We start from the raw sequence: 72,089 nt of genomic DNA, 5'->3' as shown, positions 1-72,089 counted from the left end.
CTAGCAACCTAGTCCCTTAAAAGGCTGTCATCCCTAATACATCAAATCCTCATCAAGGACGATAGAAGCCCACAATGTAGATAGAGAAATCTGAAAGTATTGAATTGTATTAGACATTTCAAATAAGCAAGAGCCCTATCAATCCCACTCATGGAACCTCCTCGAAACAATGTATACCAATCTGCTGCAAAGGTACTCAACCAAATTACAGCCCTGAATAAACTTTTGAAAAGCTTTAGCCTCTATTGTGTCTAAGTAACCATTATTTTTACCATTCAAGCAAAGAATTGTAGGAAAAGTATATTGCAGCTCAGTAAATTCATGCCATATAATCTTTATATCAATCACCATATACACCCACAACTACATATTCAAAATTATTCTCTGTAACTTTCCCAATATCCTTTCTCTTTTGATATCTCTTCATGGAACTTGGTTGTAATCTTTGTATCATATAGCCCATAATCAATACCTAAATCCCTACCCACTTGCATAATTCTCTCTATTTCATTCTCAGCATTAAGCTGAAAAGTGTTCTGGAAAGGCAGAGATGACTAGATTCTAGAGTTTACTACACGTATATATACATGAGTTTATAAAGTCACCAATCTGATCTATGTGTATTGTCATAAGGCTACCTTTGAGTGAGATGTAGTTAATCTTGTATTTTCTACTCTGCAGAACCATGAGATGTTTGCAACCATGAGAAAGTACTGTTCATTGCTAGCCTTTATAATCTACATAAACAAATCTAATGATTTATTCATGTCGGCAGCTTGAGATAAAGTACTGTTCATTGCTAGCCTTCCTATTCATGGTGATAAATGATATCAATATCATCCAATTATGGTCACTTGTAAACTAAAAGTTCATCACTGTCAACATTACAACTGTTATGGAGTGACATAATGTCATCTTCATCCTCAGATTCTGATTCAGGTGTGTAATCTACAAAGTGTTGAATTGGTGAGAGTTTTGGATCAACCGGAAAAGGTCCAATCTCTATAATTGTTTCCTAAAATTTCTCTGTCTAAAGCCAGATGAAGTCTATCATACAAAGAGTCAGTAGATGATATAGCAAGCAAGACACGTACTCCAGAGATGTAGTTGTGACCAACATTATTTAAGTCATATCCAATGAGCTTCCCTTGTGCTGCTAAAATATTAGAAAATAGAAATGAAATCCTTGTTCCATATCTATACAAGTCCGCTCATCCCTGAGTTGCACCAGGGTTTGATTCATCTTAGGTAGTTCTGTCAAATGACCCTTCCTAATGCCAATCTTGGAACGTTTGGAGAAGATTTACTGAATCACACCACATTAGCCCTAAGTTTAAAGGTGTCAAACTAGATTTGATTTTGCTTTGCAATGAGACTATCATATGATTGATAGGATCGTATTGTAATAAATCCAAACTGTCTTCCAAACTTTGTTTTCCTTCCGGAGAGAAAAAAGGTAATTACTTGTCCATGTTTATGAAATTCCTTCTTCAATTCTCTATATGTCAACCATGTTCGGAATCCTTCAAAGTAGAATCTGGGAACTATGTGTGGGTTTTGTAGACGTTGCTTATACTGGAGGTTAAGGGGTGAGGTGATTTAGATCGTTAGGCATTATTTTAGAAGAGGATGAAGGGATAAACTAGATAGTTGAAAGATGAGTATAAGGTTTGTGTGGTGGTTGTGAAGACTAGGATTCAAAGGGTGAAGCAATAACTGGTTGTGGGTTGAAAGCATTGGTGGTTTATGGAAGACCATGGCGGCCAGAAAGAATTAAGATAGAAAGGGTTTGTTTCTCTCACAGTCATTTAGTCGAACATATGGAGTGCAAGTTGAGGGGGTTGGGCTATTCTACCTCTGTTCCATACACGTAGTCTGTAAAGATTTTACTATACTCGCCACTGATTTTATAATTTAAAATATCATATATTGGTTATTATACATCAAATAACTAAGTCAAATCATAAACATAAAGTTTATTAATGTTTGCGGTTTTATTATGCAGAAAATAGAATTTTGTGAAGGATATATTATTTTATTCGGGATTTATAATTTTCTAAGATATTAAATTTATTGTTAAATGTATCTCAGTATACTACAATTGCTTGCCTAACCCAATACCTATAAGTAATTAAGTTTTAAAAACCGTATTAATACCCTATGTGTTCTTTACGGCCACTGGTGTTTTTTTTTTTTTTTTTTTTTTTTTGACAAATAGAATAGACGTGTTCTAACCTCTGCCTAGTATTAGTGGTCAAAACAAAGAACTCCATCGTTTGTATCTATTTAATATCTAGCCCGAAGGCCAAAACCAAAACTTAATTGTTGTGTGGACTAGCTAGGGTAACTCCTTCGATTTAACTTGCAAACCCCTGAATTTCTTACATTAATTAAAATATTTATTTGTGAAAAAAATATAGAGAGAGAAAAAAGGTTGATAACGAGTATAGTCAAACATCGTAGCAATCCAAATAAATTAATAAGATACAAAACTCTTTTTTTTTTTACAGCACTCATTAACCATACAACACTCAGTAACCATACAGTTTTATGATTTTGAGCATATTTTTTAATTCAACTATTCAATTGGATTGAAATTTTATGAGGGGTTATCAGACAGGTTGTTTATTTTAAGTAAAACTTTCATGGTGATCACAGCTCATGAAGTTCTTGAGTTAAATACATTAGTGCAAGGTTAAAATATAAAAAATTAAAATAGTAAGGGTATAATAGTAATTTAACTTACCATTTAACTCCCACACACTTCATATCAAATAGTAGCATAAAAAGAAAAACAAAAGAACCAAATAAAGAGAGAGACTACCTCTTGAACATGAGAAATCCTTCCAACAATAAAATTGTAAGTTTTGGGTGCTTATGATTGAGTTTTGGTGGAGAAAAAACAACTTTTAAGCCAATCTTTTTTTTTTAGGAAACCGAGCTTGGGAAACTAAAGATATAGGTAAAGGAGGAGGGACAAATTAATGAGGACCTTGCAAGAACATCTTCAATTAAGTTTGAAGTTTGCTTGGTAAGGTGGTTTCTCTAGTTTTTCTTCATTATTCTTGTAATTATAAGAATAACTGAAAATTTCATAAATTCTTAATTCTAGGGTTCATACTTGAAATTAAGGGAAAGGATATACTATAGAAATTGTTGTGGAAGACGTGTAAGGAGTAAAAAGGGGTTAACTATAGTAGAAACATGTACCAAATTGAAGAAAATTAAGGAGGGAATTATACCTTAAGTTTCGACCAAGACTATTACTAGATAAGGGATGAATTGTTTCAATGTGAGTTGCTTGGGTGCTATTAAAACTTGAATTACAACAATATATTAGTATGACTTTGGAACAAAAATATTGAAATAATTGAAGAAGAAATCTCATTCCTCACTAGGTACTAGGTTTAGGTAAAGGAAAAAAAATATAAGGAGGTGGATTGTTTGATGAAGTTATTATGGAAATAGAATAAGATAAAGGTATTTGATAGAAGAATGAAATGTAGACAATGTCATATTTGAATAATAAAAAAAAAGACCTAATATTGTCCAATATGAGAATTAACCATGTTTTCTTTATATAGAGAAGTTAGAATTATTTCCATGCTTGAATGCATACATTGAAGTATTTCAAAGGTTGATAATAAGTTGAATGTAAGAACCATTGATAAGGAATCCACTCTTACCTTGGATAGAAGTTTCGGTTAACCACTCTTGAAAGTTTTAAAATTTTAAGTGTAAGGGAAATATAACATTGTGTGAAGTGTGTGGATTTGAAAATAAATGATTCATTAATGAATGAAAATTTAGGAATTCCTTGAAAATGTGTCAGCCAAAGGGTAAAACAAGGGGAAAAGAATGATTTATATAATAGTTATTCATATCATACATATAATAGGATTAATGGAAGGACTTAGGGAAGAAGTAAGGAATAAATGGTATGAATAAGATGGAAAAAACAAAAGAGAAGAAATGAGAAACTAAGATAAGTCACTTATAAATGAACCATGTGACAAATATAGATTTCAGATAAAATTGGATAAGTTAAATTGATAGACATGTATGTTGTGTACATAAAATGGGAGATGGTGTGACTGGACATATAATTAAAGAAACACAACATTTTCTTTCTGTGTTCCTAGGTTCAAATAAAAGAAAAAGATAAGGGAAAGGAGAGACAATTTCAAAGTTATGCTTAAATTAATTTAAAAATTTTTTGTTATAATTGTTAAGATGAATTCATGAAAATTTTGAATTTGGATATGTGCTGAAAAGTATTTAAATGGGAGATGATTGAATATAGAGAAAATTGGTATGTTTCGTATCATGAAATTGGATTGAAAATTTAATTAAGATTAATAACATTACACTTGACTTGGACATGATATAGTACTTCCATCAATACAAGAGAGGTCATAGGATACATTTAGCAGCAAGGAATTTCGGCTTGAGCTTAAACATCAAGTAGGTGTTCTACACCTTTGTTAAAGTTAAATCTAAAACAATGTCTATTTGTAATTGTTTTAATTTTGTTATTAGACCATAAGAATTCAAAAAAAAGAATTGAATAGTTGTAAACCCCTAGTCAAAATAGATAAAATTAGGTTAAATAGGGTAACTATTAATTGAAAAATAATAAATTAGGGAGAAAATCTTATGAATTGAGATGAACATTTTCAGGGGATTAATTTAAAATTTAAAGAAGCTAAAGTAATAAAATAGTATGTGAAATATTAGTTAATGATAAATCATGAAAACTCCTTGACTAGATAAAAATAATAATTTGGAGGAAATTTTGTAAATTGTGTGATATTATGTGTAAAATAGAAGGAAATGTCAAATGAATCAATACATGACCTTTTGAGCGAGAAACGTTGAATTTCAGTATAATCCCCGCACACAATCGCGCTATTAGGACTAAAAGTGGTAAGAAACTCATAAACAAATTTATGATAATTATGAATAGAAATCTCCAAAGAATTAGTCTAAAATCCAAGATGATTTTAGTAAATTATATGGCATGTGAAATTTAGATTTTTGGTGTGAAATGTTAAACTGTCTAGTTTTACAATATTGAACGTATCTCTCAATCTGACCGTTGGATCAGGCTGAAATGTTACATTGGGTCTCAAGACATAATGTTTTACCTTGGGTCAAAATTTAAGGTCGATTAGAGTTCTGAAAGGTCCTGAAAATAGAGACACAATGTTGGGTCAGTGCAATAAACCAAAATTTATAGGGGATAAGTTGGGGTATAATAGTAATTGACCCATAAAACCTAATGTCATTATGCTTGATGCTACTGTTCACGTGGAACAGCAGCTAAAAAGAGAGAAAGAGGCTTCTCTCTTGCCTCTCTTCAAAATCACTTAAGAAATCTTTTCAAATTATGAGATTGAAGCTTGCAAATAGGTTTGTAAGGAGAGAAACACTTTTAGGTCGAAATTAAGAAGCTTGGTTAGAGGAGAGGAACTTGAGGGATAAGTATGGGTGATGAAGAGGAAGAACAATTGAAGAAGAAATTGGTAAGAACTCTTCAATTTGAACTCGAAATTATTGATAAAAGTGTTCTTCCTTAGTTTTCCTCCTTGATTTCATAATTAGTAAAGGATAATTAAAAAACCCCGAATGTTGTGATTCTAGGGTTTTTAAAAATATATAGAAAATGAGAGTTTCTTTGAACTTGGAGTAATGATAATGGATGTTGTGATGCATGAAGAACCCCGATATAGTACTAGACAAATTTTGAGTGCTACTATAATTATTACTGTTAAGCCTTAAACTGATGTAATTTGGAGCTGATGTCTTTATAACCGTTATAAGTATGAATGTTATCTTTCAAATGGAACTAGTCTCAACTTATTTGTAGTTATATAAATCCATATATGAGAAACATACTGAGTAAAGGTTGAGACCGACATAGTATTAGATAGATTTTGAGTGCTACTATAATTATTACTTTTGAGCCTTAAATTGATGTAATTTGGAGCTGATGTCTTATAATTGTTGTAGGTATGGATGTTAGTTTTCAAATAGAACCAGTCTCAACTTATTTGGAGTTATATAACTCCAAATATGAGAAAAACACTGAGTAAAGGTCCAGACCAACATAGTACTGAACAGATTTTGGGTGTTACTGTAATTGTTACTTTTGAGCCTTAAAACAATGTAATTTGGAGTTGGTGTCTTTATACACATTATAGACATGAATGTTATCTTTGAAATGGAATTAGTTTTGACTTATTTGGAGTTGTATAACTCCAGATATGAGAAAACCACTAAGTATGGGTTCAGATTAACATAGTACTCGACAACTTTTTTATGTTGCTGTAATGAGTGAGTTTAGACATGTAGATGGAAAAACTAGGTGTTGTTCCAGATAGTTGTAGCCCTATGTATTAGCTTTCTATAGAGACAAACCATGCTTGAAAAAGAGTTCTGAAACTTTAGTTATGATTAAAACACCAAACAGTGTTCGGGGTTGGGTGGACTAAACCAACTATGATTAATCAAGCTCTAATCTTTACTTGGAATTTGTTGTTGATTAAAGGTTCTAACACTTAGAATGATGTAATAAAAAAATTGATTAAATGAACACTTAATGTTAATACCCATGTTTCGACCTAAAGAAATGTAGATGGGAGAATCCTTGAACTAACCTTCAACTATTTATGTATATGTTAAACTATTTGTGTATAAACTAACCTTCAACTATCTAAACCAAGCATCAATCATAGGTTTTCATTCAAGAACCTAACTCCACTAAAACAAAGGCATTTCCATCGATGATTTCATCATTTATATTATTATACGAGCAACCTTCACATTTGTAAACCTGAAATTCTATTAGTTCAATGAAATTAATTATTCAAAAATTATTCATTATTGTTTTTTCTTATCATGCAGAAAACAAAAATATATTTACATGTTATGGTAGGGCTTCCATTGAGCAAAGTACTTCTTATTGTATACACCCTTCTCATAAGGGCCACCGCTCTGTGAATTTCCCTCACACTCAATGAGCCTGCATCGAGATAGGGTGTTTATGTTGAGGTATCTAATTATAGTCGGCATCTAGTGACTCATAGTCATCAGAAGCACTACTAGAAGAACTAGCAACGCTCCTGTTTATATTACTCTTTAATAACTTTATCTTTGTCATCTAAACAAGTTAAGTATAAAAAGTGTAATAATAATATTATTATATCCTATTTTTTAAAAATTCTGACAGCACCTTCCCTATATGAGAGACTATTGAAAATTTTATAATCTGCAAATACATATCAATAAATAAAGTCACAAACCAGTTGATTGTATGTATTACTACTATTTAACTTATTTATTTTGAAATCTATATGAAAAATATCTCATTACCTAAAATCCAAGTATACCTAAGAAAATTCTTAAAAAAATTGTCACACTATTTTTTTCTTTACGGTTTAAACACACTAAAATGATTTATCGTTGACCTTAAATTCTAAAATTTCAACAAGCATTTAAGAAGTTCTCCATATAAAAATATCTAAAACAATAAAATTTATGCATGCTTATTAGTTTAATCATTTTAAGCTTTAGCCATTTTTCATTTCTCTCTTTGTTTCTTTTCTTTTCTAAACTCACAATCTATCTTTGGTTTCATTTCTAACAATTCTATTCAATTTAAACCATAAAGCTCCATAATTGGTCTTGGAATATATGGTTAGCTAGTGTTAGTTTGTAGGATGATGTAAGGAAATTCATTATTTTCTTAATATAAGCTTACTCATTCAATTTTTTAGCAATTTGCAATTTACTTTAATCTTCAATAATTTACTAAGGTTTCAAAACTTTTAACTTATTTTTGCTACCTAAAGGATATATTTTTGGTAAAATTTACTAAATATTTTCTTTTATTTTTATATTTCAGTTACTATATAAAAAAAACTCAATAATTATGCTTTTTTTAAGTCATTAAAATCCTTTCCTCATAACTTAACATGTATACTTCTCTTATTTACCAAGTTATACCATCAAATTCAATTAACATGTAAACAATCAATCAAATGACAAAAGAAATTAGTGTTAAAGAGAGAAGAAAGGAAGAGAGAGAGAGAGATGATGTTTTGTTCTTTTGAAATTAGAGATTCTGATCTATTAATAGGACTTTTTACCGATGGAATTACCGTTGAACAATTAAATTTTTATTTATTTTCAATATCAATTGGTAATTTTGTTGGTAATTAAAACTTAAATTTTTCAATAAAACCCAAAAATTTCCAACCCCTCCTAAAATCCTTCGATGAAATTTCATTTTGTTGGTAATTCCATTTGTAATTTTCAGTGATAAAGTCTTATGATTTTTTTCCAACTCTCTAGAACTTTCTGAGAGACGTAGTCCATCAGTAATTATATCTATAATTGTCGGTGGCAAAGTCCTATAATTTTTTTGCAACTCTTTGGAACTTTCCAAAGGACTTAGTCCATAAGTAATTTTGTCGGTATATTATATTCTATCAGTAATACCATCGGTATAAAAAACATTTCCGTAGTATTTTTGTATTCCCTATTTTTCCAACCTGCAAATACAATAAAATCACAATAATAAATGTTCCATCAGTGTTAATAATAGTTCATTGTAAAGGAACAATAAAAAAAATTACATTAAAGTCAATTTCATTACACATTGATATTTTACATTTAAAATTAGTTTGAAATCTTTTTAATTAGAAGTGTTTTCTTCTTCTTTAATTTCATTATTGTCATGCCCATCATAATCTACTTCATTGAATTGAAGCTCATCGATATCATCATCTTCATTGACTTTTGTATATCCATTAGTTTTCAATATATCATTTAGCTCATCAACATCAACATCAATAAAAATATTCTCAGGTATATGAAAATTTGAATTTTCTTATAAGTTGGTAAACAGAGTAACTTGATATGCATCAACTAACTCGTTAAGTTGGAAGACATTGTCTCTAGTAGTTACTTCATCGTTACCATCCTAAACAGCTTAGACATGGCCCCTTGGTTTAGTTTTCACTATGGATAACCAATCAACCCTAGAATTATTCTTTCTAAAAAAAAAGTGCATATGTAATAAACTTATTGGCATTGCATGACAAAAACAAAGACATCATCGACGTTACAAAGTCTAGCCTTTATATTAATTTCTACCAAAAAATGGTGGGGATCTACTCTGATTTCTCTATCGGTGGTATCATCCTAATAGCATTTGAATAAAAAGTATTTATTTTGTTCGCTATGATATTGCAGTTCAATCACCTCTTCTAATTTCTCATAATAATAAACTTCAAACTCACTAGAAGTTCATCTCTTAACACAAACTCCATTATTATAGGTCTTTCCACCTTGACCATACTCTTCAGTATGGAAGACATATCCATTAACAAAATACTTATTATAGAACTTGACCTTTCTTTCAGGACCCAAACATAGTAAATTCAAATTACCATTAGCATCTCTTTCTATTTGAGAAACCAAGTACAAGATTATTACTGTTAATAGTTAAAGAGAAAGGTATAATAAAATTAAGTATAATGAGAGTTAAGTATTATTAAGTACTAGTTACGAGGAATTATACAATCTATCAATTTATGAGAGTATGAGAGAAAAATTGTTTAAAAATAACATGTTAATATTGTACTTACTAAATAAAAGATCTCAGTTCATTAAAGTTAAATAGCACATAATTATGTGCATATCTAAATTCGATTTCTATCAAGTATCTTCCCCTCACTATATTTTTTGATAAAGGCCATCTAAGATGGGAAGATATTGGTAAATTCCCATTAGAAGGCATTTTCTCACTGTCATCATGTCTTGGAACGCAATTGATTCTTGTTCTCAAGTGAGGCTTAAAACAATACAAAATAAATATTGATATCTTTTCAACTATATAAGCCTCGCATATCGAAGCTTCAATATTCGTCTTGTTTTTAACTTTTTTCTTAATGTTGAACAAATATTTGTATGGAATTAAAAAAATGTTTTAAATTAAAAAAATAAAGACAATATAAATTTAATTAGGATGCATGTGTAATCCATAACCTCTCGAATGGATACATCCATTTATACCAGACATGGCCTCCAACCTTTGCCTTAAATGGTAAATGTATAGGTAGATGCTTTACTAAGTCGAAAAAAAATAAAGAGAATATCATCTGAAGTTTGCAAAATCTCTAGATGATATTTGTTTCAAGTTTCTCCATGTGTTGGTTATGCAACTTGTTAAAGCATTTATCTCTAAAAAACTTATTCATCTTCATAAGTATATCCCATATCTTTTTTGACAATAAATCCTGATAATTAGGTGGAAAAAGTGTTTGTATAAATACATGACAATTATGACTTTTCATTCCATATAATCATCTATCATCCTATAAATTCACCAATTTAGATATGTTTGAAGCATATCCATCAGAAAAACACAGACTCTTAAGTCATTGGTAGCCAAGTAACTATGCATTCATCTATAAGGTGAAGCTGGCTTTGAGCTTTGCAACTCGTGACCCATCATAGACCAACTTCATATTGTTACAATGATAAAAAAAAAAAAAAAGGTATATCCATTTTAACCTTTATATTGTCCTTTGTCTTCCCTTTCACGTCCATCACTGTGTTAAAATTATTTTTAAACATGCTCTTTTTATATGTATGACATTTAGATTATGATGGAGGAGATTAGGCTTCCAATAAGGAAACTCCCAAAAAATACTTCGTTTTACTCAATTATAGGTCACACCAAAACCAAGAAACTTTTGTGTATCGGATTGAAAGCTAAACACAATGCCCTCATACTACAAGACCACATCATACAATTCTTCATCTAACGGTATCGATAGTGCAATATTCATTTCAACTTTACCTACAAAGAAGTCATTTTTGTTCTTTATGTACTTGTGATCAGTTGGCAAAAACCTATAGCAGCAATCAAAAAAAGACTTTTACCAAATTTTGTTCAAGCGAAAGCCTTGTTATTTTCCATAAAGTATGGGCATGCTAATTTTCTATATGTGCTCCAACCAGAAACCATCTCATACGCAGGAAAATCATTAATAGTCCACATCAAAACTGTCTTTATCTAAAAATTTCACTTCTTTGAGATATCATACGTCAAAGTTCAAGATTAAAATCTATATTCCTACCTAGACTATTAGGATCAGGTATAACCGTAGATACGAATATGAACTCCGACCTCATACACATCTTTGATGGCAAGTTATAAACCATGAGTATTATTGGCCAACAAAAATATGGTGCAAAAAATGATCCGAATGGATTGAATTTGTTTGTATATAACCCAACATGTATGTTCTGTTGTTCTATGAGGATGCACCATATTAAATCACTTCAAGGATTCACCGTCAAAAGGATAAATCATGAATCCATCTACTGTATCATGTGAATGATGTCATGTTATGCACCCAACAGTCTTTGAGACATGAATAACCTTTACAATCTAGGAGTGATTGAGAAGTATTTTAGTTTTTTATATACAAAAAAAGTCTTTCCCCTGCCAGTTTTGGGTTTATATCGAGCATGCCCATAAGTTTTGCACTCAGTCAAATCTGTATTTTCAAGATAGTACAAAATGCAGAAGTTTGATCAAATGTCAATTTTTTTGTATCCTAGGCCAAAGGATTTTATCATGGATTTAGCAACATATATGTTCTCTTTCAGCCTATTTTCTTTAGGTAAAATGTTTGTCACTCATTTGATGATTTTTTCATAACTGGCCACACTCAGCCCATGATCTGACTTGATAGTGAACATTTGTGTAACGACTAATAATTTACTGTGATTTGTACACCCATCCCATAATGGTTCGTGAGAATCTTTTAAAAGTTTAAAAATCATGGTTGGGTCTGCATTTAGTTCTTTATCTGCGATTGAACATTCACATGTATAACCCTGATTCATTCTCAGTGCATTCATAACCATACTCCTATAACAATTACTATTATCATCTACAACTTCATGCACGTTGCTAGAATTAAAAGTTGACTCAATTATCTTTTCCACCATGGTCTCGTAAGGAACATATGGTTCTCTATGTGCAAACCAACACAAATATTTTCCCACGAACCATTTTTATAGAAGATGCATTGTAATAACATCTGGATTAAGAAACTTTTTATTTTTACAACTCTTACATGGACATCTAATATTGCCTTCACTAATATTTTCCGGATTAGATAATGCATAATTAATAAAACCCTCAACATCATTACAATAATTCATCATGTGCAACTCTTTAGGTAAAACTCAATACATTCAAGAACAATCACTCATTACTTATATGAAACCTTTATAGAGTATTGATAACAACATGTTTTAATTAATAATGTTAACTAAATAAATTATCAATACCCAATTAATTAGCTATAATTGGTTGAATTCAAAATTATTCAATCAATTTTAATAGTACCATTTAATGATTATCAATTTTCTCTAAAAAAATCAAATTCCTCCAAATTTACCTAAATTTTCAACTTAACAATAAAATTAACAAAATGTGAAACGTACCCATTAAATAACCCATTATTTATTTCATTATAAAACACCTAAGTTACAAAATCAAAACTCAATTTTATCATAAGACAAACAAATACAATTTTCAAAATCTCAAATAAACCCTAACATGTACAAATCATACATTCATACAACAAATTTCTATAGGAAAAAGATATAAAACAAGTAAACACACAAACAAATTATATATACTACTTAGAAATGCCAAAAAAATAACATAAAAAATAGGTCAAACAAAAAAAAAGAGTTTTTGCTTACTTGATGTGGCGAATCTTTAAAAATAATTTAACCAGAATAAGAATACTAATAGATTAAGAGTTAGGGTGGTCGAATTTGTGATGATGAGAGCTTAATTGTGATAAAATAAGGGTGAAGAGTGTTTTTTCTACATAAAAAAGGGTAGAAGAATAAGAAATGGGGGAGAGGGGGAGGGGGGTTCATCTAGCAGGTTATGACTTAAATATTATCGATGATTATATTTCTTTGATAATTTTGTCTGTAATACTGACACATCATATTTTCATTTTTTTTTCATTCCTTGATTTCAAACTGTAATTTCCATAATATTCACCAATAGATATTTTTTGTCTATGAATACTAATGGAAATAGCAATGTCATTTTCTGTCGGTAAATGTAACCGTAATTTACCAACATTATCTTTTTTTATTGGTATTTTTGTTTGTATTTGACAATTGTTTGGTAATGAAATAGGAAGTGGAAAACAATATTATTTCAAGAATGAAGAAAGAAGTCATATGTAACAACCCCAATATTTACACATAATTACCATATAATTTTCTTATTATTATTCCATTTATTAGGTGAATGTTTTTTCGCATTCACGAATTTACATTTTCAATTATGAAAAATGTACCGAAATTTTGATAGAATCTCCTATATACTAGAAGATCCTAAGTTATTAACTAAAACCTATATCACTTTAATATTCATCAAAACACAACTTGGACATTGTCCAATCATCCTGGACTTATCACATCAATGGATTAGAATACCTATAATCTCATCCACCAACATTTTCACCATCATAATTCATTTACTACAAGTGTACAAATATGCAATTTATAATAAAGCATCATAGATTAATTACATACATTCATAATTCTATCATAACAAAAGAGTTATAATATCATAAAAGTCTATTAACATATTCAAATTTAAGTAGCTTAGTAAGCATAAGGATTCTTATTATTTACATGCCAAATTTAAATTATAAAAGAAATACAGTTTACAAATTTATTTAATTTAACAAAAGGGATCTTAAATATCTATCAATCAGCTCGTAGCTATAAGGTACCTGAAATTTAATTCATCCCATAATAATAAAAAGTTACTTAGTAAGTTAATCTAACAAGAGAAACAACCTTATGTCATTATCCTCAATTTCTTTTCCAAACCAATTGATTCTAACAAACACATTATGAATTATGGTCATCCTCAACCCAATATTACTAACTCATTTACGAGTATACTCTCACCCCTTTTGAGTGTTTACTTTCATTTCCATTTCCGAAAAATATCTCATCACCAGTTAATTAAATCTCTCTAACCATTTCCCGAGCACTAGTTCCTTCATTAAATAACTAGTTCCTCTACCCATTACCAGGCATTATTCTCATTATTGGAAAGCTAGTTCCTTCGCCCATTTCCGGGCACTAGTCCCGTTAACAAGAAGATAGTTCATTCGCCCATTACCGGGGGAGCTAGTTCCTTCACCCATTACTAGATATTAGTCCCATTACTGAGAAGCAAGTTCCTTCATTTCAATTATTTATATGAAATAAAAACAATTTTTTACATTGATAATTGATTAACTCTTTAAAACTAGATAAATAAAAGGATCAAGGTGTTAACACCTATCTGCCATTAAAGCTCTTGTCATACCTCCATGTTGTTGCACAGCTCCTAAGGCCTCTCTTGTGTCACAGGTATACCACATTATTTATAAACCCTAGGATATATAAAATGAAAAAAATATAAATAATAAAATCATTAGGATTAAATTGTAATGTATGAAAAAAAATGATGAAAAGAATAAATTTGAAAAAAAAAGTGTTAGGAGGATGGAAGAAGAAAAAGGTTTTTGGCTGAAAATGTCAAATTTTCCAATAGCAAAAGTAGTTTATTTGTATTGAGAAATGGCTAGACTAATTTGTTGAACTGGTCAAAACGTTTCCCAAAACGGTTAGACCGTTTTGATTATTTTCTCTGTAAAACTAAGGGGGTGTTGTTTTGGGAGAAGAGATAATTTTTTATTTTTCTTATGTTCTTATACTTCTAAAGGCTAGAGAGTGAAAATAGAGTGTTTTAAGAGATAAAAACACACTCACTCTTGGAATTAAGAAATATCAAAGAGAGAAAAGATTGAGTTAGAGAGAGAAGGTGAAGAAAAAAAAGAAAAAGGGGGAAAACATGGAAGATTTTGATTGGTTGGGGTTTGAAGACTCGATTATCATTCGGTAAGGAGTTCTAAACCTAACCTAGCAATTTCATATGAAATGGATAACAATTAAGGTTGAAATCATGAAATTGATGCTAGGGTTTTAAGTGAAATTTTAAGGAAAATGTAAGTTGATTATAAATTGATAAATTGGGTTAGATTAAGTTGTGTTGGGTGTTAATTTAGGTAGAAATAATGAAGGAAACCATAGGGTCCTTAAAGGCCCAATGACTAGTCATTGAGGGTTACATTGCATAAAGTAGAATTATATGTAGTTAAGTGATATTGTAATAGATTAATGTATATATGTTGAAGGAAATGATTTTAAAGGAGTTTAGTTACGTTACATAGATTGACTTAAGTTTTTACGTTGTTGAAATTTAGGAAGAATTATTAAACCTAAAGATGAATGTTATTGTGTGTTTGACTTCTCATGCAAAGGAATGATACATCAAAAAATTGATGTGAATGCGATAATGTTTGTGTGATATGATACATATATGACTATGATTATATGAATGCGATAATGTTTGTGTGATATGATACATATATGACTATGATCATATGAATGCGAAACTATAGATGTTGGTAACATTGTTATTGAGTTTTGTTAGAACTTTTTATGTGTTTGGAAGAACGTGTTAAGGCATTCATGAATTTTGTATGCCTAATTGGAAGAAATTTATATGTCTAATTGCTTGTTTAACTGTAGTTGTCCTTGATATGAGATTTAAATTGGAAATTGTTATAAAAATATAGTTTGAGAAGATATATGTGTATACAAGTTGTAAGAGTTTCTTTTGTTGAGATAATTAAGAAATTGGATTTAAGGGAAAATGAAAATTCAATGAGGATTGAATAAGAAATGAAGGTTAATATGAAAGAAATTGATTTAGAATATTGATATGGGAACGTACATGGAATGAAAAATAATGTGATATATTTATTGATACAAGAGAAGCCACAGAGTTATGCAGCCGTAACAAGTCACCACTAGAGCTTCTATTGCAGGTAGTGTCGTACATCTCAACCTTTTTTCTTTACTTAGTTTATTACAATAGTTTTGATGATGCAATTATATTATATGTTAGAATTGAAACTTATTACGGAAGGAATTAGTTTTCGGTAATGGAACTAATGCCCGGTAATTGGCTACAAAAATAGATTCCTCGAAGTGGGAATAATGACAGGTAAGGGGTGAAGGAATTAGTTTCCGGTAATGGAACTAATGCCCAGTAATTGAAAAAAAAAATAGATTTCCAAAACTGGAAATAATATTCGGTAGAGGACGAAGGAATTAATTTCAGGTTATGGGATTAATGCTCGGTAATGGGCAACAAAATTAGATTCCAAGAAGTGGGAATAATGCCCGGTAAGAGGTAACGAAATTAGTTTCCGGTAATGGGCAACAAAATTAGATTTCCAAAAGTATGAATAATATCCGATAAGCGACGAAGAAATTAGTTTCTGATAATAGGACTAATGCCCAGTAATGGGTAACAAAATTAGATTCCAGGAAGTGGAAATAATGTCTGGTAAGGGGTGAAGGAAATAGTTTTAGGTAATGGGATTAATGCCCTTTAATGGGCAACAAAATTAGATTCCTAAAAGTGAGAATAATTTCCGGTGAGGGGCGAAGGATTAGTTTCCAGTAATGAAACTAATATCCAACAATGGGCAACGAAATTAGATTCCTAAAAGTAGGAATAATGTCCGATAAGGGGTGAAGGAATTAGTTTCCAGTTATAGGACTAATGCCCAGTAATAGGCAATGAAATTAGATTCTCGGAAGAGAGAATAATGCCCCTGTAAAGAGTGAAGAAATTAGTTTTAGGTAAAGAGACTAATTCCCGGTAATGGGTGATAAAATTTAGATTTCTTGAAATGGAAATAATGTTGGTAAGAGGCGAAAGAATGAACAAATTTTATAGGCTAACATATGAACTCTATTGATTATTTAATAGAAGTTATTGATAATGTTGAGTTACAATTTAAATGTATTATTACGTTTGTTTTTCCTTGCTTGATAATTTTTATGATGTAATCTTAATTAATATTAATTACAGGTACCTTACAACCATGAACAAAATGATAATTATATTGGACATCTTAAGATGATTTTGTTTAACTTGTATTAGATCCCTTTTTTATAGTGTATTGGAATTTGGAAGTAAATATTAAATTGTCCTGAAGTTTATGTAATTTTAAATTCAATCTAAACCTGTAAAATTATGATGTTGTATTAGTTTTTTTATTGTATCTGAATTAATTTATGCGTAATTGGACTCCTTAAATTTATTTTATAAATATTTGTATATTTTATTTTGATAATTTTATGTATGTAGTGAACCATAATGACATGTAACGGATATGATGTACATGATGTGGTGTGATAAGTCCAGGGTGATTGAACAATAAATGAGATGTGGATTAGTTGAATATTAAAGTGTAACAAGCTCTAATCGATAACTTGGGATCTCTTAGTATAAAGAAGACTCTATTGAAATTTTAGTAGATTTTCCAATTTAATATTTCTTAGTAGAATGTATATGTATGTATATATATATATATATATATATATATATATATATATATATATATATATATATAAATCTCACTCTAAAAGTTATAATATTTCATAAGACATTAAGTATGAATACAAGTAAGTATTTTTTTTTTTTGGAGAATGTTACATTATTTATTATAATTATTATTATTTGTTTTTATACACATTCCACATAATAATTAAAATCCAATTTGATTTCTTTCAATTTAACCATCATTTACAATTCAATTCTCAATGAATTTTATTTCATTCTCTCCTTCAATCCATTTTCTTAGTTTACTCATCAAGAAAAACTTATAAAATTTCATACACACACATGTATTACATCTTCACAATTTAATTCTTGTGTTAAAACAACTCTTTTTTTTTTTTGTAGCAAATGTAAGTGTATAAGAGATCAAAAAATATACATTGATGAAAAACCAGCAAGTTCAGATACAAGGATGAACAGAAAGGGAACATGCTCCCTTAAAGACCTAAACAACAACCACTGAAATGTAAAACCAGCATAGAAACAGACAATGGTTATGAGAGGAACCAAAAACAAGGTTCCTAACCTAACACAAAGCAAAAGACAGGACAAAGTAGCATCCTAATAACCACAAATAGATCTTACAAGAAATAACAGAAACAGGGAACAAGCATCAACCAAAAGCTAGCCATGCAAGGCCAATCACCACTAAAAACTGGATTGAAGAACCACCAAGCCGGTGATCATCAAAGCAGGTTGCAAGCCGCTGAAGGATGAGTCGGCTACGGCAGCCACAATAGAACAGCAAACTCCCAGCCGAGACAAAGAAAGCCATGTGAAGGAGACAGATGTCCAAAGCATAGCCAAAGTCAAGAACCGAAGTCAACAATGGCAGCCAGCAAGTGGATCTCCAAGCAATCACAACCACATGCAAGAGCATGCAAATGCATTCCTTCCACACGTCTAAAGAACAAAGAATGGCCAATCAGAGCACGCCCATCCATCCAAGATAAATGAGAGAGGTATAATGTTGGGACGTAACAACATGCATGTGCCAAGCAGAAGAAAAAGCAACCAACCCGATCATGAAGATTCAGCTCCCTAAGGTCACTAACTACCGAGGGGACACCGAGGGATTCGCAACAACCAGACAGAAGAGGCCTGGCCAAAGCCACCACCTTCATCATCAGCACATCAAGGGAAATCCCACCAAGCAAGCCAAAGACCCATAACCAGCACAGGAGAAGCTAGTAGAAGCATAGCAACACAACATATCAACAGCCAACATGAAGAGAAAAATGATCCTACTCGTGGAAATGGAAAACTAAGAAGAACAAAGTTTGGAGTTTACGGAATAGAGAAGGAATAGAAGTGTTTTTGCTGTTTAATAGTCTTTTGTTCCTCTCCTCCCAGATTATATAAACAAGGAAACAACTCTTAAACAAGTTAGAAGTTAGTCAACCCTGGCCCATCTAACTTAACCATCAAAAACACTATTTCTTATTTTAATTATAGCTAAAATTATAAAATTCATTTTTAAATGTGGCTCAATTCTTATGAAAGCTAAGATTTCAAGCTACATCTTTACTAAGGGATGGAAGCTCTGTTTTACCATTAACACGCCTAAATTACATGTTATCGTAACTTGTCAAACTGTCTTGTATAGTTTTTCAGCTTGACCTCCCCTTAGATTTTAACTCATATCTAGAGTTTTAAAACTTCAAATTAAGTAAAGTTAGTTCCATTGAAAAGTTAATATCTTTAGCTATAACTTCTATGAAGAAACTTATCCCACATTTTATCATTTTACATGTCCTAATCTCCTCTAGACTTTAGGAGACAAGACTGTCTAGTTTTATTATTTTGGGCTGTACGATAAATCAAACATTTTTATATGACTTCTCACCATTCAAAACAACTATTGTCATGTTATCACCAAATACAACCTTCTAATACCAGTCAATCCAACTAATATTTATTTAAAATAGTCAAAATTATTTCAAGGAAAACATGCTCATTGTAGGAATTCATGCATATAATATATTTCACCAACATTAGCATAATCATATACATTTCTAATTCATCATAAAGGTTTATCACACTTCACACTAACAATAGCATAAATGAGATAAAATGTGTATTTTTTTTATTATAAGTCTTCATCCATACCTTCACACATATCAATCTTTTCAAAAATGAATAACCTTGATTCAACTATACCAACATTAGCATAAATTTCTTTTTCTAAAAAAAAATAATGTGGCCAGCACCATAACTTGCCCATACCATGATTTATTTAAAAATTATTTCCCATTAATTCCTCTCTTTCATGAAAATTCAACACATCACAATGATTTTAACCTTAAAATTCAATAATCATCCTCAAAGTTCCATTCCATAACAATATAATCAATTCAATCATGTTATATATTATAACTAAACTTATCTAAAATCACCTCCCACACAAAATTATGAATTGTAAATTCACAATTTACTTATGCAAACACATTTCTATTACATATTATTTGATTTCTCCTTGGCTGACTATAAATGCCTTTAGAAACACAATGTTTTCTTTATTATTTTTTCCTAATTTAGCACTTATCACAAGTTATTCTAACCCAATTGATTCAATTCATCATCAATTTTCATTTTCCCCAAAGTTCTATCATGAACCCTAACATAAAATTCATGATTTTAGCATCAATTCTTAATCAAATGTATTGAGGCTTGCATTTTCAAGTTTAGTACCCCTTACCTGGTGATAATTCAAGCTCTAAATCTTAACCGGTTAAAATTTTTCTCTTCCCTTTCTCTCTTCCTCTGCTGCCAGCAGTTGTTCTTATAATCCCTCTCTTCTCTTGATTTTTTTTCTTCTTTTATTAATGGATTTAGATGGTTTGATCCATAACCATAAAATCCTCTCTTAATTTCATGGTTTTTATAGGTTTTCTCTAATGATTTTTTGATAAAAATGGAGTTTTCTGTCTCTTATTCTTTCATTCTTTACTGTCAGCCCCATAAAAGAGAGAAAGAATGGTTTTTATATCAACTTTTTTTTTTTCATTTTGACCACACTTCCTCATATTATCTAAATTTATCCCCATAACTTTTAATTGATTTTCTCCCTTATATTTAGTGTCAACATTTTTTTTTAATTTTTCCCTTGATATTAAATTTAAATTTTCTTAATTTTAATTTAACCCATTTTATCTCTTATTTAAAAAATTTAATATTTCAAGAAAAATTAGCCAAGAGTTTACATTCTCCCCTCCTTTAAAGAATTTTATCCTCAAAATTCAAATTTCCTTACAAGGATTTAAGAATAACTCTTGAAACTTTCCTTTCATCTTTGATTCTTTTTCCCAAGTTTCTTTTTCAACCTAAAAACTCTTCCACAATATCTTTACCATATGAATCTTTTTACTTCTTAACTCTTTTTCACTTTGGTCCAGAATTTTTATTGGCTTCACCTCCAGGGTCAAATCTTCTTTAACCTTTAATGAACTTGTGGTAGCACTCAATAAGGGTCCACATCAGCCTTTCACAATAAGGAAACATGAAATACATCATGTGTCTTTACCAATTATAAGGGTGAGGCCCTATTTGTATGCTACCGGTCCAATTCTTTTCACTACTTTGAAGGGTGCCAAATATATTTTCATATCAAACCGCAACATATGCTTTCAAGGAGTAACTTTCAAATACACCATATCTCTAACATCAAATTTAAGAGGTCTCCTCCTAACATCTGTAAAACTCTTATGCCTATTCTGAGTAGCCTTCATTCTATCTCTTATGATTTTCACCTTCTCTGAAGTAATCTGTACTAATTATGGTCTCATCAACTTCCTATCACCAACTTCCTCCCAACAAACAGGGGTTCTATATTTGTTTTTCCATACAATGCCTCATAAGGTGTTATCTCTATCATAGACTGATAATTATTGTTGTAGATGAATTCTACAAGTGACAGGTGTTCCTCCCAATTTTCCCTAACTCCAATATACAAGCCCTCAATAAATCATTTAAAGTTTAGATTGCTCTCTTTGATTGCCCATCTGACTAAGGATGAAATGCGGTGCTCAAATTTACTTTTGTCTCTAGAGCACATTAGATATTTGGCCATAATCGTGAAGTGAATCTAGGGTCTTGATAAAAAACAATCAATATTGGTACCTCATGAGATCTCACCACCTCATTCACGACAATCCACTCCAAATTCTTTTTTAAAAAATATTTGATGACAAACATGTCATCTGCCTAGGTAGGCAACATGTCATCTTCTCAACCATGTCAGGCCATCTAAGGTGACCAAGAAATTGAGTTCCAAGATATTTTGACCTAAAAACCCCAATATTTTACCATCTTTTTTTAAAAAACACAATATTATCCTTAATTGCCCTATTTGTAAAGTCAAAACACCTAAAATTGGTGTAAAATCTCAAAATCAAATCAAATATAAAAAACCCTTATCGAGCCTTAAACTTTTTTTTTCTATAAAGATTAAAGTTTCAAACCACTTCCATGTAACTCTCTTCTCAAAGAAGAGTCCATTGACATTGGATTTTTTTAGCAGTCGAAATATAGTTGGTCAAAAACTTCTCTCACCTCTTTCTTTTATGATAACCTCTCTCTTATCTCTATGAATATATGGATTGAAAAGTAATGAAAATAAAATTCAAAATTGAAGTGTAAAAAATAAAAATATAGGAACCAACTCTTTAAAATAGAAACTTTAGGGACTAAAATATTTAAAATCATTGTTCCCTAATTGTAATGTCCATAAAGCTCCATAGTGTAGGAGAATAGTGAGTTTCACTGCACAAAACTTTCAATTTTTTTAGTATTTAATTATAATACATAAACTAGTAAGGATGTTTTTACGAAATCATATACTTTAAACAAAGTTTTTGCTTTTATATAAGGTGATTAAGGTTTGTATGGTGTAAATGAAAAAGTGAAGTCAAATAACTGTTGGGTTTCTCGAAATACATATACGTAGCAAAGACAATAAATTTAAAAAACAATTAGGAGTCCTAAGATCCTCTTAAACAGATCTTGGGTTGTTTATGATTTATACGAAGATTTCCTGAAGATCAGATGTTTTTTTTTTGCTTTGAATAATTGCTTCAAAGTTAAGTTGATACAAACCACAAGTCGTCCAAGTTTCTGACTTCTAATGGTAATTCACATGAACCACCGGTGAAAAATCTTCTAAACCCTTTTAGGAGAGAGAGATTGTTATGCCTTTGAGTGCTAGCTTTTTTTTTTTGTAACTTTTAGGTGTTCTGTAACTTATGTAGTTTTTGTAATATTTACTACACAAAAAATAAAAGGTCTGCATTCTATTTTTAAGGAAACCTAAAAACCCTATAAGTAACAAAATATTAATTTACCCCCTGAATAATATCACATGTATTATTTCAGAACAATCTTAGAAATTTATTCAATCAAATCCCTACTTGATTTTTTTAGGTTTAGTACTGTAATTCCATGTATAAATTACACTATAGTCCTCAATTTCTAAAACTTATTTACAATCAAGTCACACTTGATTAATCATTCCATTTTAATTTATGACCAAAACTTATTTACAATCAAATCCCTACTCGATTTTTTTTAGTTCTTATGTGTACAACTCATTAGGTTCCCTAATAAGTTGGCTCAAATATAAATCACAATCCTAAATAAAATAGGATTAAATAAATTAAGTTATTATCAATTCAAAAATTGATTGGTTTATATTTGAAGATCAAGTATAACGTCTAACAATCTGTCATAATCCCCTAAATATTAGGAAAGTCATAAGTGGTTTGACTTAACATTTCAGTGACTGGTTTCTCAATGTAATTATTATTTCTTCTTCAACAATATTCCGATGCAACAGGAATGTTACAATTATAAAAACTTTATTAATAAATTAAATATATTTATAATTAAGAAAAAAATCAATATCATTTATATCCAACCGATTAATTACAAAGCATATAAACTAACGACAATAACATAAACCACGGTCCAAATATTAGCTCCATTATAAATTACTAGAATATCAAAATTATAAATAAATAAAATCACGTACTATCATCACCATCTATTTAGTGTATCCACGAGAGATTGAGATAGAGATCACTGAGATTCTTACTGTCTGTTGTCAAGGGAATATTGATATAGATATAGATGCCCGCACATATGGGAGTAAGAAATGATGAAAGAATCACAATGTGTATATTTGAAAAAAAATAAAAAATAATAAGAAAAATCTAAAGGAATGCTAATTCGAAAGCATTTAAAGTGTCGCTATCCTCTCTCTCAATCTCGCATTATCTCTTCATCTTTGTGTCCCTTTCTATGCTCAAACAGTTAATAATGTCTTGAAAGCGACACCGTGTGCCAAACCGTAGAAATATCTTGCATAGAAGCAAAGCATAAATGCGGCCTCTGTCAATAATACAGAAGGGAAAGGAGGTTCGTGCAGAGAGAGTTGAACTGCAGCCCCTCGTGATGTCTACTGATTCTCACAGCGCACTCGTAGAACATGTATGTGTGTATGTAACTAAGTGGATTGAAATTCGTTGTCTGATGAGTTCTATGTTAAGTATTCAAATGATATTATCTCTACAAAAGTCTGATGAGATAATATATATATATATATATATATATATATATATATATATATATATATATCAGAGAAAAAAAGTATAAGTGAAACACTAGCTTGTGAGGAGAAGTATTGTTCATTCAAACAATATCTTTTTTATCCTTGAGATTTTTAATGTTTTGGCTCCTTATTTTTATTTTCTTATTTAGTCCATTAACATTGCTTCGATTTGCAATTGATCTTGGTTATTTGTTTTTCATGCAGTGTAAGAAGATCTTGAAGTGTCAAGAAAATGTTACGTTGCTCGGTTAGTGCTTGATTTAACGAAATAAAATTCAGTTTCATTTAAAATAATTAGAGTTTCATAGACCGAATTTAAAGCCTAAATAAATGTTTGGTCCTTTTTTTGCCAACATTAGGAATTGATTTGCATGGTTATGAAGGAAGTTCATGTTCCTTTTTTAATTTTGGTCCCTTGACTTTTTTTCTTTTTCAATTTGATCCCACTGCATTGACTTTATTTGGAATTTTACTTGGTAGTTCGTTTTGGTTGCCTTGATATGAAGATCTCGCAATATCGATAAAGATTTGTGGTATTTGCTAATGCTTGGTTTTGCAAAATAAAATAAAATTTGACTAATTTAGAACAATTAAATGTTAAGAGATTAAAACTAAAACTAAAACAAATATGTGGACGGGATAAACGGGCAATGAAAGTTAGTTGGCACGTGTGACGCACTCACCAACTAGTAGGGGAAGCCCACCATATTCCAGTAACATGTGTGGCTTCCTTTAGCAGCCAAACATCGCCTTCCACGATGAAGTTGGAAGTAGTGCGCCAAGCTTTTCGTGATGGCCCGACACATGGTTATAGAGGTGTGATGATGAGGCTCCAACAACTTCTTTTTTTCTTCTCCTTATTTTTCTCTCTCTTCTCATCGAGATTCATATTGGCCTACCAAAAACATATAACAATATATCTAGTCCAAAAGACAACTCTATGCAAGATTAAAGAACATACATTGTTCCAATTTAGAGTGTTATTGTTGAACACATAGTTGTTTCTCATTGTAAACCCCTAAAATATGAATGCATGAGATTAAGTAAATTGAGAAGAACCTATTTGGTAAAACACAAAAAGACTTTAATATAAAGTATTGAAACACACATAAGTGGGTAAGGAGAAATTAGGGCATAGTACGGGAAAGACAAAAGGATGAGGGGACTAAATTGAAAAGGTATGAACAAGTGAGGGACAATAACAAAAAAAAAAGAGAGGAAAATCCGTCAGCCCTAGGAAGAGAAGGGGGCTAATAGCGAAAAGGAAGATAAGGAAGGAATAAACAATTTTTCTCTCTTCAAACACCTCCTATAAAAAAGAACAAGTAGAGGGAACATATACCATCAAGTCCATGAGAGAAAATAAAAAGTTGAGTGAAGATTAAACACCCAAAAACCATACAAACTTAGAAAGAAAAGGAGACGGGGGCTGGCGGCGGTAGAAGAGAGTGAAGAGAGACCAAAAGATTTGAGGGAGAAAGAGTTTGAAGAGGCAGAAAACGCAGCTATGTACAAACCTAACATCCTCTTAGACAAACTTCTAGTACTTTGGGTAAGTTTTATACAAAAACATTAGCTCTTAGATGAGGGTTCTTGAGGAAATTTTTTGGGAAGATGAAAGGTAAGGATAGAACGTGAAAGAGAGATGAAAAAGGCTTGATAATGCGTTAGAAAAATTAAAGAACAGAATGACTAAGAAAAAGCTATAGAGCCTTCGGCCATACCTGAAATTAGTGATGGGGAAGCACCCTTTTTATGCTAAATCATGCGTGAATGTTAAAGTCTCTCTCGCAATGAGCAAAAGCCAATATTAGGATTGTTCCCAAAGTCTCAGAAACCAATGAAGTGGAATTTCTTTCACAATGAGCAAAAGCTAATGTTGGGATTGTTTTCAAAGTCTCGAAAACCAATGAAGTTGGTTTATTTTACTTATTGTAATCTATCAACCTATTCATATGAAGATAGCGAGTACTGGTTCAATGCATAAATATTTATAACTAGATTTAGATAAAAATCTTTAATCATAATTTGATTTCCCACTATTTTTCTGCAAATTAATAACCCTCACTATTAATTAGGAAAATCTCGCTTAGATCTCCTAATGGGCTAAGATCCCGTTTAATTTATATGACCTTATATAACTCAAAAAATCAAAATAAATTAAATTAGGTTGATAACATAGCTTATCAATCACATCTTTATGTGACTCTTAGATCAATTAGGTGACAACTTTTTATTTAAACATATCATATATGTTTTGCCTAACTATTGCCTTTATTCTTATATGATCATGAGTAACTCATACAAATCATGTAAGTTAGTTAAGTAGGACTCGATTTTATAGCATTAAATATATTCGATTAACGGTAACCTTAAGTAACTCAACAAATTATCCATAAATAGAACTCTGGTTTTATGCATATAAAATTAGAAGGCAACAAATCATGTTCTTAACATATACTTAATATATTGATGAGGGATTTATTATTTTAATTAAGTCTCACTCCATAGCATTAATGATAAATCATACATAACAATTATGTATAAACATTTACCCTTAATATGTCATTCTAATTAAATGATTATGGATATATTTAAACTAATTCCCTCAAGCTGTCGAAGAAAATTATGTGGTCAAAACCTAGGTAGCTGTTGCAAATCTTCATAAGTCTTTTGCAAGCACAATGGTTGTAGCTTTTTCATCATTATTTCTTTGTCTTAGATTACAAAATAAATTTTCCTATTTGAATTCCTACATTTCTAAATCATATAACATTTACATAATTGTATAAGAAACCTTGAGTTACATTTGAGGTGAATTAGATGAGAAAAGAATTTTACAACACATAAAAAAAATAGAGAAAAGGCAAAACACGCAGACCCTATATACTATTACAATCATTCAACCATAAAAACATAATGGCATTGGTCTTTAATGTTTATAATCATCCATCACGCATTATAACATATTAATATGCATAATAAAATTATTTCATGTTAATTCTATTTATTGGCTTTATGTGCAATTTTTAAAATAATATTTCTAATAGTTAGAAATATTAAATCAAATGCAATTTGATAATTTTCCAAACATAATAAACCCAATCTAATAAAATAAAATTTTCAAACTTTAATAAGAAAATTAATCATATTAAAATTCTTATTAACATCCGATCAAATAAACAAAATTTTATTTCTTAAAAACTCTCTTTATTTAAGAAAACATATTAAAAAAATAAATTTTAATTAAATCCTAATCGTACAAGGATATTATAAAATTCAAAATTTTTGAATTAAACATTTTAATTGAATTCTAATCCTATTAGGAAAATTAATTTAATTTAAAATTTTAATTTTAAAATACAAAATCAACATTTTATATTTAGAGGGGTAGAATCATAATTATATCGCATATCGCATATCACATATCTCATATTGTAAAAAAGGAATAAATGACAGGGAAAAATTAGTAAAGTACACTTTAAAACCCTATTATAATTAATTATAAGTGTTAGGGATATAATGGTAATTATACCCCCAAAAACCCTAGAAAAACACCAAGGGTAGAATCATAATTTTGCCTCTCTCCCTTCTTCTCTACTACTAGCAGTGGGCTCTCTACCCACTGCCAGCAACTAGTGTAGCGGAAGTCATCACTGTCGCTGCCAGCTAACAGCACGAGGGATAACCCCTCGCGTTAAGCAGCCGCCAGCTTGAGGCAGAAGGCTAGTGATGCTAGCAGAGCCAAGCACTGTTGGTGTGCCTCAACAGTAGTTGGGGAGGTGCTGCTGTAAGCAATGCCAATCATAGCCACCCTATTGCTTTTAGAATTTTTTCATATTCATCCAAAATACTAGATTTTACCATATTCGAATAATCTAGTCAGATTTGGCTGGAACAGTAGATATTCAATTTAATTTTTTTTGAGAAAAAATACAGGAGAGAAAAATTAATTTTGGGAAAATAATTTTTCCACATAAAATTAATTTGAAATTAATGCCAATAAGAATTAAAATATACAATCAATAACCCTAATTATCTAAAGATGGCTCTAATACCAATGTTAGGTTTCCCAAAACATATAGACGTAGCAAAAATGGTAAATTAAAATTTTTTTTTAGGAGTCTAAAGTATCAAGCTAGATAGAACTAAAGTTGTTTTAGGGTTTTATATGAACATTACCTGAAGATTAGATGTTGTTTATGACTTTGAATATTTGTTTCAAAGGCTGGGTTGTTGCAAACCACAAAACGTCTAGTTTTTTGCCTCTAACAGTAATCCACACAAACCACCAGTGAGAAATCTCCTAAACTTTTTTAGGAAAAGGGATTGTTATACCTAAAAGTGCTAGCTCCTTTCTTTTATGTTTTAAGTGTTTATGAACTGTTTTATACTCTACTCACCCTTACATCATCACTACTCATAGAAAATAAAAGGCATAACATTCTATTTATAGGAAAACCTAAAAACCCTATAAATGATAAAATATAAATTTTTCCCTTAAATAATATCATATGTATTATTTTAGGCTAATTTTAGAAATTTATCCAATCAAGTCCTTATTTGATTATTTCTAGTTTTAGAATTGTAATCCTCTATATTAATTACATTCTAGTCCTTAATTTTTAAAATTAATTTACAATCAAGTAATACTTGATTAATTATCTAATTTTAATTTTTAACCAATGGTTCTTATATGTATGACCCATTAGGTTCTCTAATAAGTTAGCCCAAATATAAATCACAATCCTAAATAAAATAGGATTAAACAAATTAAAAAAATTAATTTATTATCAATTCAACAATTGATTGATTTATATTTGAAGATCAAGTACAATGTCTAGCAACCTATCATGATCCCCCAAATATTAAGAAAATCATAAGTGGTTTGATTTAACCTTTTCGTGACCAGCTTCTTAGTGTAATTATTATCCTTTCATCAATAATGTTTTGATTTATACATTATAGCATGTAGTGTGTCTACTCTGTTAAATTGTGTTTGTTCTCAATGTCATAGTCATTGATTCAAATAAGATTTGAAACTCTTTTCAATTCTCATTCCACCTTACGCAAGGATTTACAATTAATGCTATTTAAGAACAGATGAAATATTTTTCCTAATTCACCAAGGATGATGAATCCTCTTTTAATTACTTAAATACTTTAATATAGTTTATGTTATACCCAATACCTACCCATTTGTTATCCTTGATTAGGATAACGTGTAGCAAGATCAAAATATAACACTTCCTATATAAAATAACTTAGTGATCTTAAGTCTAAGGATCACTTACACAACTATCATGTGAGCCTTTCCATAGACACATGTGACCTCTATATATGGAATTCTCATGCGGGTCAGTTCAATATACATATATCATCTCACAAGAACTTACATATTAGTTCTAGGTATCCCTCATACCTTAGTTTATGAGAACAACTGTTTCCTTTCATAAAGAAAAGAACATAATATATATTACTCTCAACAGCTCTAATTAATGTCCAGTTTTAATAAAGCATTGATCAAGAACATTTAGGAACAATATTTCGATGCAATAAGAATCTCATAATTATAACAAATTTAAAATTTTCTTTGCAAATCATTTTTATCCGTAGAACTTTATCTTTACTCTAGATTTATTAATCAAATATTATATTCATTAATCAAATATTTGATGAATATTAAAGATAAATTTTATATATATATATATATATATATATATATATATGAACAAAGTCAATGTCACGTATAACTAAATGATTAACTATAGGGCATATACATTAATAGTAACAAACATGTAGCGACCACAAATTCACATCTTTCTTAATTATAAGTAAACAAGAATGAACTAGTCTAAAACATGGTTCAAAGGTTGCATGCAAGGTTGTCAAAAATGTTTTTTTGACACGACATGAAATATACAATATAAACTCGGATCGTAAAATCGCAAGAAAAATATTTTAACTAATTATATATTGACAATTTCAATCAAGTAGTAAATAATAATATAACACAATTAAAATAAAAGTGAAATAAACAATACAAATGTCCAAACACCTTAAAATACATAATTCAAATAAAAATTCATACATGGTTTAAATAACTTAAAAATACGAAAAGAAAAAAAAAGATTGAACAACTATGTTTTATTGATAGAGTTTCAGAACATTTTCTAGATGACAGGTTTTGAAACACACTGCAGGCAACTAGTGAGATGATACAACATTCTAAGATATATCACCAACTTCAAAAAACATTTAACAGAGACCAATACAGTGAACCCGTGACAACGAGAACAAAAACGTATAAAATGACATCAATTTAATCTCATGCCACCTCACCTTCCACTTTTTTATGTTAGTAACAAGTCCTAGAAATAATGTCCAAATATCCCACCAAGCAAGACATGTATTTCAAGTTCTCTCTAAGTCTTTGTCGTCTCTCTTTGTAGTTAACAAATGGTTAGTCTAAAACACAGTATTTATCTCTATATAAGTATTCATATCTCTTATTTTACTCCTTTGATTCCTCACCATCTATCTCTGTCTTTTCATGGTTTTGATCCTCCGATCATGCCTTCCCGGCCTAAAATACAGTATAAGGCTTTCTCATACCCAAGATCCTCTAATGCTGGTGTTAGTCTGCTAAGATTGAAAATTTGAGATTTGGGCAACGGGGAAAGGGGAGACTGGGGAGTGGGGACTATGTAGTGGAGTGTCAGGGGACTCGGACAGGGAGATAGTAAATTTTTTAACTTTTGCGGGTTAAAACTCGGTTAAAATCGGTAAAATCGAACCGATTTTACAAGTTTGACCGATTTTGACCGAGTTTGATCGATTTCGAGTTTTAACCCGATTTGACACGTTATATACATGTTGACTCGTAAAATCGTAAGATTTTAAGAGTCAACTTGTGATTTTAACAACCTTAGCTGCATGACAAAAAAAGAACAACAGAACTTTGATGAATGATAAGAACTTTAAAGAAACATTTAAAGCAAGAACAAAAACTAATTAATCACATATATCAATAAATTAGAAAAGGTAAGGAAAAAAATGAAAAAAAAAAAAGGGATGGAACTAGCAAAGCTCAATCCAAAGCGCTCAAAAGCATGTAGTTGAAAGTAGCACAATAAAACCTCAACAACAAATAACATTCAAATTCAGAAAAAAGAAAAAAAATATAAAAGGAGGAGAAGAACTCAACATGGCAAGCAACAATTGTCATATAAGCAATATGACACCGTAATAGCTAAAAAAAGAAGCGAAAACTATTTTTTTAAAAAAGGAAAAAAACAAAAACAAGGCTAATTAAGGAACAAAACAATTAAGCGAACAACAATGTTTCAATGATAAGCAAGGATTCACGAATCAATGTAAAAAGAAAGAGAAACCCATTGCCTTGTCCAACCCCAACAATGCAAGAAGAAAGAAGCTCTAGGATAATGCACATTTAATGAGTTATTAGTGTTAATTTAATTTATGAAAGTGTGAAAAATAAAAAATAACCCCCTAAAACCCATAATATAAACAAATTAAGGATAAAAATGTAATAGCATAGAACCACAAATGGCACCATAACAAAAAGGACAATTAAAGGGTAAATAAGACAAAACCTTCCTAAAAACCCTAGAGCATGCCTAAAAAAATATCAAGGTCGACCAATCATTGTTGCACAAACAATGTCATCCATTATGCAATTGAGAGAAAAGCAATGGTCAAACACAACAAAAATACATGCTCATTTAATTTTTATGTTAATTATTAATTATTAATGTTATCATAAACAAGAGAATCTATTAAAAAAAATGAGGATAACTGAGAAAAAAATACTAATAAAGATACTAAATAAATCAAAATTTGATAATACAAACATTTTAATAGAAAATAAATGAGTATAAACACTTGGATAAAAAATAAAAATAAAAACCTATACATTATATAATTGATTCTCTCAACTAAAATAGAAAAAAAAAATTTGGTATACAAATAATTTTGTAAATAACTGTCACGAGGAGCCTAATAAAAAAAGATTTTAATTATCTAGTAGATGACCCAGTGTTAAAAGTTTGGGATCAAGGGGTTTGCTCTCCCTATAGTCTCAAGTTCGAGCCTTGTGGTTGCTAATATGATAGCTACTGGAGGCTTACATCGTCGTTAACTTTAGGGCTCGTGTGATTAGTCGAGGTGTGCACAAGTTGATCTGGACATCCACGTTAATAAAAAAAACAAGATGTCCAATTTCAACATCAATTGTCCACGTAAAAGATGTTAACCAATGTCAAACCAATTCTTATAAAAATACTCAAATAGAAAAATTAAAATATTTTTAAAATTAAAAAGATTATCTTGAATAAAATATTAACACGCGTAAAGCAATTATTACAACAACAATTCAAAAGTCTTTAGTGGAATAAATTATAAATTATTTCTTTAGTTTTACAAAATGAATTAAAAGAATTTAATTCATTTAATTTCAAAAAATTCATTAATTAGTACTTTGATTAGTGTTAACTCAGTCTAATTACTTTGTTCTATAAAATATCTTCTTTTTTGTCAATTTTTTCGTATTATTTATTTTCTTTTTTATTTTCTAAAATAAATAGATGAAAAGAGCTAACTAATAATATTTTAAGAAAATAAAGGGACTATTTCATTATTTTATAAAATTAGAGAGACTAATTTATAATTACTCGGAGTAATTAACTTTTATTACTGTCTTGAAAAACAAATAATCACCCACAGGTTTTTGTTTACGATCTCAAGCTCCCAACAACACTATTAAACACTCCACAAATCTCTTGCGATTCCTTAGCTTCCTTTCTGATCTTCTCTTCGCTCTTTAGTTACAGATCTCTTTCTCTGTTTCTCCAAACCCCAAATCAGAATCCAATCCAATCAGGTACCTTTGATCTGTTATTGTCTTTGTACTGTAATTTCTTGTTGATCCATCTATTTATGCATGTTTAATCTTATTTATCTTCTTTGAGTACTTTTCTCTATTTTATTTTCACTTTCTTGAATTCCCCCCTCTTTTTTTGCTCCTTCCCATCGCTGTCTGCATCTCTCTTTTTTGTCCTTTTCTTTTCGGGGTTTGAAGTTAAATTGGGCTTTGTGCTTCGGATTTTCAATTCTGGATCTTGCCATGCTATTTGACTAGTATTGGAATGGACTTTGTCGCTGATGCTTTGACATTCTTGTCATTGCTACTGCTACTTTTGCATTCGCTCTGACTGCTGTATTTGCTATTATTGTTTCTCTTTTATTCCCATCAAAGACCACCCCTTTTCACAAGCTGTTGAATCGGAATTTGGCCATCAATAAGCTTTACCATGCCAAGGACGAGCTTTTAGCATGCCTGTCTGTTGAGCATTTGGTCTTGTGTGGTTGGATCAGCTCGCTGAGTATTTCTATTTTAGTTAGTCAATGCTTTGCTTATTCATGTGTTTGAATCCTGTGTGGACATATTTGTTGATGGTTTTCTCTGCTTGTTTAGATAGTGCCCCATTTGTTTATTTTCTTACATTTTTCCCCTCTCCAGGGTTATGCTTAACTATATTGGTTCCTTTATTTTTTTGGATAAAAGTCATTGCCTTATTAGCTTATCCAATTGATTTCATTTGTATGCTTCCTCCATTGAATTGGGTTATTGAATTTCATTTGCAGATGGCAACGCAGGAAACAGCTCCTGCTTCTGGTCCCAGTGCTGAAGTTGTTGGCAATGCCTTCGTGGAGCAATACTATCACATTCTGCACGAATCACCGGAATTGGTACATAGATTTTATCAAGATTCAAGCTCGCTAAGCCGACCAAATACCGATGGTTTTATGACAACAGTTACTACCATGCAAGTATGTTTATATGGAGACTTTCAGTGCAAATGCACTGCGCGTGTTAATATGATGAAATATGGTGACTTTTCTCTTGCAGCAAATGTGCATTGTACTATTTTTGTTAATCTGTTCACCAAGTAAAGCATATTGCTTGCTTTCTCTAGTTAATAAATGTGAGGCTAACAAGCTCATTCAATTACTGTGATTTAGGACATACTCTGTGATAATTGCTGATGAGTGCATTAGATGAGACATTTTTTTTTAATAATTTAAAAATGGGAATAAAAAAGTCTGCTGAATGATCTATTTTCATTACCCTTTTTATGTAAATGAATTGTTCTGTGCACCATTGTCAAATCTGCTTATATTGCTTTGGGAATCTCTGTGATCAAGTTTAGATAGCTCAGAATTACTGCAATATAACTTAAGGTAGAAAAGCTTGTCATCCCACTATTAAGTATGGGTATTTTTCTTAATGGTAATTGATGCACTTTCAGAATCAGCACAATCACTTCAACTCCAAAGGTTTGCCAATTCACATTTTCTGACTTGCATTTAGTCCTCGATATAGCTCACACAGAATAAATTTTTTATGAAAATTTTCTTCAGACTGGTATTCATTATGGGATTTACCTCTCGTATTTGTTCAGGAAACTTGGATATTCTGTACTGATAACTGGCTTGAATGAGAGTCTTAAATTCTTATTATAGTCTGGCATAGGTTGATGGGCAGTTTTTATTGTTCTTTGTCTTGGAGCAGGCAATCAATGACAAGATCCTTTCATTGAATTATAAAGATTACACAGCTGAGATAAAAACGGCAGATGCTCAAGAGTCGCATGAGAAAGGAGTGATTGTTCTTGTAACTGGGTGCTTAACTGGAAAGGATGACGTGAAAAAGAAATTCACACAAACATTCTTTCTTGCTCCTCAAGAAAAAGGGTACTTTGTATTGAATGATGTATTTAGGTTTGTTGGAGAGAACGAACCAATGCCAAACACTTCTGCTTTGGCTAATGGCATCGTTGAAAGTGCTCCACCTGCCTTGACAGCAGAATCAGGTTGGGATGATGTGGTAGAACCAGGTTGGCATAATATTCTGGCTCTCACTTCTTTTCTTTTTTTCTCCCCTTTTTTATATTTGTCATTATCCTCGGTTTCATTGAAAATGCTCCACCTGCCTTGACAGCAAAATCAGGTTGGGATGATGTGGTAGAACCAGGTTGGCATAATATTCTGGCTCTCACTTCTTTTCTTTTTTTCTCCCCTTTTTTATATTTGTCATTATCCTCGGTTTCATTGAAAATGCTCCACCTGCCTTGACAGCAAAATCAGGTTGGGATGATGTGGTAGAACCAGGTTGGCATAATATTCTGGCTCTCACTTCTTTTCTTTTTTTCTCCCCTTTTTTATATTTGTCATTATCCTCGGTATATTCATTGGGAATGCAAATACTGAACTTGCAATTAAAAATCTCTCCAGATCCCACTCAGGCTACTGATCATCTTACGGTGGATCCTGCTACTTCCTTTGAAGAGGAAGATCTAAATAATGGTTCTGAAGTTTGTGATCATTCTGATAAGGAGGATGGTTCAGTGATTGACATAGAGGTGGTTGAACCTGTAACTGATTCAACTCAGAATGAAATTCTTGCAACTATTAATGCAGCTCCTGCTTCCTTGGAGGATGCTCCAAAGATATCATATGCTTCAATTGTGAGTTGATGCTCGTAATTATCTTATTGTACATTTTAGTACTATTTTAACCCCTTCTGACAATTTTTTAACCTTAATCTTGTATAGTTAAAAGTGATGAAAGGTAATACACCTCATCCAGTCCATTTTTCTATGACTAAAATGAGAGCTGCACCAATAAGCATTGAACAACAGTCAGCTAACTCTGCAAAGTCAGCTGCACCAGAGGCTTTGGCTTCAGCTGGTAGCAGTGCTGGTGAAACTAGCGATGTTCATGAAGAAGGTATCATTTGCCTTTTGAATTGATAGATTGTCATACCTTGATATTTTTTCTCGAGTTTGGTATGTACATATTCTCTAATTATCAATCCACATGTATTATTCTAAAATAAAGATGCTTGTGGTGTGAGTGGAGTGATTGAATCTCTTTTGCCAAGTGGATATACCCTGATGGCAATATCCCTCACTTTAGAAGGGAGGTACCTTTATTGATGGGGTAGGTGAGGAGCCTGCCTCATAATGTTATCTATATTGAATGCAGCAGGATCAATATTTTTTATATCTGACTTTCGTGTGGTAGTCTGGTGGATGTTCTGTTGGTTTTTGTTCTATTTTCCTGATCACATATTGTTTACTTTGCTTTTGTTGCAGCTGAAGGTCACTCTATATTTGTTAAAAATTTACCTTTTGACGCAACGGTTGAACAGCTTGAAGAGGCATTTAAACATTTTGGGCCAATCAAGCATGGTGGCATTCAAGTCAGGAGTAGTAAGGTCTGGTTTGCATGACATTTTTGCATTCCATCCCAACCAAACAATTATTTCTGTAATGCTTATGGTTATCCCTGATGATCTGCAGCAAGGATTCTGTTTTGGCTTTGTTGAATTTGAAACTATGAGTTCCATGCAGGGTGCTCTTGAGGTAATGTATAATACCTTCCTGTTTCATTTTTTTGTCAGTTTTCTCTTGTATTGATTTAACATATGGATTATGAAGTACAAAAAAAAAATGATGATCCTATGGCAATTTAAGCTCATCCAGCAACATACCTGAATTGGTTCCTGTTTCTTTCTTCAATTCTTAATCTCTGTTCCTGTACATTTGGAGAAAGGTTATATGTATTTTGTACTGATTGATGGCGCTTCGGTTTTTCCACTAATTGGATCAAGAGATCAGAGTTTTTTTATGAAGGTGTGGATCCTTGGGCCATTGTGCTTGTAGGTTCTCAGCTGAGGTGCCTTCACTTAGATGCACATGAGGTGCCTTTTACGTGACCAACATTGCATGTATATGAAAGAAAAACAAAGCTAAAGGTCACTCAAGTTTTTCTGATCTTGAGCAGAACTCTCTCTCTCTCTACACACACACACACTTGCATGCTTGCACACAGCCACAAGCAGATGTTCTCAGTCTTAATAATATTTTAACTTTTCTCTTATCTTTTAAAAGGTGATATTGATTTGAGCCACGAGTGTCAATGGCATATTTAGTGCTTTCACTCCTTTTTCCAACTGTGCAAGCTTATGCCAAGTGTCTTGTCTCTTATACTAATTTAACAATTGCTAAAACAAATTCCAGGCTTCACCTATCAATATCGGGGATCATCAAGCTATTGTTGAGGAAAAGAGAACAAACACCCGAGGTAAGCTACCTTGAATTGGTGCTGTGATTTGAATCCCAACCACTGGGGATGGCAATGGGTATCTATGGGTTGGGTTTGAAACTATACGTACCTGAACCTGAACCCTAACCCAAAATTACTATCCATGCCCAACTCGAAACCCGATGGATATGCATTTTTGATATCCAAACCCGAAACTGACCGGGTTTTGGCTGTCCATACCCTAGAAAATAACGATTTTTTGCATCTCTTTCTTTCATGGTTGCTGGGCATGATTAGCTGAGTCAAAAAAAATGAGATCAAATCTTTTTGCCTAGCTGCTGAGAAATTGAAAAGACCTGAAAACCTGTATCTTCAACCTTATTTTCCAGCAACAATTAAACTTATCTAAACTTGAAATATTCCTTGTGAGATTGCTAAGCAAAGGAGACGATGATGACTTGTCTTTTTCTTGCAACAAATCAAAGGAATGTCAAACCAAAGGAGATCGAAGGCTTGGTCCCTTTCACAAAACAAATTTTGAGATAAACAGTATAACACATAGAAATCAGTTGAAAAACAAACAACTCCATAGAGGGCCACAACTAGGCTGCCACTGCTGCTAGATCTGCTGCCGCCGCCACTGGATGGAGAAGAGAGTGAGAGGAAGTGAAGTGATGGCTGGAAGCTGAAAGGAGAAGTGAAAAACCTAAATTTTCCATTAATATATACATAGCTGGGTATAAGTGTAATTTCATCAAACCTTAAGGTTCTTAGTGTATTTCGGGTTGGGTCTGGGTAGGTAGAGCAATATCTGAACCCGACCCGAAACCTGATTGGGTCAAAAAAACTCCTATCTATTCAGATCGGGTAGAGTGGGTATCTATCGGGTTCGGGTAAAATTATCATCCTTAGCAACCATCACAGATAGGATTGCATTTAAAGAGGGCTAAAACCTACATCCAGGCCTAGATGGAAACTAGCTAGGGTTCAAATGGTCCAAAAGACTAGAAGTTTATGGTTCGGTCCTATTAAAGACAAGTTTTAGATGGTTGGTTTCAAGACCAGGATGTAGAATATTGTGTTTCGGGGATTTAGAAATTGAAAATAGATGTAGAATATGATAAATTAATGTACAAACAAAATAGAAAACTACTAGCCTAACACTAGTAAAATCAAGGAATCATTCCTTAATGAAAGAATCCCACTCAAAATGTTAAGCACTCTATTCCTAATAAATTCTCTCACATTGAAATTGAAAGACTACTACAAACATATTAAATAAACGGTGCTTGGACTTTATTCCTGCTCTAATGGAACTTGGACTTTTAACCGAGAAATATATAAGAATTCCTAAACAAGAAACCTAAACAAGTCAATTGTTTAAAGACTAATAAAAAAATGTATGTCCTGCTGAAACTTCCAGCAATCTATAAAATACAGAATAGCCTGGCTACTAAATGGAAGGCAGCCTTTGCAGAGAATCCTCATCCCACAGAATTAACTCTTGGGGCTTGAATATATTCTTTGTTTGTTCCTTGCTTAAATATTTGCCTAAAGTCAAAGCTAAATCCTTAGGTTGCATCATAGTTTTTCTAGAGACAGACCATCTAACAATACTGCAGACACTTTTTTACCTCAAAACAAAGCCCATTGTGGGCTATAAGATTCCAGAAGAGGGTGTGCAAAGGCTACAGACGCTTCTTTATAAAGCCTTTGCGTGGCACGTGCCACCTTCATGAGAGGCGCAAAACAATTACAACCTGTTTGGAATCAAATCACATATGAAATTGAATTCAATTCAACATGAGATTTGAATTCAATTGATAACCTATTATAATTCTTATGCTTAGAATAAAATACTATGGAATTGAATAGAATTAACAATCTTAACTATTTTATTCTTAATTCAGAATTGCATGGTACAACTTCTTAGTGAATAATTTGACATTGTGACAAGTATTACAAGTAATGTCCTCTTCAAGTTTTTATATTTCGTTGGAAAATGACTGCCTTCTACTATAATAATTTGGATTAACAAGCATGAAAATTCAAAATGTTAGTTAAGATGCAAATGAATGTAAAGAAGCCATTACTTTGGTATGTTCTGGGAATCAAAGCCATGCCACTGTGAAGTAGTAGACCATGGAAATGGATATTATAATAGAGGCCATTATATGATCATTAACGGACATTTAATCTTAGGGAAGATGTAAAAACCAGTATTGCTTAATCAAAAGAGTTCTAAATACTTGAATTGATTTAACCCTTGGAATTGAATTCAATTCCAAGGGTTCCAAACAGCCTGATAAGATCTGCTTCCTTGTGTTTCCATTAAGGCCAATTCCTGGCTACCTAATGATTTAAGGTTGGTGATAAAATGGCAGAAACAATACAATCTAAAAAAATGAAGGAGGGGTCGAAGCGGCTGCAGCAATTCCTTGGCATCACTGCCTCTTATATCCAGTGAAGACCTCTACCCCATACTTACCATCTCTCGTAAACCTTTTTCAGAGTTGAATCAATCTTAAGTAAGGGCATATAAAGACAAGAAAACGTCTCCTAAGGCTTGCACCATCACTACATATCTGTAAAATCCGAACTTAGACAGAACAGGCAAGAACCATATAACCACTAAAACTTAGATCTCCTTGAACCATCCAAATATCTACCAAGTTCAACCTCCACCAAGACCAGTCCAAACCACTCTTTTGAGTCTGGTCACCACAAACTTCAAGCTTGTAGGAGACCATTATTGTAACCAAATACAAAATAAAAGACAGACATCTCCAGATATGCCTTGAGAGCAGCAAGGATCTATACCACCCCTTAGCAGGTGGTGGAGGTAAAGAACCATGCCTTGAGGGAGTAGCATGAGATAATGAACTTTGATATGCTAGTAAAAGGAAGGTTATGGAACCTGGATAAGAGTCTCCCTCTCTTTAGTTTGGGAAAGGAAAAGAGAGCTGTCAGTTCAGTTGTGTATTTGCCTTCTGTTTTTTCATTTTTAACTTCTACGACACCTGCAGGCATAAATAAAATTGTAAAATTTTGCTGGTGCTTGCAGTTGGAAGCAGTAGTGGGAGGGGGAGGTATTCTTCAGGAAGAAGTGGGTTTCGGAGTGACAGTTTTAAGAGCCGTGGGAACTTTTTTGGTGGCCGGGGACATGGCAGGAATGAATTCAAAAACCAGGGTGAGTTTTCAGGGCGGCCTAGGGGTTCAACTGGATATGCTGGAGAGGATTATCAGCAAGGTTATCAGAGTGGAAGCAGAAGGGGAGGGCGTCAAGGTGGGACAAAAAGCAGTTCATTTTCTACATGAGCACAGGGAAGGAAAGTTGACAGATGATTTTTTTGACAGTACAAATGAGGGGCATGATGACAATAGATTTTGTTTTGGTTTTATTTTTTAGTGTATTTTTATATTTGCAACTGCTCGTAAGATTATTACTGAATCTTTTGTTTTTTTTTTTTCATGCCCCCCTCTCTCGGGGGGCATTTCATAAAAGCTTACATGAGATTGAAATGGTGTGGCTGCAATCATCGATTAACGTTGTGATGATTTCTTAGCTCCCTCGCTCCGTCCTTTTCTTTTATTAAAAGAAACTGTTGCTCAGCTTATGTGGAAGGGAAATTGATATCGTTAATCGTATTGAATGATTTCTACACACACTCTCACAGAGCCTGTCTCTCATTCAAGGCTGATGTTAGTTTTTAGCGGCATCAAAGCATCATAGATGGACTGCTAGCAGTAGTGATAAATGATCTGAACTGGCATATAAATTTGGCAAATGAAAATCAATTTGATTTCTGCAAGTTGGATACAAAATTTGAAGCTGCAAAGGCTGCAGATCCACCAGCTACGCAAAGCAGAACAACTGCAACTTGCAAAGCAACCTCCCAAGGGTAATCCTCGGGCACAAGATAGGCACAAGAGGGTCCTAAAAACAGCAGTCCCAGGCTAAGGCTTAACAAAGCCCCTGGGGTTCCCGGGTCTGTAGCTGCTGAGAGGACTCCCAATTCTTCTGCCTTCGAGAGTAGCCCCAGTTTCTCTATTGTTGACAAGGAGAGGCCAAACTTCTCTGCTGCTGAAAGTAAGCCTGCTTTCTCAGCTTTGGTTAGTAATTTAAGTTGCTCCACCCTTGTCAGTAGCTTAATTGGAGGTGAGGTTGCGAGTGGGCGGCTTCTAGGGCCTTGCTCGCCAGGGGGGAAGACATTTGAGCTCTGGCTTGGTATTAATTGTCACAGAGCAATAACAGAATAAGAAAATGATGGCTGCTACGAATTAGAGTTGATAGCAAGATGATGATGAAAGGTAGAGCAGAGAAGAACTGACCTTTCTAGAGCTAACAGTCTTGGCAGCTGATGGCAAAGGCTTCTGGGAGGCCATGGATTTGATTAGAAGAGGTGAAGAATTAGTATGTGATATAGCTGCTGCTGCTGCTTTCATTCTGAATGGAGGTCCTCTGCTGCCACACAATGCTGTGGCCTCCATCTTCTGGATTTTGGAAAAGCTTTGAATGGAATGAATGATAGGCAAAGGAGTGATGATGGATTGGGTTTTGTCACTCGGGGTGTCCAGCTGGCAGTATATTTTTGGCTACTTATTTCATCTAAATTTTATTGATTGGTTGCTATTTTTCCTCCAAAAAAAAATAAATGAGCCCAGCCCACTCACATCATGTGGGGGGCAAGCCGTAATTAATAATTAAAAAAATCATATGTAATGTTTCAATTACTTCTATTATAAAAAAAAAAAAAAAAAAAGTGCCATTTGCTTTGATTTCTAGACAAAATGGTTTTCTAGCATTAAAATGAAAAGGAAAACAAGAGAGAAATATTTCGTACATGTTTGCCCCTGCATATTAAAGCCACAAGAGGCAGTCAAGCAAGGCTTCCTCTGTAATTTTAAATGACACACCGCATCAAATAAAAACCCTAATTTCGGTGGGAAAAACCCTGTTTTCTTCTGCCTCTCTAAAATCTAAAACCCTAAACAACTCTCTCTCAATCTTACAAGTTCACCAATGGCAGATTCATCAGTTTCTATTGACCAGCTAAAAGCTATCTGGCACTCTCAAGTTCACGATGAGGAAAAATGGGCCCTCAACATGGTACTTCTCTCTCTCTCTCTCTCTCTCTCTCTCTAGAACACACACAAATTTACTAATTTATTCCTTGACTTGGTTCTTGCTTCCCTTTAATCAACTTTTTTTTTGTTGATTTGGAATGTGAATTGAATTGAAGCATCAAATTTTGGTATTTAGAGAGATGCTACGGGAGGACTTGTGTTAGAACTTTATCTCCTTTACCTCAAGTTCTGAGGAGCTAGGAAAGATAGATTCGGTTATAACAGTCTGTGTGATACTGTCTCAATATATTTAGTTTAAGATTTGGGTCCTTAAATTGTACTATGATTCATTTATTAAGTAATCCCAGAGGTCCCAAATTTGTCTGTCTTGTTATATTTTACTTGTGAGTCGAAATTATAATTACATAGAGGTAGAAGAACATAATGTATTAACAGAGAGACAAAAACAACTCTAATGGATGACAGCAACCCGCAGGAACAGCCAACATTAGGAGAAACAAACTCTGATGAATTTGTGCTTGACCCTGTTCTTGACGTAGTAGCTCTATTTGTAACACTGGTTTTTAGTTGAACAAGTGAAAACCATATAGGTTACTTGGTCCTGGAATCTTGTGACTCTTCCTTCCTGAGCGATTGAAGCTGATGGCCTTGTTTTGGTTTGATTAGGGTTCTGCTGTCACTAATAGAACTGAAGGGGCATTTCATTTAATAGAGCCAGAACATTAGCTTTGAGCTTGAAGGTGACGAATAAGCTACACATGAATCCAAACCAGAATGCGCTTCTGTATATTGAATAGGCAATTCTTGCTTGGTCAAGCGGTTTCTCCCCGTTTCTATCGCGGTGTGGCTTGAAGCCCATCTTCCGTGGAAACGTCTTCAGTTCTTTGATTCATTCCGTAGCCAGAAATCCATCTTTAGCAAAACAATTATTTGGTTATGCTATTTTGGGATTTGCTCTAACGGAAGCAATCGCCCTCTTTGCCCTAATGATGGGATTTTTTTTTTTATCTTATTCTAATTCTAAATACTAAAATTTGTTCTTTGATCACCAAGCAGTCGAGAGAGAGTTTCTTTTTCTTTCTAGGAGAAAGACTATATAAAAGTTAAGGATATAGTGGCCGAAAACCTCTCATAGCAGGAGTTATGTCTAAATCAGACAGAGATTGATGGTCCAGGGTTGCGACAGCTGAAATCTTATTAATAACCTCAGGGTTTAACTCAGATTTTTGTGTGGCAGAACGCCAAATAGGGTGGGTTGCCACACCTGATTTCTGTAAATGCCTCCTATGTCCTGTTGACTGGAATTTAAGACCTTAGAAAATGCTTTCTGTATTTAGTTGAATGAAGTTTAAGGCCTTAGGTTTAGTTAAAAGAAATGGATTTGTTTTGGTTTTGATGCAAAAAGCTCGCTGTTTTTAAGAGCAAGATCTTCTGTGCCATTTGGAAAAGCGTTGGGGAATGCCCTTGTCTTTTTGCTTAAAGTAACTAAAAGAGATGTTTAAGCACAGCCTGGTTGCAGATCCTTGCTAAGAGAATCTTAATGTTATTCAAAGTGCTATTTTTATTTTTAGAATTTTTTAGCACTGCTAATGCTGAATCTTAGCCAAGGCATCGACTAAAATCAATAGTGGAAATTAGCAAATGCCTGACTTCCACGCTGTTTAGTTAGATGAATAATGCAGCTCCTGTTACCATTTTCTCCATCAACTGGTAAGGATTTTAGTAGTAAAGATTTTAGCTTCACTAGCATTATTTTCTTAGAACTTATTTGTCTGCTGATGTTACATATCTTTTATCCTTCATAAGATTTTGTTCAATTTCCATGAGCTCGGCTAGTAGCTGATTTCATTTGTTGTCTAGTAAGGAACTCCTTTTTTCGTGTGGCAGAAACTGCTGCGAGCTGTTGGGCTGTTTGCTGGATCTATTTTTCTGATGCGGAATTATGGTGATCTTATGGCAATATGAGGATTGATGAAGGGCTGCTATACTGCAGTCTTATTTCTGGCTAAATTAGTACTGTGAGCTCATGAGGTTGGATGGGTCTCTTTGGATACTGTGAATGGCAGATTTTCTTGCAATACTTTCAGATTTTCCGTAGTTTAGTGTTCTTACTTTGGAATATGGACCTGTTTCTTCAATCTCCTCTGGAAAATAAACATATATGCTAGATGACTTGTCTTTGTTTGCATAACTTGCCAATCTCATTGATTCCTGGTAGTTTCTGTTGTTAATTAACTTAAATGACTTGTTTTGCTAGTACGTGTGTTCTTAATGCATACTAATAACTTGTTATGATAAGGTATATGGAGCTTTGGAAGATTTTGAAATTGCTGACCAAATAACCTCGATGATTTTGCACTTCACTCTTGATTATCGATACGTATTCTGTATGAGCTGAGAAATATAAGCACGTGAGAGAAAATGAGAGATAATTAAAAATCTGAGTTTAACTTCGAATATTTTATTTTTCATTTTTATATTTTTTTCAAAATAGATACATGGAAGTATTGAAAGTTATTTCTAGGTTTTAAATTTTTTATTAATATTTTTTTCTTAATTTTGTCATTTAAGCTGAATAGTTATTTTCATTAACTAGTAAAGTGGCAAACTGAATGGGGGTTGGCTACGTGTGCTCTCTTTTTATTTACAAGATTTCCGGATAAAATAAAATAAAATTGGCCATCCAACAATAATTATTTTCGTTCATGTAACTAAATTTTTTATAGGTTTATTTAACACATTTGATATTTTTATAAGTGTAAAATATTTCATTATAATATTTCAAGTACAAAGATTATATATATAAAATAAATGTGATTATTTTTCCTTTGTCTTCTCTTTTTATTTTTTTCATAGATTTAGAAAGTTTAGTTATATTTTGAAAATCTTGTCTTTATATGAGATAAATAAATATTTTAAAGATAGTGTTTTTATGCCTTGAAACCCCCTCTTTATTTGTTTCCATTAATAAACAGTTTTTTCAACAATCTTAAGGTGTTTAAATTGATAGAGATAAATATGAATTCAAGCGTCAGGTTGCTAACTTGCTAATGATGTTAAAATTCAATTGGATTGTTTTGATGATATGAATTATACAAAGTGGATGGACAAGATGGTGCTTCTGCTTACTTCACTAAAAAATTATTACATTCTTGACTCGAATCTGTCTGCACTATTTGAACCACAAGAAGATGAATCTGTTGTTGTTGTTGTTATGACTGAAACATGAGGAAGATGAAGTGTTTTGTCGAGTGCATATTTTGAATACTCTAACTAGTTAACTTTACGACATCTTTTTCAAATTAAAGTCGTCAGATGAAATTTAGGCAGCCTTGAAGACACTCTAAATAGAAAAAAAAAAATTCAGGTTTTGATTGTTTTCTTGCTTTAAATTTTCTAGTATGAGATTACTAACAACAAGTCAATCATGGATTAAGTTCATGAAATTCAAATGTTGATATCAAAACTTAGTGATTTGGATATCAAAGTTCTTGATTCACTTCAAGTGGGGGGTTATTTATCAAAACTTTTGCCATCTTGAAATGAACAGAGAAAGAAAATGTTGCATTCAACAAACAACCCTGAAACAGTTTCAAACACATTTGCAAATTGAAGTTTAATGTAGTATATATGAATTGCAAGCAATATATTCTAAAATAAATTTGGTTACTGAAACTGGTTTGACAGTGACTCAAAACAATATGAAAGTGCAAAAGAAAAGAAACAAATTCAAGAAAAAACAAAATACTAACAAGAAGCATAAGGTTTGTTTCCATTATGGAAATAAAGGACACTACATAAAAAGAGTGCATATTTAAGAATTTCAACAAGAAAGGTAGTTCTTTCAAAGTGAATATGATTGAAAATGACGAAGTCAAGGAGTTGGTTGTCATGATTTCAAACATTCAAATTTTAATGATTACTTAATTAAATATGATAATTAGTGCTGTGAAGACTTCTGATTGATGGATGAATTCTGGTGCAACAGTTCATGTCTACAACAACAAAGCATGGTTTAAAACTTATGAAGAATCAAAGAAAACTGAAAAGGCCTTGATGGGGAACCATAATTCTGCCAAAGTTTTGGGAAAAAGAACTATTGAGTTATACTTTATTTTTGGACAAAAATTGTCTTAGTCAATGTGTTTCATGTTCGTGAGATAAAAAAAAAAAAAACCTTGTATTTGCTAATCTTTTGAGCATAAAAAAGTTCAAGTTTGTTTTAGAGTCTGATAAGGTTATTACAACTAAGAGTGAGATATTTGTGGGAAAGTGTTATTCTTATAATAATATGTTTAAGTATTGATGAAATCAATATTATTTATGTTCATACGATTGAATCTACTTTTTTTTTTTTTTTTGCATGGTAGATTAGGATATCTAATTTTTAAATATTTAAAATATATGTGTAAGCATGATTATATTTCATATCAGCAAGATAATAATAATAAATGTCAAGTATGTATTCAAGCAAAGATGACAAAAAAAACATTTTTTAAATTAAAAAATTCTGAATTACTTGAATTAGTTCATTATAATATATGTGAAATAAATGGTATGTTAACAAGTGGTGGAAAAAGATATTTCATAATTTTTATTGGTGATTGTTCTCGTTTTACCTATTTTTACTTGTTAAGAAATAAAAATAAAGTCTTTAAAAAATTCAAAAAAATAATAAAAAATGCAAATTCTTAAAAATAATAGAGGTGAAAATACTTTTCTAGAAGCCAAGAATACATCTTGCTTCGTTATTAACCTTGTCCATGTATTCATCTTTAAATACAATTCCCAGGCAAAAGAACTTGGAAGATTAGAGAATTGAATTGGATTTACTTTTAGAGCATTATGTTCAGCCGACGATCGAGGTGCTGGCTTATTCTGAGGTTGATACATTGATTTTCTCTTTGTGTTTTCTATAGAATGATTGGCATTGCTTGTGAATTTGTTTTGCTCTTCTAGTGACTGTAAAGAGAGCAGTTGGCAAGACCATAGCCGATGGATTCAGGCTTCAATGGTTTTCAAGAAAGAAAAATTATGAAAACGACATCAGAATCATCGACGGATATATAGATTTATCCCATCAGTATTTTCATCGGTAATTTCATATCTATTTTATTAAAAATTACATAAAGTTTAAGAATTTACAACGGAATAAAAGATTGGAAACTCCATTTAAAATTAATCTTCGACGGGGTTGCCGACGGAAAATAAACAGTAAAACATGATTGTTTTTAGACGAATAATTTGTTGGCATTCCGTTGAAAATTCTGTGATCCCCAGCAATCATCTTGCCAATGAAAGGTCTCGGTCGGCAATTAAATTGCCATCATGGTTTTTTCCTATACTCCAAAGAAGTATTCTACCAATGTTTTTCAGTTTTATGGTAGAGAGCAAGCACGGGCCTTGCATACCTTGATAACTAGGTCGAGGGTCCATCTTATTTCTTCGAGGGAAAATGACAGAAAAAGACATTTAGGTGGTAAAATAGTAATTTCATTTCCATAACTTTCTAGGAAAGCAAACTTTTCTCCATCTCCCTACCTTACAATTTTACTTCGTCAAGACATAAAATGATTTTTTTTTCTCATGTACTATTTCCATTTTAGATTTTATTTTGACGTTTCGTTTTCAAAAATAAATTTATATATTTAAATATATTTATTTTATATAAATATTTATCACGTGTGATATTATTAAATTTACACACACACAGTGTAAATTATGTTATTGTTAGAATAAATAGACTATTTTTTTATATAAAAAAATATAGATAATGAAATTATATCAAATATAGAGGTAATTATTTTTGGTTGGATTCGGTTTTTATTTAAAAAAATAACCAAATTGAATTTTTTTTTTAAAAACCGAAACCAGTTTAAACCGACCAGTTTTGGTTCGGTTTGGTTTTTTAGGACAAAAACCGGTTCAAACCGGTTTGGCTCGGTTTTTCTGGTTTGGCTCGGTTTTTTTCCGGTTTGGGTTCGGTTCGGTTTCGTTGTTTTGGTTTCAGGCTTATAAAACCGAAATTGAACCGAACCGGTCGGTTTTTTTAAAATTTTAATCGATTTTTTTTCACGGTTCAGTTTTTTCAATTATTTTTTTCCAGCTTTCTTGGTATAATTGATTTTTTTGGTTTTTTTCTCACTCCTAATTAAATATAATCAATGTTATAAGTGAAGTAATAAAAAGTAACTCTTTAATTAGGAAAATGGTATCAATATTCCATAAAAGAGATTAGCATATTTCCTGAATTAGGTATGAAATCTAAACCCCTACCCTTGACCTTGTAGAATTAGAGGGTTTGTTTTTTGTTTTTTTTTTTTAAGGAATTGCGTTGTTGTCCGGAAACCAAAAAAATCTTCCCTTGTCACGAAGTCAATCATTTAGCAATGACATCCTCATTCTACGAGGAATATTCTTGGTTCCAGTATAGATCCACAGCCAAGAATGAATCGCTCTGGCAAAATCACCAGAATCGTAATTTTGACTTGCTAAGAAGAGAGGAAGGGGACCCATAGCATGGAAAATCACAACGCAATGCTTGAGTGAGATTGTTTTTGTGATATAGATTGAGGTGCGTGTATTGGATCATAGAAAATCTAGAAAAACAAAAAAACCTAGGTTTTGTGGTTGAAGTTTATGCATAATTGAATTATATCTAACCTCAATCACAACCTTAATCATCAAAATAAACACACGTGTTACGTGTGTTTGTTTTTGTGGTTATAAAGAACAGATCAAATCACAGTGTCTTTATTGGCGAAGAAAGAGGGAGAGAGGAGTTGACTGGAAGGAAGCTGAGGCCAAAAACATGTCTTCAACTTGTAAGTTTCAAGACTAGATCTCCAATTCATTTCTGGGTTTTCTTTTTTCAGTTTGTTTATTTTGTTTTTTCATATATTGGTTGGTTTCGGTTTCTTAAATGAAGCAGCATTTGATGAGCGAGGATCTTGATCTTGGTTTTGAGAGCAGTAACACCAACTGATCGATGTAGATAATTGTTCATTGATTAATGGGAACCACAGGAACTGATTGTTCATTGATGCTTTATGTATGTAATTATTATTTATTTGCATGGATATAATTCATAAATTGTTTATTTTGTAACGAATGAAATGGCAGGCTCAGGCTTTGGTTTTGGCTTTGCTCCAATCTTATTTCTATCACTCGTAGTTGCATGTGCTGCGAGGCCTATCTATCCTCTCCCTAGTAAAGTAAGCCATGGTAATAGACTGCCTCTACAGACTTCTCGACCGTATAATATTGCTCATCGAGGATCAAATGGAGAGATTCCTGAAGAAACTTCTGCTGCATACATGGTGTGTATAGGCGTGCAAGTTAATCTACTTTGTACTTTCATACGTTTGATTTTTTGAACCTACTTCTTTTCATGTCGAGAGCTGGGAATAAATCTATTGTCTCAAGATTAACAAGCATTCAGTTATGTGCATTGATTTGGCATGCCTCATTCAGCCACAAAAAAATGTTGTTTATGCACAAACATATTAGATGAATCATTTGCTGTGATGCACTTGTTTACCAAACTTTTGCTTGTTTTGCTTGACGCGCATGTTTTTCCCAGCTTATGTTCCTTATTATGACCTGTTTCTACAGAGAGCCATTGAGGAGGGAGCTGACTTCATAGAAACCGATATCCTGTCCTCCAAAGATGGGGTTCTTATATGCTTCCATGATGTTACCCTTGATGACACAACTGACATTGCAGATCATAAGGAGTTTGCAAATCGTAAAAGAACCTATGACGTTCAAGGGGTCAACACCACTGGCTTCTTCACCGGTAACTCTTATCCATTCTGCCTTTGGTTATATGTTGTTACTGTGTTAGCTTATGCATCAGCACCCAGCAGAAATTAAATCAGCAAGTTTGCCCAAGTGTTATCTTTTATTCCCTGTCTTGTTGAATTCTCTACCAACTTGTTTTTACATGGGATTTAGTTGGGGAAAAAACTGAAGTTATTGCAATTACTTGCAGTTGATTTCACTTTGACAGAACTGAAGTTGTTACGTGTGAAGCAGAGGTATAGTTTCCGGGATCAACAATATAATGGTTAGTTTGTTACAGTTCTTAAACCATGTCATGGTTCCTCAGGGGATGAGGAATTCATATCATACCTCTCAACAATTTAATGATCTTTGCTTATGTTATTGGAAGTAATCTGCAACATGTAACAGGCTATATTTTAAATTTATGTTAAGTACACATTGTGTGCCCTGTCAATGAAAGTTACAGAAATGTATTACCCTTAGGACATGAAATAACCATAGATAACTCACTACATTCTCTTGTTGTATGTTCCTCAGGAATGTTTCCTATTATCACTTTCGAAGAATTCATATCAATTGCACTGGATGCACCAAGAGTTGTTGGAATATATCCAGAGATTAAGAATCCGATTCTCATAAACCAGCATGTAAGAAATTTCTCACTATATCAGCCTAATAGATAAGAATTATATGTTTGCATTTAAGATTAATTAGAATAACGCTATTTTCCTATTCCTACGATGCCACTCATCTCCCATCCAGGTTTTTTCTTTTTTTTCTTTTTTTGTGCCAGCATCATATCTGATGCATGAATCCACACTAGAAAACCATGTGGAGACGTCAACTATGTGAGAATTGTTTTGTCATGGGATGTGGGGTGTATTGACGTTTGATAGTATCATATGTTGTGATATACTTATTTTAGAGTATCACGCACATTGTCTAATTTCTTAACAATACAACAGGTGAAATGGCCTGATGGTAAGAAATTTGAGGACAAGTTTGTGGGGATACTTAAGAAGTACGGATACAGGGGTTCATATATGTCTGAAAATTGGCTGAAACAGCCATTGTTTATCCAGTCTTTCGCTCCAACTTCACTTGTATATATATCAAATCTGACAGACTCGCCCAAAATCTTCCTGATTGATGATGTTACCATTCCAACTCAAGACACTAATCAGGTTTGTGTTTCCTCTAGTGCAAACTCCCCCTAATTTCATAGTTAATTTTGTTACCATTTTACGTACAGTATAATTTATTGTATTGAATACCTGTAGAACAGTTTTCTAAAATACTAGAACTTTTGGACCTTGGTTGTTTTCAACAGATTGCCATTAGGGTGGAATCATATGAATTACTCTACCCCATGGGGGTTCATTCATAAGGATGTTGACAAACACTGTAATTTATATATGTAACAGGAACATTCACATGTGATTGTATATTGTTTCCATGAAATTCTGTACAAATTATTTTTATCACCTGATCCTTTAAATTCCACAGGAAGGATGTACTAGACTGGACCCATTTGTGGTGAAAAACTGGACCTGTTATATGCAATGATCTCAATTGTCTGATCGATGCAATATGATTTCAATTTTCATTTTAAACACTTCGAGTTTTCAAGTTCTAATGCAAAATGATGCTATTGACAATCTGCAGTCATATTGGGAAATCACTTCCGATGCTTATCTAGACTACATCAAGGACTATGTGGTGGGTATTGGACCTTGGAAGGATACGATAGTTCCTGTAGGGAAAAATTATTTGCAAATACCCTCAAATCTTGTTGCTAGAGCACATGCCCATGATCTACAGGTAAACCTCGCCTCTGTTCTTATCTTCATGTAGCGATGATATGGTGATATAAAAATGTGCAACGATAATTGCAAGGAATTTCTAACATAAATTAAGTAGGCCATATGGTGATAGAGTTTTTAAAGTGGAAAGCAACATGCCCTGCACTTAGACCAGGTGCAATTTCTAACACAGTTTGTAAAGTTTATTCAAATGAAGACATCTAGGATGAGAACACAACTTAAACACATGGCCAACAACAAATGCTGCAACAGAACACGTTCCAGGTTAGAATTGAAAGGGAGATGCTTTCAAGTCTATGAAGAAATTAATGGCGTTGCATGTAGAACTCCATAAGCATTGGAATATTTGTGTGATTATGGAGGAAAAAAGAGTAACGGATACAATTTGATTTTCTGCCGTCATTTTATATATTTTATACTTTACTAGCATCATGATTTAAATAACTTGCATGCATGGCCAAACTCCATTATTCATAAGAGCAAAATCAAGTGCATTGGTTCATTTCAGTTTCACAGTTTCTCCGACGATGATATTGAACTGCTTTTTTTCTTCCATATACTCGTAATCATAATCATTCACCAGTGTTCTTGATTTGAACTCAGGTGCACCCTTACACTTACAGAAATGAGAACAAATTCTTACACTTCGACTTCCACCAAGACCCATATGAGGAATATGATTATTGGTTAAACAATATACGAGTTGATGGACTCTTTACAGACTTCACAGGCAGCCTCCATAATTTTCAGGAATGGACTTCTCCTCTCTCTAAGGATGGTGGTGACGAAAACAGTGCATCAAAGTTATTGCATAAAATAGCTTTGTTAATCTCGTCATATAAAAATTGATGAGATCCGAATGTATCACCTTTTTATTCCTTGTTAAATAAATTTAAATAAATTTGAATTCAATTAATAATCTGTTACAATTTGTATGTTTAGAATAAAACATTAAACCTTTGAATTTAAATATATTGTTTTGTTCAAAATATCTGTAGAAATGAATTGAATTATCAATCTAAATTATTTTGTCTTTAATTTAGAAATAATTTCTTGTTAAGAAAAAAAACTTTTCTTTTTGCTATAAGAATCTTTATAATTTCATAGCAAATTGAATTGAAAATCTAAGAAATTTTAGTGATAGGGACTTGCAATGCATTCCTCCTTCATTTGATAACTTCTTTCCATTACCATGTAAATAATTATGGTCTCGTCAACTAAAAAGACCAGCATGACAGTAAAAGCCAATGGAGTGAAAATCAGGAGCAAAATGATCTTTTCATAAGATTCAATTTGTATTATCAAATTCATTAGAGTTAAATCAGTCTTTATACTTTTTATAACAAAGTAAAATAATTTAATTACACTTAAAGCCAACAAAAAACTAGTATACATGAGTGTTTTAGTCTTTTTAGTTTTTTTGTCAAAATAGTGAACTAACTAAACAAAAAATCTTAAAAGAAAATTTTATTGAACTGGTTTTCAAGGGATTTCTTATCTTTTCATTAAGGTTTTTTTTTGTTATAAACAAGTGTATTAAAAGGAAATTTAGTATTTTAATAAATATAAATATTATTAAAAAAATTGCTAATATGTACAATGCACACGTCAATGCTTGGGTGTTGCTAGCACACTTCGAGTGGCATGTACATCGTTGCTCAGCAGCCAAACACTAGCTTTCGAGGCAGCGTTGGAATCTATTCAACTGCTCATCCATGCGTGGGTGGCATGTTAGAGTCGATGATCTTTTTTTTTCTTCTTTTTTTCTCTTTCCTTGATTCCCATGCCAAACTTCTAATTTTTCAAACCAACCATTCAATTTGATTTTCCCTTGAATTTGATCCATATTATTTTAATTATTATTTTTTATTTGAAATATTCATAAAATTGAAATTTTAGTTCAATTTTATCATTTTTTTAGTTTTTTTTTTTCATATATCAAATGTGGTCCCCATTAATTTCATTGCTATTTTTTTTTATCATTTTCATGATTTATTTTATTTTTAAATTTCATCCCTTATTATATTACTTCATTTCATTTTTATATCAGATTTGATTATCATTCTTTCGATTGTTTTTTTTTTTGTTTTTTATTTTATTTTTCCCTTCATGACTCAGGTCTTGTGTTTTGAAGATTAACCTAATTTGATTTTAGTTTTTTCAAAATTCAATTTCATTTGATGACATTAGGTTATTAAGCCTTTAGCTTCGTGATTTGTGTTGATTTATTTTATATGGGGTTTTTTTCAATCTCATATCCCAGATCATAGATTAATCTAGTTAACCCTAATTGACTTAAGTTTTTTTTTCCAGTTTTGTTTTCCATTATTTAATTTACTTAAGAGTTGACCTCCATTATTTTCCTTGTTTTTTTTTTTTGTACAGGGTTATCCCAAACAAGTGGGCTGCGAGTTTGACACGTTGACTAGAATCAAGTTTTTTTGTCCTTTTTTAAAATTGATATTTTTTTTAATTCATCCTTCAACGTTTGATTTGCTAGTAATTAAGCTTAAGATTTTGTTTTTTTTTTTATGAGGTTATCCCATTATAATATTTTTTTGTTATCAAATAAGATAATTGAGACATTTTAAGAATATTTAGAGGGTATCTTTGCATAATATTAGCAAGCATTTATATTTTTTCAATTAGTCATTATTTTTTTGGTTTTTTTTATTGCCATTTTCTTTTCTATAATCGTTATCACACCCGATATCGGGATAACCTTTAAAAATTAGGAAAAAAAACAAATATTTGGCATCTTGTTTTTTAATTTAAGAAGTCGCCACCTAATATTATGATCATTAGAAACCCTAACTGGTCAATAAAGATTTTATAGTATGAGATTGGTTCCGTAAAAGGAAAGACACTATCACCATTTAAATAGATTGCATTGCTGGTTTTATCTTAAATTATTATGAGTTTATTGAATTATGTTATTGATGGTCTGTCTATAATATTCTTGACTCTGACATCAGTAAATGTTCAACTATAGTATTGATAAGTACTGCATGAAGAAAATGTATAATATTCTTGATAACTCTAACGTTAGTGAATACTGAGAGTATTTCTAATTTCAACATTAGTAAATATGAATACTTGTGACTCTGGTACTAGTAAATAAATAAGTAAAAATTTGAATTAAAAATTTTGTATTTAAGAAAAATATTTGAGAACTGTGTTATTATTTTTTATTGTTCAAGACAACAACTCGCTATGAGTTCACTTATCTCAAACATGAGTAATAAATATTTTTTATTTAGAAAGATAAGGTTGATGGTTTTATTATTTTGAAAATTTAGGTATGCCTTAATTTCCGCCAAGTTCTAATGAACTTTATAAACTTGTTATAAAGTTTAAATATGCATGCAAAACATTTTTGTATTCTTTTATTTTTTCACAAAAATGAAAATAAAAAACTGTTTAAAATATGCAAAAGTCCACCACTGCTAAACAAACGGATTTTAAGTGAATGATAGCCAGCTTTCTTGACTTATGAAAGAGATGCATAAAAAAATGGAAATGGGAGAGGGAGGGAGGAGCGTCAAAACAACAAAATAAACTATAGGAATTTGAAACGGATCACACCCTTGATGGACTTTTGGCTTTCTCTTGCAAAATAGTTTTTAGTTTTATATTTTTTCAATTCAGTCTTCAATTCACTCTTTAAACTTTTAATTTTTATAAATTCATCCCTAATTAAGTCAATCAAAACCTGTGGAACCTAATGCTTATTCATTTTGATCCTTGTATCTTTATTCCTTGCAATTTTTACCCGAATCAACTCTTGACCTTTGATATTTCTCCAATTAAACCCCTAATTGCACTAATTAAACTAATTTAAAGTTCAATTGAACCCTTGGCTTCTCCTAATTTGCAATTTTGCTTCCATATTCGACTTTCTTCTTAATTAAGCCTTTATTTGTCAAAATTAAATTGCCAAACTTTGCAATCTTGTCTATGTTAGTCCTCAAACTTTTATTTGTGCAATCTTGACCGCATTTTCAATCCAATTTTTAATATTTCTTCAACAAAACTCTAAATTGTTCATCCACCTGGCATTTTGAATAGTTGTGCATGCCTGATTGATCTGTAGTATTATTATTTTTTCTTTTTTTTTTGTTCTTCATTTTTTTAAAGAAAAATATTTTTTACATTAAAAAATGAGAAATTTTGGGGAAACCTAAAATTGAGTTATGACAATTATATTATTAAATTAACTGAGTTTATTGAACCTATTCGAATCAATGACCCAGATACTAAGTTTTTCTTACTCCTTTAAAAACACTATCATTGTTTGAGCATTTTTTCTATATTAGAAAAAGTTTGACTCGGCCTCTGAAGTAGCGCATGCTATCTATCTAATTAACAAAACACTAAAAGGTGTGGGAAAAATATTGTCCCCTATCACTGTAGACCAACACGTATTGCACCATGGATTTCCACAATACAATTTTCTTTTCGTCCTAAGACTTCTTTTATTTAACCCTTATATGACCAAATTGAAGGCCGATTTAAGTTGGTTTGTTAGGAAATGGTAAGATTGAAAGAGAAGGGACTAAAGTGAAACAATAGAGGAAATGATTGGCTTTTTCAAACTTTTGGCAAAATATTCATTGTAATTATTATACTTTTTTATTTATAAATATTGAGTCCTTATGATTTCCAATTAAAAAAAAATTCAATTTTAGCCCAAATTTTTTATTTTACTTTTTAGTCCCTGGTTTAAAAGATAAGAGAGAAAGTTATTAGATTGTAGCGTTAGAAAGAGAAAATTATTGTTGATATCGATTCTGGCCACCAAAATAGTTGATCTTGGTGTTAAAGGGTTTCATTATATGAGGGAAGCTTCACGTAGGTGTTTTTTCACCTTCAAATTATCTAAAAAAAAATATGAGCTCGCGAAGATTTTAGTTTCGGGTTGATTATAGGTTTTGAGGCCAATATGAGTTTATCATGATGTTTAGGGTGTTTTCAAGATATTTTGGGTCAAAATGAGTTGAAAATAAATTTTTTTAAGAAAAAAATACATAGGGTTCAATACACGTGGGTATGCTCACGCACCTAGCCACCAAACAATGCGTCATCTATAATTTTTTTTAATTAAAAAGCGGACGACGCATCATCCATCTTTTAATATTTTTTTTTTAAAAAATGGATAACATGTTGTTTGTCTATTTCATGGGCCTGATGTGCGGGCTTGACCTTTTACGAGCAGGCGTGTGGGTAGGCCTACACACTTAGCCTTTTTTATTTTATTTTATTAATTTAATGTGTTTTTAACTCCTTAAAAATAAACACATCATTTCATCGTTTGTTTGTTTTTCAATGTTTTTTTTATTTGGCTTAAAAAAAACATTTAAGTTTTTTATAAAAATTTTAAAAAGTTAGGGTTATTTTTTTTATTTCATTCCCACATATAGCCTCTATTTTGTTTTTTTTTTAATTATTATTTGATATAAAATAAGTCTAATGAGCCTATTTTCTGTATAATGAAACGAAAAAAAATTTAAAAATAAAAATATGTTAAATTCAATGAGATGTATAACCTGAATAACGTATTTTATAGGTTAACTAGATTTTTTTTATTTTTAAAATTAAATATTTTAATTTTGAAATTTTATTTAAACTTTTTCTTTCATTTGTTATAAAAAAATATATTAAAAAAATTATTTGATTAGCAGGCAAAGCACGGACAAATGGCTATTGGAGGACAATTTGTGGAACAAGAAAACGACCCTCTGTTTGTGAACAATAAATAAATAAATAAATAAAAATCCATCCAACCAGTCATGTGTAGGTACATCAATAAAATGAACGGCCGATAGCTCACTTCCATGATCACTATCATGTGGGAACTCCCCACCCAAAGAACCAAAATGACCTAATAAAATTCGAGCTCTACCCTTCAAAATTGAAAAAAATCCCAATTCAAATCAAATCACAAACCTCAAAACCCGAACTTGATTAAAAAAATCTCAAATTCAATGGCTCAAAACCGAAGACCCAAAAGTGTTCTTGATTCTTTAGGTGAAGAACTAGTCAGAATCATCACACCAGTCTCAATCTGCATGTTCCTGGTGGTGGTTCTGGTTTCAATTCTCAATACGGACTCCTCCTCTTCAGCTTCATCAATTAACACCATAGCTACCATAGCTTACAATGAGACAACATCTGACTCCTTTTGGGACAAATTCAAAGGTGCCCTTATCAACTCCCTTATCTTTGTGGCTATAATCACTCTTGTTACTTTTGTTTTGGTGATTCTCTTTTACCTCAGATGCACTCATTTCTTGAAACTCTACATGGGTTTCTCTTCCTTTTTAGTTCTGGGATTTATGGGTGGTGAGATTGCTTTGTTTCTTATCGGAGATTTTAATATTCCCATTGATTCTATCACTTTTCTTGTGATTTTGTTCAACTTTGCTTCTGTGGGTGTTTTGGCCGTGTTCATGTCAAAAATGGCTATATTTGTGACACAAGGGTATTTGGTTGTTATTGGGGTTTTAGTTGCTTATTGGTTTACTCTTTTGCCTGAATGGACTACTTGGGTACTATTGGTTGCCTTGGCATTGTATGATCTTGCTGCTGTTTTATTGCCTGTTGGTCCATTAAGGATCCTGGTAGAGCTTGCAATCTCTAGGGATGAAGATATCCCTGCGTTAGTTTATGAAGCTCGGCCCGTGACTAATCATGATTCAGGCTCAAGGGATGGTGTGGTTCGAAGGAGGGTATGGAGAGAAAGGAGCAGTGTTGGAAATGGTTCTGATGAGAATTTGAATTCTGAGACTAATTCTAATCTCAGTTTGGATTCTGAGTCTGTTGTCGATTCTAACTTGACTCGTGGCACAGTTAATTCAATTGGTAGTGACCACAATGACAGAATATTGATTGGAGCTGAACAAGGGCAAGTTTTGGAAAGGGAGGCTGAGCTTTCTGCACCATTAATTGATCGTAGGACGAGCGTTCAGTTGCACGGACAGGAAAACTCTGCATCCAGGGAGAATTTGCTGCTAGAAGGTATTGGGTTGGGGTCAACTGGTGCTATCAAACTGGGGCTGGGGGACTTTATCTTTTACAGCGTCTTAGTTGGGAGAGCAGCTATGTATGACTTTATGACTGTATATGCATGCTATCTTGCTATTATAGCAGGTCTGGGAGTTACTCTGATGCTATTGGCGTTTTATCAGAAAGCTTTGCCAGCTCTTCCGGTGTCAATTGCACTAGGCGTGTTGTTTTATTTCTTGACTCGGCTATTACTTGAAGTTTTTGTTGTACAATGTTCTTTGAACCTTGTAATGTTTTAGCAATATAATTAAGTTATTGAAGTTTGATACTTCATCATAGAAAATACATTATTTGGAACTCGATTTGTTGTTGCAACTAATTTTATATTTCCATGTAATTGCATGTTTGGAATTCATCATTCCCTCGAGAATTGGACACATTGTAGAAACATGAGACTTGCAAAGCCTCTGAATCTACCATTTGAGGTTTGTCCTGGCTCAAGGGGATGCGTTTTCAAATTTAGAATGTTTCTTAACCATGAAAATAACAGACACTGTTAATAAACTAAAAAAAAAAGGAAAATGGATCTGGTCCTAAATCACAGCGAGGGAGGGTAAAAGGGAAGTAATGTGAGGTGGCCAGATGCTCCATAAATGGATAGCACCAATTGCACGGGAGGAAAATGTGGAACAGATGGAATGACAGATATAAATATGACTGGGAATTGGAAGACAGAAGACATTCTAGCGAGACATTCCTATATTGCTTTTCTGTGCTGCATTTGAGGAGGCAATATAGGAAGTTCTTACTGTTCTGTGCTTGATAGATACCTCATACCTCAGATGCTTTGCCAACTCAAACTATCGGCTGATATTTTGGCGTTCTAGCAGCGGTGATCAACTATGTAAAAGGTTACTCGAACTCTCTTTTTTTCCAACTTTCTGGGAATATTATTTTTTTCTTTTTATATGTATATATATTTAGTAACTATGAAATTTGGTTATTATTTGAGATAACTAGAATACAATTGTGCGTAACCTTCCTGAGCTTCCTCCTCGTATATCTGTTCTTTATTTACTTTTATTTTCTTGTTTCTTTCAAATTTTGGTTTGATATTTTGCAAAGAACTTTAGGATTTGTTTGCCTTTCAATTGTAGTTGAGACACTTCTTTTTTATTATTTTTGAAATTTTGTTTTTAGCCTAAACTCAAATTTTAAAGGGTAAAAGACAAAGTGATAACCTAATGATAGGAAAGGGGTTTACGTTCATTCCCAACATCCCTGTCAAGTCTAAATGACATGGGTCTGACTTGCGTCCAAACCTAATATTTATAGGTTCAGCTATGTGATGAGCTTAGGTAGACACGGGTCTGGTGAGCTGCTAGATCCAATATCCTTGGGTTCAGCTACGTGCTGAGCTCGAGCAGACATGGATCTAGCAAACTGGCAAACTTAACATCCTTGGGTTCAACATGTTGAGCCTAAAAACACACGGGTCTGACGAGTTGCCAAACCAATGTCTTTAGGTTCAGCTACGTACTGAGTTTGGACGGACATGGGTTTGATGAACTATTAGACCCAACGTCCTTAGGTTTAGCTATGTGCTAAGCCTAAGTAGAGATAGATCTGGTGAGTTGCCATACCCATCATCCTTGGGTTTAGCTATGCACCGAGCCTAAGCACATATGAGTTTAGTGAGCTACCAAAGCAGACAGGGGTCTGATAAGTTGTCAAACCTATTATCCTTGGGTTAAGCTATATGTCGATCCCAAGTATACATGGGTCTAGCAAACTCAAGTACACATTGGTCTAGCAATGTCTTTAAGTTTAGTTACGTATGAGCCTAAACAGACATGAGTTTGACGAGCTGTCAGACTCAACATCATATGGTTCAATTGCGCGTTGAGCCTAAACATGCATTACTCTGGTGAGCCGTGAGATGCAGGGTTCTTGGGTTCAATTATCCGTTGAGTTTAAGTACACATGAGTTCGACGAGTTGCAAGACCTAGCATCATTAGATTCAGCTGCAATTAAGTCCAAGTACACATGGGTTTGACGAGTTGCAAGACCCAACATCATTGGGTTCAGCTGCGTGTTGAGTCCAAGTACACATGAGTCTGGTGAGTTGTTAGACCCAGCATATTTGGGTACAATTATGTGCTGAGTCTAAAGTACATATGGGTCAGACAAGCTACCATACTTAACATCTTTGGATTCAGCTACATGCTGAGCCCAAGTACACATAGATCTAGCGAGTTGAGGTTCAGTACGTGCTAAGCCCAAGTACACATGGTTCCGGTGAGCTGCCAGACTCATTATCCTTGGGCTCAGCTGCACGTCAAGCCCAATCACACATAAGTTCGACGAGCTGTTAGACCCACCGTCATTATATTCAACTACATGCTGAGCCTAAACACTTATGAGTTTGACGAACTATCAGACCCATTATCATTGGGTTCAATTGCGCACTAAGCTCAAATACACATGAGTTCGGCGAGTTGCGAGACCCAACGTCATTGAGTTTAGTTAGGCGCTGAGCCCAAGCACACATAGGTCTGGCAAGCTACCAAATCCAGTGTCCCTAGGTTCAGCAGCATGTTAAGTCAAAGTATATAGGGGTCTGACGAGCTGTCGAGTCCAATATCCTTGAGTTCAGTTACGCATTGAGCCCAAACAAACATAAGTCCGACAAGCTACCACACTTATTGTCCTTAGGCTTGGCATCATGCCAAGTCTAAGTGGGTATAGGCCTGACGATCATTATAGATCCCATGTTGGGCCATGAGGCTTCGTTCATTTATTATAATGACTTTTAACATAAAATGCTAATGTCAAGAATACTCGTCTTTTTACACCCCTAGGTGTAAGAAAGTCTTTTAAGGACCTACAATATTTCCATCAACATTAATATTGTGTAAAAGATATTTATCTCTTATTAATACTATCAGGTGAAAAAGCCTCCCCATACCAATAAAAATAACAAGGTTCATGAGCTATAAATACCCCATGAACCACTCAAATAAATATTCACAATTTCTATTCTTTATGTATTTGTATTTTTATTCTCAGAGTATTTATCATACAAAAACAACGAAAACTCTTGTTCTTGGAATTTAAAGCTCATTCTCTCATTTATTGCAATACTTACTAAAAAGTCACTGACTTTATCATTTAAGGGTCCCTAAACCCTACTACAATAGATTGTTTTGCTGGTGTTAAGCTCTCTACAATCAACTATCTACTTCCTGAGTTCTAGAGAAAAGAATATTGACATGAACGTGTGATTACCCACCATCCAAACACCAAATAACTTCATTTTTTAGCATATTGAATTTTGAAACATCATTAACTAGTAATGTAGAAACAAAAATATCATAATTTGGCATGTTTTTTAACTTGGTTTTAGTTAGTGTGCTTAGGCGAGGAGCTTGCATTAATATCATGTAAAAACACCATAAATGTTAAAAGCTTAAAAGCTTGGATTGGAACAATTTCAACTAAAGGAAGAATTAGCAAACATATGTGAATGATTACAACATATTTATTTAATTACATCATATTGCATTAATTATATTTATGGATTAAAGTAAATTCACGTGTTTATGTAACTATATTGTCATTATCGAATTGAAACTAGTGGTTTGATATTTAAAATATTTTTATTGATATAGGAGACTTTATTTTAACACTTAGCTTTATGTTAATAGCTATAAATTTTGATTTATTTATTTGATTAGACTAAAATTTTGCTAGGAGATACTAGAAGTTTTCATAATCATTTGAGATTAGAATGATCTTAAAATAAGGTTTAGAAATTACTATTTATAATTTGTAATATTTTTCTAATTGATTTAAAATTATTTTTTTCCATTTACTTCATTTTATTTTTATTTTTCAAGCTTTGTTTAGAATATTTTCTTAGTATATAAGCAACTTAAAGGAGCTGTAATATTGAGTTTTGTTTAGATAAAACATTGAATAATAAAATTTCAAATAAGTGTTTTTGTGTGAATTTTACTCGACATAATTCTATTTTGATTGTGATTGTTATTTTTTTTTGTGTTATTTTCATAATATTAGTTGATATCAAAGCTGTATTATTTATTCTATCATTTTGAGGAATTTATTAAATTTATTTGAATGTATCAAGTTGATGTGAAGGAGTGTACTTATAATCACTTAAGAAATTACCTAGGTTCAATCAATGACAAACTAGCTCGTTGAATAAAAAAGAAAGAAAAAAGCAATTACTATATCCTTGTTTTCCTTGGGTGAGATGGCATGCACAGAATAAAGTGCAATTATTCTATAAAAACTATATAAAATAAATCTCACTATTCAATCTTTACCTTTTAACTGCAATTTATTTTATAAATAACAAAAAAATTATTAGTATAAATTATTTATATAACGTTAAAGATGTGTGAGATTAAAAGAAACAAATCATTTTATAATAAATAAATAATTTTAAATAAACATTTAATATAACTATAAAAATGTGTTTCTAGCAAAACAAAAATTAAATTAAATTTATTTCAAGTTTTAATTGAAGGAAACAAGTTTTGATAAAAGAAAACAATCATAATAATTTAAATAAAAATAAGTAAAATAAAAAGAAAACCATAGTTTTTTTTTTAAAAAAGAAGTTGCGAGCCAAGTTTGCACTTTGGACCTGGACTCTTAAGTCAACACACACTTGGACTAAGCATGCTAGGTTCGACCTAAGTATAGAATTTATTAAAAAAAATTGATTGATGATATGTCTTTCTAGTTTTCTTATCCATCAAAAATCTATAAACTAGAAAGTTTCTGACCATTAGAATATTTTTTTCTAAATTATTTTTGAATAATATCTTCTCCTAAAAACACTTTTAAAAAGTCCTGATAACCTCTATTAACACCTTTTCAAGCTCATGATCATTTTTATTCACTTTAAAACATCTAATTATCAAATCACTTTATAATTTTTATTCTTACCTTGGAGCCCTAGTCTACTTTTCTTATGAACTTTTATCTTAAAGACTTCTAATGAACTCATATGATTTATGTATTAGTGTATATGTTCTATAATAAAAAATTAGTTACAAATGAAATTGAATTTGTTAATGTAAAAATATATTTATTGTTAATAAAAACTTTTTTTTATCTATTATTCATTTATATTTAATTAATGAATCTAGAATAAAGATAAAGTCAATGAGATAAAAATTCTTTGCAGAGAAAATTATAAAGTGATTATAATTATGAAATTCTTATTGCATCAAAGCATTGTTGCTAAATGTTATATTAAGACTGAACATTAATTAGAGCTATTGAAACTAGTATATACTATGTGTCTTTCTTTTATGACAGAAAACAATTGTTCTTATAAGTTAAGGTATGAGAAATATCTAAAACTAATATAGAGGTGCTTGTCAAATGATATATACACTGAATTAATTCACACAAGAATTCTGCATATATAGATCACTTGTGTCTTTCAAAAGGCTCACGTGATAATTATGCAAGTGATCCCTAGAATTGCGATCATTAAGGTATCTTATATAGGAAATGTATGCTTTGATTTTGATTACATGTTGTCCTAATCAATGGTAACAAACGATCAGATATTGAGTATAACATGAATTATATGAAGGTATTTAAATGATTAAAAGAGGATTCATTATCCTAGATAAATTAGAAAAATATTTTACCTATTCTTAGATAATATTGATTGTGAGACTCTTGCGCATGATGAATGATATTTGAAAAGAGTTTCAAATCTTATCCAAAGAATCAATGACTACACACTTCATGCTCAAATGTTAAGATCAGAATATTATTGATGAAGAGATAATAATTACTTTGAGAAACTAGTCACTCAAAAATTAAGTTAAATGACTTATGACTTTTCTAATATGTCAATGATCATGACACGTTGTTAGACAATGAACTCGATCTTCTAATATAATGAATCAATTGTTGAATAGATATTAAATTAAATTATTTAATTTATTGAATCCTATTTTATTTAAAATTATGATTTATATTTGGGTTAACATATTAGAAACCTAATAGGTCACACATATATAGAACCACTGGTGAGAAACTAAACTTGGATAATTAATCAAGTGAGACTTGGGCCCCATTTGTTTACTGAAAATTAGTTTCCTTTTGGAAAGTGGTTTCTTTGGAAAATGAATTCCTAGAAAGTGAATTATTTTCCGATGTTTGGTAGTGTCATGGAAAATAAGTTGGAAAACACTTTCCAGTGTTTGATTATGTTATGGAAAATGAGCTGGAAAATAGCTTATTAATGTTTTTTTTCAAGTTTATTAAAATAATAAGGAACAAATCGTACAAATTAAAAAATTGAATGAGAATGAAATTGAAAAAAATCTAATTTCATAAATTATCTCAAATAAAATAAATAATAATCAAAATAATGGAAATCAAATCTAACAAATAAAAAGAATTGAAAGATGATGAAATTAAAATAATAATAATAATTATAATTTCATAAATTATTTCAAATAAAATAAGTAACAATCAAAAAAATAAGGACCAAATTTGATAGATAAAAAATTTTAATAAAAAAATGATAAGAGAAAAGCAAATAACAATCATAAAAATGAGGATCAAAATAATATAAAAATCAAATTAAATCAAATTTTAAGGGATGAAATTAAAAAAAAAAAAGATTCAAACAAAATATATATCAATCAAAAGTTTGAGGACCAAATTTGATATAATCAGCAAATAATATGATATTTCTAAATTTTTCACAACTTCTGGAAAGTGTTTTCCATCTAAAATAAAAGGAAAACACTTTCCTGGAAATAAAGCCAAATTTTTCTTTGACTGAAAAGTATTTTCCATTGACCAACGTTTTTAATGAAAAACAAACACAGGAAAGTTTGGAAGACAATCAAAAAAATGAGGACCAAATTTGATAGATAAAAAATTTCAATAAAAAAATGATAAAAGAAAAGCAAATAACAATCATAAAACTGAGGATCAAAATAATATAAAAATCAAATTAAATCAAATTTTAAGGGATGAAATTAAAAAAAAAAGATTCAAACAAAATATATATCAATCAAAAGTTTGAGGACCAAATTTGATATAATCAGCAAATAATATGATATTTCTAAATTTTTCACAACTTTTGGAAAGTGTTTTCCGTCTAAAATAAAAGGAAAACACTTTCCTGGAAATAAAGCCAAATTTTTCTTTGACTGAAAAGTGTTTTCCGTTGACCAACTTTCTTAATGACAAACAAACATAAGAAAGTTTGAAAAGTGATTTATAGGAAACCACTCTCCGGGCAACACAAATGCCCCATTGGTTGTAAATAAATTTTAGAAATTAAGGACTGAAATATAATTTATATAGAAAATTATAATTATGGTCCTAGAAAAATCAAGTAGGTACTTGATTGGATAAGTTTCTAAAACTATATTGAAATAATATATGTGATATTTTTCAGATGATAAATTGATATTTTATAATTAATAAGGTTATCAAGTTTTTCTATAAATAGAATATTATGCCATATATTTTCAAGAGAGAAATATAGAAGCATGTTATAGAATATATGGTATAAAAACACTTGAAAACACAAAATGTAAGAGCTAGCACTCAATGCATATCAAATTCTCTCCCTTAAAAGGGTTTTAAGAGATTTGTAATTTGATTATTAGTGTGGATTACTATTAGAGACTAGACAATTGGATAATTTGTGATTTTAGACAATCCAACCTTGAGAAGTTGATCAAAACTCAGAAAAAAAGATATTATCTTAAGATAAGTTTTACTCAAACCCTAAACGACTTATCTAATAGGATCCTTGAGACTCCAAGAATTTTTTTTTAAAAATATTATTGGGTCATTGTTAGATAATTAGAGTTGTTGACTGCATATTTTAATTATCATTGAATTTAATTATGAATTAAATTTATATGCAAGACAATTTTTTGTAGAATTATTGTTTTTGTCTCATGATTTTTTTCAAAGATATATTTTGATTACTGTTATGGTCTTACCTAGCTAGAATATAGAAAAATTTAAAAAATAATTTTAGGATGGCTGTGATAGTCAACCGGTAGCGTAATGCCAATGTTGCTAGCATGCTTGGCTATGTTGTGCTCACAACTAGCTCGCTGTTGGCAATAGAGGTAGTAGTCCATAACGTGAAAATGTTCCACATGTTCATATTATTAATTGTGAAATCCTTGGTAAGGTAAAATGAGATTTGAAAATAATTTCAGGTCTTATTCAAATAATCAATTACTATGATGTTGAGAATAAATATGATTTGATAGAGCATACACACTCCATGTTTAAATTTTTATATCAAAATATTCTTGATAAAAAGATAATAGTTACATTGAGAAACTAATCACTGAAAGTGTAAATCAAATCATATATGATTTTTCTAATATTTAGAAGATTATGATACTTTGCTAAACAGTGCACTTGATATTCAAATATAAATAAATTAATTTGTTGAATTGATAATAAGTTCAATTGTTTAATTTATTTAATCCTATTTTATTTAGAATTGTGATTTATATTTGAACTAATATATTAGGAACCTAACAGATACGCATTAAGAATCATTACCGAGAAACTAATTTAGGATGATTAATCAAATGAGACTTGATTGAAAATAAATTTTTAAAATTAAAAACTAGAATGTAATTTATACAAGGAAATTACAATTCTAAACCTAAAAAATTAAAGTAGGGACTTGATTATATAAATTTTTAAAATTATCCTGAAATATTATATGTGATATTTTTTAGGGTGTAAAGTGTTATTTTTCCATTAAAATGATTATCGTGTTTTGTATATAAATAGAATGTTAGACCTTATTTTTTTTTAATGATGAAAGCTAAAATAGACACGCTCTTCACATGATACACCTATACAAATAGGTAGAGTAGAGAAAATAAAAAGCTCACACTCAAGGCATAAAAGTCTCTCTCTCTCTCTCTCTCTCTCCTCTATAAGGATTTTAAGAGATTTTTTATCCAATGACTGATGTGGATTACTATTAGAGACTGAACAATTAGAAGGCTTATAATTTATAATAACCTAGTCTTGTAGAGTTCATCTAACCCTAAAAAGAAAAAATGATCTTCAAGTAACTTTTATACAAACTTTAAATAATCCTAAATTGTCTACATGGTAGAACTTAAGTCAAGTAAAATCAAAGATCCATATTTGAATATAAAGATAGAGATTGAAATTATAAAATGCTTATAAGGATATTTATGAGAAAAAAAATAATTTGGTTGTCTCTAACTCCATCTCTCTCTCCTTTTTTTTTTTAGAAGAATAAAAAATTGGTTTAAAAATTATTTTTTTAGAAAGACAAAATTCTATTTTTGTCTCAATTTTCATAAGTAGAGTTTCTATATCTCTTTTTTTTCTTTTCTTATTAGAGTAAAAAACTAAACACTACCTAAAAATTTGTAAAACTTAATTGCTAATACTAGTAACTATATAATTTTCCTATTTGCTTGTGATTTTCTCCAGAAAATACTGAGATTTTCTAGATGTTCTGGATGGATAAGGTCGTCATCTTCTAACCCAGATTTCAACAGTCGCTAATGGTTGAAAAAACTTCAAAAACTCATTTTTATTTTGATCTGAGAACACCTAAACAAACGTGTTATTAAACCCAGTTTTACACCAAAGCTCCCTCCAATGTGTCAAAAAAGAAAAAAAAAACCCAAAATACAACAAATCATGTTCGTTTTGTTTCTGCAACTTAAGTCAGGAGATTCATTGTTTGGCTCTAACGATAATTGATGTCACCGAAGACCAACTGAGTGGTGGCTTAACTAATAAAGAATGTTTAGGACTCATCGGAGGTTTCGAGTTTGGGATCCCTCTCCACCTCCCTTGGATGACGGGAATGATAAATGTGCAGTAGACAAATCTGATTTTCTCTAAGGCTCGTTTGTTTGCAGGAAAATGAATTCCTTTGGGAAAGTGAATTCCGGGGAAAGTGAATTCCGGGAAAGTATTTTCCAATGTTTGGTAGTGTTATGGAAAATAAACTGGAAAACACTTTCCAGTGTTTGGTTATGTTATGGAAAATGAACTGGAAAATAATTTAATAATGAATTAATTTTTTTTTCAAGTTTATCTAATATATATAAAATATTTAATCACTTATAATTAAAAAAAATGAAATCTAAAAAGTATAATTATGATTTTTTTTATTATATTCTATATTCATACATAAGCTTATGAAATATTTCTACAAAAAGCCTATTAATATATTTTTTTCAATTTTAAAAGCTTAAAATAAGTTTTTTTTTTCATATGAAGAAAGCCAAATTAGTTTTCTACAAAAAATTATGCTGAAAGAAGCGGACAATAATTCTCTATTTTTACTGTTATATTCATTCCTCATTTCCCCTGTTATAACCGGTTCGATTTGTATAATTCCCCAATTGCACTGTTCCATTCCCCTCCCATTCCCCCTGTCATTCATTCCACATTTTCCCTATAATTTCGTTATAACCGGTTTGTATAACTCCCCATTAGCATTCAACAATTTCACTGTTCCCGATTCACTAACAGAAATCTCCCAACAATTTCACTGTTCCCATTCCCCTCCCAATGGAAGGCAACCATTTTCTTCTTCCCCACAGTAGTGGGCAGAGACCCACGGTCTCCTGTCCCTCTTCCTTCCCCTGGAAGACAAGCCACCACCTTCCCCCACTTTTGGCCTTGGGGACCAAAACCAGAGAAACCCCTGGCTGAAGGGGGTCCTGATTTTCAGTTTCTTCTCCCTTCAGCCGGGCAAGTCTTCCTCTCCCTCACTCAAAAAGCCAACACTCCCCCCACCATCTCTGCTCACTCTTTGGCCAAAACACAGAAGGAACCCAAACAGCTCCCCCCACAAGGACTTCCCCTTTGCCTCTCTCCCTCTCGGCCGCTCCTTTTTCTCCAGCCAGAACCGCCGCTGGAACCTTTCCCCCCTCTGGCCTGATTTTTGTTTCTTCTTCCTCCCCCCGGATGTATTGATTTCCAGCCCCATCTCCGGCCACTACACTTCTCTTCCATGTTAACAGAAATCGCCCCCCCCCACCGTTTTGCCTCTCTCTGTCACAGTTATCTCTCCCACCCTCCCCCCACCGTTTTGCCTCTCTCTATCACAGTTACCTCCCCCCTCCCCCTCGCCGGTTTTGTCTCTCTCAGTTTCCTCTGTGATTTTGAAGAAAAAGTTCCAATTGAGAGCTGAAAGCTGTGTATGAGAAAATGAACGGAAAGTGTTTTCCTTTCTTTAACAAAAGAAAAACACTTTCCTTTCGTAAAGTTACTTTTTTTAATTTGACTGGAATTCAGTTTCCTTTGATCATTTTCTTATATTGCTGCCAAACATGGAAAAAGCAGGAAAGTGAATTCCAGGAATTCACTTTCCTGCAATCAAACACGGCCTAAGCCTCAGCCTCTGAAAAGGTAATCAAGACTTAGATAAGCCCAGCCTGATCCAAGAGTTTTGTCCAGCACCAATCAGAGCTTTTGAAATTGTTTCAGGTCAGCCAAGCCGAGGCATCTTCACCATACAGGAACACCGCGTAGAATTTGATCCAAGAGTTTTGTCCAGCACCAATCAGAGTTTTTCAAATTGTTTCAGGTCAGCCAAGCCGAGGCATCTTCACCATACAGGAACACCGCGTAGAATTTGTCAACATTAACATCTGGAAGCCGGCCTTTGTACAGTAATGATTTTTTTTTTCTTTTTTTTCTAGTCAACTATTTTCATATGCATTGAACAAACATCTCCATCATCAACACTTTCACTCTTATTACACACTACCCAACTGGTGCATGATCTTTAATTGAAGAGAGAACCGTCAGCCCTGTATTAGTTCTGGTCAATAACATCTGGGTGACATGAGAAGTCGACCTTTTCACTGGCCTTTAAGAGGTTGTCCTGTGCTGTACAATTCTGACCTGCCTTGAGGACATGAATCAATTAATGTACGCACAAATTTAAGGTCGTTAATTATGTCTGGATGCGTGCACGTACAGGAACCAAGGATCTGGTCCTATGTTTACAGAGTTCACATACAGGTTCTTGCTTCAAAGCAAGCAGCTGCTGCACATGCACAACACCTAGAAAATCTTGCTTAAACAAAACCACAGTGCAACAGCTGCGCGCACACAAGCACTTGGGAGATATGGATGACGAATGACCCCTGATTTTGAAGAAAGTTGCATACAAAACTCGACCAAGATTTGATCGAGAACCATTGACAGGGCAGGTGATAATTTACATATGCATCTAAGACAATCATGGTATGTATAATCACGGGAAGAAAGTTACAAAAAGAAAAGAAAAGCCAAACTCAAATCATTGAGGCTTCACCACTTGTGTGAATTGCGCAATGACCTTGGTGATCCTACAAAAAGATCCAAAAGCATTTTCTCCATATCATCAGAAGTGTACTTGATGTACTTGTCGCTACCATTTTTGTCGTTCATTCCAAGGAAAGCTCGATAAGCTGGGATTACTTTCTGTGAAGTAGAAATTTGCAAATCTTCCCGGAGATGAAGATCTGGAACACGCCACTGTGTCTGAATTTTGTACACATCGTCGAAAGCATTACTGAATCTCCTGCACCTTTCTTTCAGAGAAGTCCTTCCATCATCTCTAAGCAAAGAAACAACAACACTCCATGTGGCTCTCTCATAGCTTGTTGCATGCTGCTGAAACTTCCCATTATGCTTTCTGATCCATTCATCTCCAAAGAAAAGCCTGAGTTCAGAGCCCTTGACCTTCTGGACCATGTAATGGATGTTGTTCATTAAGAAAATATGCCCTAAAGAACCATCCTTGTATAATTTGGATTTGCAAATAAGATTCGATTCTAGAGTAGATGTAATTGACCTAAGGTGGCAACCCATGGGACTAAAAGTAGAAGTACAAATGTCCTGCCCATTATCTGTCTCAAGAACAGGATTCGGATCATCTACACCTTGGTCATTGAGAAGCAAATTGAGAGTATCACAGTATGCAGTAAGGGTCTTGATGTAATTCATCACATACCTAGT

The 72,089-nt window shown here is 32.0% G+C and overlaps 6 protein-coding genes across 12 annotated transcripts in view; 4 read left to right on the top strand and 2 right to left on the bottom strand.

The window, feature by feature from the left end:
- The first annotated feature begins 32,921 nt into the window (after positions 1 to 32,921).
- On the top strand, positions 32,922 to 40,940 carry LOC18105754 (nuclear transport factor 2). 7 transcript variants are annotated; one of them, XM_052447450.1, is made up of 11 exons: positions 32,922 to 33,099; positions 33,864 to 34,049; positions 34,792 to 35,116; positions 35,230 to 35,253; positions 35,358 to 35,390; positions 35,514 to 35,746; positions 35,834 to 36,008; positions 36,377 to 36,498; positions 36,584 to 36,646; positions 37,304 to 37,367; positions 40,393 to 40,940. In XM_052447450.1, exons 2-11 carry the CDS (start codon positions 33,864 to 33,866, stop codon positions 40,644 to 40,646), a joined length of 1,479 nt encoding a protein of 492 aa, XP_052303410.1. In that variant the 5' UTR covers positions 32,922 to 33,099; the 3' UTR covers positions 40,647 to 40,940. The 7 variants fall into 7 exon arrangements, with proteins under 7 accessions (XP_052303410.1, XP_052303409.1, XP_052303413.1 ...); XM_052447449.1 differs by having other exon boundaries at positions 35,221 to 35,253; XM_052447453.1 differs by lacking the exon at positions 35,230 to 35,253 and having other exon boundaries at positions 35,367 to 35,390.
- A 167-nt stretch (positions 40,941 to 41,107) lies between these two features.
- Positions 41,108 to 41,871, bottom strand: LOC18105752 (uncharacterized). Its single transcript, XM_006374348.3, has 2 exons — positions 41,661 to 41,871; positions 41,108 to 41,548 (listed from the first exon to the last, which is right to left on the bottom strand). The coding sequence occupies exons 1-2, from the start codon at positions 41,817 to 41,819 to the stop codon at positions 41,123 to 41,125; spliced, it is 585 nt and encodes a 194-aa protein (XP_006374410.1). The 5' UTR covers positions 41,820 to 41,871; the 3' UTR covers positions 41,108 to 41,122.
- Positions 41,872 to 42,153: 282 nt separating this feature from the next.
- Positions 42,154 to 44,672, top strand: LOC18105751 (mitochondrial import receptor subunit TOM5 homolog). The gene is made up of 2 exons (XM_006374347.3): positions 42,154 to 42,438; positions 44,304 to 44,672. Exons 1-2 carry the CDS (start codon positions 42,352 to 42,354, stop codon positions 44,379 to 44,381), a joined length of 165 nt encoding a protein of 54 aa, XP_006374409.1. The 5' UTR covers positions 42,154 to 42,351; the 3' UTR covers positions 44,382 to 44,672.
- A 4,121-nt stretch (positions 44,673 to 48,793) lies between these two features.
- Positions 48,794 to 53,073, top strand: LOC18105750 (glycerophosphodiester phosphodiesterase GDPD6). Its single transcript, XM_024586946.2, has 9 exons — positions 48,794 to 48,990; positions 49,153 to 49,240; positions 49,539 to 49,735; positions 50,031 to 50,214; positions 50,410 to 50,484; positions 50,739 to 50,848; positions 51,167 to 51,385; positions 51,867 to 52,022; positions 52,628 to 53,073. Exons 2-9 carry the CDS (start codon positions 49,228 to 49,230, stop codon positions 52,871 to 52,873), a joined length of 1,200 nt encoding a protein of 399 aa, XP_024442714.2. The 5' UTR covers positions 48,794 to 48,990; positions 49,153 to 49,227; the 3' UTR covers positions 52,874 to 53,073.
- Positions 53,074 to 57,843: 4,770 nt separating this feature from the next.
- Positions 57,844 to 59,389, top strand: LOC18105749 (presenilin-like protein At2g29900). Its single transcript, XM_024585993.2, has one exon. It carries the CDS (start codon positions 58,009 to 58,011, stop codon positions 59,326 to 59,328), a length of 1,320 nt encoding a protein of 439 aa, XP_024441761.1. The 5' UTR covers positions 57,844 to 58,008; the 3' UTR covers positions 59,329 to 59,389.
- An 11,831-nt stretch (positions 59,390 to 71,220) lies between these two features.
- The window catches only part of LOC18105748 (exocyst complex component EXO70E2), a 3,312-nt gene continuing 2,443 nt past the window's right edge, over positions 71,221 to 72,089 (bottom strand). The window contains exon 2 of the mRNA XM_006374344.3: positions 71,221 to 72,089. This exon is cut by the window's right edge and continues 1,373 nt beyond it. Within this exon, the coding sequence (XP_006374406.3) occupies positions 71,400 to 72,089 (690 nt within the window). The 3' untranslated portion in view covers positions 71,221 to 71,399.

The sequence above is a fragment of the Populus trichocarpa genome, chromosome 15, assembly GCF_000002775.5.
Source record: "Populus trichocarpa isolate Nisqually-1 chromosome 15, P.trichocarpa_v4.1, whole genome shotgun sequence".
Classification (NCBI taxonomy): Eukaryota; Viridiplantae; Streptophyta; class Magnoliopsida; order Malpighiales; family Salicaceae; genus Populus; species Populus trichocarpa.
Note: the sequence above shows the minus strand (reverse complement) of the source record. Positions and strands in the feature narration are given on the sequence as shown.

Coding starts and splice junctions, on each gene's coding strand:
- LOC18105754 (XM_052447449.1), top strand. CDS start 33,864: ATGGCAACGCAGGAAACAGCTCCTGCTTCTGGTCCCAGTGCTGAAGTT. Junction 35,117..35,220: donor GGATGATGTGGTAGAACCAG/GTTGGCATAATA, acceptor CTGCCTTGACAG/CAAAATCAGGTTGGGATGAT. Junction 35,391..35,513: donor GGATGATGTGGTAGAACCAG/GTTGGCATAATA, acceptor AAATCTCTCCAG/ATCCCACTCAGGCTACTGAT.
- LOC18105752 (XM_006374348.3), bottom strand. CDS start 41,819: ATGGAGGCCACAGCATTGTGTGGCAGCAGAGGACCTCCATTCAGAATG. Junction 41,549..41,660: donor AGACTGTTAGCTCTAGAAAG/GTCAGTTCTTCT, acceptor ATACCAAGCCAG/AGCTCAAATGTCTTCCCCCC.
- LOC18105750 (XM_024586946.2), top strand. Junction 50,849..51,166: donor CGATTCTCATAAACCAGCAT/GTAAGAAATTTC, acceptor ACAATACAACAG/GTGAAATGGCCTGATGGTAA. Junction 52,023..52,627: donor CACATGCCCATGATCTACAG/GTAAACCTCGCC, acceptor ATTTGAACTCAG/GTGCACCCTTACACTTACAG.
- LOC18105751 (XM_006374347.3), top strand. CDS start 42,352: ATGGCAGATTCATCAGTTTCTATTGACCAGCTAAAAGCTATCTGGCAC. Junction 42,439..44,303: donor AAAAATGGGCCCTCAACATG/GTACTTCTCTCT, acceptor TTCGTGTGGCAG/AAACTGCTGCGAGCTGTTGG.
- LOC18105749 (XM_024585993.2), top strand. CDS start 58,009: ATGGCTCAAAACCGAAGACCCAAAAGTGTTCTTGATTCTTTAGGTGAA.